Consider the following 71,889-nt stretch of genomic DNA (forward strand, 5'->3'; position numbering starts at 1 on the left):
TTGGAGGGGAGCTTGGAAACTGGGCCCTCACCAAGGGGTCACTTTTTCTGTAGCAAGGGTAACTCATTTTAAGGCCAGCTCTGTAACCCCACAACAGCTTTGGTCATGGTATGTGGGGTTTTTACTTATGGATGAGATGTGCAACCTTCAATGTGAATGAGATTATATCAAAATGAAGATGTCTTACTTTGGCACTACATGTCCCCAGATGGCTCCTGGAATGAGCAATCCAGCTTGAAGGTTCATTTCTACAAGGAAAACAATATTCAGCATTTGTGTGAGAGATGTACCACTTCCATGTTCCCTTAAAGCAGCATAATGTGTGTAGACAAATCCTGTGCCAACAAAGGTTTCATTTTTTAATGTGTTTGGGAAGGGAATGACAGGCAGATGGATTGATTGCTTGATGTTTGCTGTTCAAAGTAGATCTTCACTTTGGACAGGGACAAATGTGACTTTTCTTCTCCCCTATGTCCTCCCTCCCCTATATTTCTTTCTTTTTTTATTTTTCTGCTTCAGATATAGGGGTTTTTTTGAAAACTGAAATACAAACCTGAAACTTTTATTTAAAACACTTTTTAAAAAGCCAATCACCTTTTTCTTTCCCTTTCTATGAACCTTCTTGGAAAACAGAAGAAAAGAAGAAGATTACAATATTTTTTTCACAAAGCCAAGTAGTATTTTTATGAAACACATTTGACTTCTCTCTCCAGATCTCAAGGGACATTTCAGAAACAAAGGCAAGGCAGAGATGAGGGACCTTTGAAATCTTTTCTGATCATTTAGTAAAGGAATAAGCAGGCCCCAGATCACTTCATCTATACATCCTCTCTGTCATCCCTGACCTGAACCTCATCAAACACAGGGACCAGGGGTGGGGAGCACAGACCCTGCCAAAGCTGAGTGGTCTCACTTGAAAATCACTGTATAGCTTAACTCGTGCCTTCTGACCTACCAGAAACATATATATAAGTAAAATAAAATCATTTGCAAGGGAAGGAATAGTCTTATGTCCAAGCAGAATCTTATAGTAAGAAAAATAACAATTCCAGACTGCAAGTCGCCATGCTGAAATCAGGCAAAAAAGAGATGTGCTTAGAGACTGGGAGCAGCCTTTGTGTTCTGGCCTTGGCTCCAGGTTTTGCTGTGGATGGTGTAAAGGCAGTGAAGGCTGTTCCCAGCCCCTGGAAGGCGGCAGGGCACACACTGGGGCAGGGGTGCTCCTGCTGTGGGCAGCCGGCTCCTCCCGGCAGGACAGAGGGGAGCAGGGGTCCCTGCAGGACACAGGGGGCTGCAGGACACGTCTGCATCACCACCCACTCACTGCTACCTTTGTCTGCCTCTGCCGGGGGAAAGCTGCCCTTGGGCACCGTGGGGACCACAACTGCTTTAAAGTCTGGCTAAAGGTAACAGTGTCACCACCTGCTTGATTTCCCCAGGTTGTAAAATGATCCGTAAACAGCGCAGATTATTTCCATCTGCTGGGGCAGGAGGGGGCAGGAGGCCCCTCTTTATGTTCTCTTTACCAGCCTGTGTACTGAGGGGAGCTCAAATGGCTGCAGAAGTTCTCCATGAATGGAGGCACTGCACTGAGTTATAGCTCATTTTCAGACAGCTCCGTGTCCACTCTCACAAAGACTGCTTTTTTGCCTGAGAAGATTTTCTATCAGAAAATGTGGTTTCAAGTGAAAATAATATTTGTGGGGAGGAAAAAGGGACCTGCTCATTGTGACAGATGTTTTTCAATATTCCAGGGAGATGAAATGAAGCAAAAAGAAAACTTGCCTCCACTTGAGCTTTGGACCAAAATAAAGTTATTTTGTTTCAAAACATTCATTTGAGATGGAAAAAGCTGCTCTCATCAGTTTTGTTTTGTTTTTTTTTTTTAAATCGAATGCCTCAAAAATGTTGTTTCCATATCCTTAATTCAATTCTTTCTCTTTAAAATGGTTTAGTAATTTGGCCTGCTGGTTTTGTTCAAACAGGAAGCAAATTGTAAAGCAATTAGGTTTCCTGCAACAGAACTGGCCTTCCCCTTGGTCACTGATAGCAGAAGAACACAGAGGTGGGTGGCCCAGGCCAAGACAGTGGCTTGCAGACCGTCCACCTCAAGCTCTAAGACCTCAGACAGGAAAGCTGAAAAATGCAGCCTGTGTTTCATTTAAGGGGTTCAAGGCAGCCCAGCTCCACAGGTGCTCATGGTGCTGAGCTCTGGCTCCTTTTCATGGTAGGAACCAAACCAAGCTTTAAGCCCAGTTCAGTCCTGAGCTTCGTTTCAGAACCGTTTGGAGTTGAAAGTTTGGTTTAGACCTGAATCTAATCTTTAACTTTGCTACCTTCATCAGAAATGCCTGCACAACCCTGCAGCCCCAAGGCAGTGCACTCCTTGTGCTGCCAGCTAGGAAATCAAACTCAGACCCAGCCCTTGCCAGGGCTTCACAAATGGCCTTGCTATGAGCAAGATGGAAAAGAGATCTGGGAGCATGGCCTCTGACAGGCAGAGGGAAGTAAATGCCTGCAGGATTTAGGAAGAGCCCTCAGTAAAGGAAGACTTCTGTTATCTTCATTCCTGGATTGACAAAGAACAACTATTGGAAAAGGTGCTGGAGAGGGGAGCAGCTGACAGCCATGGTGGGGCAGAGGTGAAACAAACTGCAAGAGAATGGAGACATTGCTGGGCTTCTCTGGAATGGAGCCCAGCCCAGTCCCAGCAGGGCAGGAACTGCCTTGGGTGAGAGAACTGCACTTGTGGGTAAAGGGAGAGATCACCTTGTGAGCCCAGAGGGATTTACCCAGCAGCACAAACTAACTCCCAGCTTTGCTTCTGCTTTTGCAAACATGTAATGAAGTCAGGAAGCTCATTGCCCAGCTTAGCAGTGCAGGACCTTGGTCTTTTGCTGAACACTGTGCAAGGGTGACATTAAAGTCTGGTTACACAGCCAGCTGCAATGCTGATGAGAAGTGCTGCCAGCGACACTGGCCATTCACCAGCCATGCACCAGCCTGGATTGCCTGTGCTCCTTACAGCTAAAAATCCATCTGCTTGGTAACCCCTGCCCCTGGGCTATGCACAGCCCTATGGGAGGCATGACAACACTGTGAGAGGCACTGAGGGAGGGGACAGCAGTCAGACTCCTGGTGCCATCTATCTGCATCTGCATCAGTATCTGCATCTCCATCTGCATCCCCATCTCCATCTGCATCACTTACCTGTCTCAGGGAAGAGTGCAGCCTCCTCTGCCCCTCTAATACAAAGGCTTGGAAAAATGAAGCAAAGGAAAGGAGTAGAAAGTAACCTGGGAAGGACTCATAAATGCTGCTTTGCTGGACTGCTTTCTCTGCCTAGCTGGTTTGAGCAGTTTGGATGTCTGTCCTTTGCTATGGAAAACTCTCTGGTGGCAGATGGAGGATGCAGTGCTCTGAATTTGTGTTTCACACCATTCATCAGAAGGAAGCTGCTCTGGTCCAGATAGGTGTTATTGCTGGGGGTAAAGCCCAGATATCCAGACACTGGATAGCCCAGAAAATCCAAACACTGGATTTTCCAGCTGAGGGGTACCCTTAAATAAGTCTGCAGTCTCTTATATGTTCTTCTCTTACCTGACCCCCTTCCCATTAATGACCAGTTTGAAACCCCATTGCCAGAAGAGGTTTCCAGCATTTTACTTGACTGGTCCTCCAATGAGTATCAGCCAACCACCAGAGCTGGCTGCTAAAGAAATTGGCTTGTTTTCACCTGCTCCTTCCACAACCAGAATAAAATGAGAAAATGATAGCTCTGAAAGAAGCAGGCAGTGAAAACAGATGCACGGCTGAAGTGCTAACTCCTCTGTCAAGTTAATTGTCTGCCTCTTGCAACTCAGTGCAGCTCAGTTTTGAAAGCTCTTATAGAAATCCAATTATGTGCTGGCTGTGGAATTTTTATTGATAAATAACTTACCAGAGCAATGCAAACTGAGGAGAAGGGAAGGTGGTGAAGGGGTGTTATTCCTACAGAAAGAGTGAGGCCATGGGGGAAGCTTAAATTCATGATTGATTTTTAGGCTTTCAAAACTACTCCCATGTGAATTTCCCTAGCAAACCCTGCACTGGCAATAAGCCATCAGGAGTAAAACCAACCCAAGAAAGAGAAAGATATGTGCAGATGCAAGCTTTATGCAGGGCTTACAGAGAGACCCTGCTTCATAGTGCAGTGAGTTATTCACTTAACAGGTCTCTGGACACAGGATTTCTTTATGGAGGGCAGTGCTAGGCAAAGCTATTACAGCCTGGTATCTGCCAGCTGGGAGTACTGTGGCCCAGTCCTCATTTTGTGCACTTTTAAAAGTCAGCCCAGCTTCCAAACAGCAGAGCTGTAATCTGAGCCTCATTTTAATTCTGAATTTTGCAGTTTAGTTCCAGTGAGGATGCTAAAGTCAGTAGGAGTTGTGGATGCTCTGGGAACATATGGCCATCTCTGGGTCAGCAATGGACCTCCCTAAGTGGGGAAGGAAAGAAATTATACTGGGAAGGAAAAGACAAAAATTTCATCGTAGAAAGTACTCAGGTTGCCTAGGAAGGGGGAAAGAAAGAAATCAAATTACATCACCAACTAGAAATGAAAAGTAAGCTTAACCCTGGTGCTTTTATAGCAAATAAAAAGTCACAGAAGATATGGCTTTTTTTCTTTTTTTTAAACAGACATTTTGAAAGTGAAGCCTTTGGCCAAAGTTTGTCACCAGGAACTTTCATGTCTAGAAAAACTGCATTGGAATGTCTTCCCCTTTAATCTTTGCTTTTCAGTATTTCTTCTTTTTGACTTATTTATTTTAGCTTTTGCTACATTTCAGAATAAAGGTTAAATGTGTCTTCTCCCCACCTACCCAACACAAGAACCTGTGGACTGGCTGGAGGCTATGGCTGCTCTGAATTCATTTCAGAGGCAATAAGCTACTTAAAGACCATGTGCACAGGTTCTCTGTGAATATTTATTTCCATTCTCCTTTGTTTCAGCCCTAGGGATAGGGTGTCTTTTTTTGTGATGGAGTAGACCTTGCTGAGACCAATTTGCATGAAAGACCTAGCAGATTGGATGATCACTGGGAATTGACCCAGATTTGAAGACTCAGCAAATGAATGCTGGAAATTTTTCAAATACATCTAGACTTTTTAGCTGTTTTGCCTTCTGATCTAACTGGTGGGAGCTGAAGAATGACCTCCTTTGCAGGATTTCTGCATTTCTTCTTTCATATCTGGCATTCAGACAGAAAATAAGTAGTGCATGAAAATCAAAAGTAAAAAATAACAAGTTCAAGGCCTGGATTTAGTGTGAACCATAACTGGGTCATGCCCTGGGCTATTTGCTCCAAGTTTTAGCCTTGAATTCATTTGGTGCTGGGGCAAAGGTCTGGGCCAGCTCTGAGCACTGCATTTGCATTCAGTCTAATGACATTCTCCTGGCCTCCCTGGCCTCATTAATTCTGAATGTGACATTATGTCACCCATGAGCTGACATAACCCACAGAAACTCCTCAAAGGGCAGCCACAGAAAGGGAGGGCTTGGATTTCATGTGCTGGTGGGAAACCAAGAGTCACTGTACATGAGCCCTTCCCAGTCATTCCTGAGCCCCCTTCCCTTCCCTTCCCTTCCCTTCCCTTCCCTTCCCTTCCCTTCCCTTCCCTTCCCTTCCCTTCCCTTCCCTTCCCTTCCCTTCCCTTCCCTTCCCTTCCCTTCCCTTCCCTTCCCTTCCCTTCCCTTCCCTTCCCTTCCCTTCCCTTCCCTTCCCTTCCCTTCCCTTCCCTTCCCTTCCCTGGTGAGGAGGAGGGAGGGCTCAGGGCAGAGGTGTGCTGGGCTCTGGGGCTCAGGATAGTTGAGAGCTCGTGTTTGGATGCCTGTGCAGCCACCCAGCCAGAGCTGTCCCACCACAGGGCCTGCCAGGGAGCCCCCAGGCCACCAAGTCTGAGGGAGACCATGCAGCCCCCACAGCCCTGGGATCCCTGAGGAGTTCCTGCACTCATCTTCTGATGAAGCACTTTGATGGATGTTTATTTCTTGCTTTTATGGATTTTTGCCCTTCTCCCAAGAAGGTAATTATTTAAATTCTATTAAAAATACTACTTGCTTTGAAAATTCCTTTCCACAATTTCTTCATGCTGAAGTGGACACTGAGGAGTAATCAAGAAGGATTTCCTCTCGCTGCTATTTACATTTTCCAACTGTTTCTTTTTTAAACACAGTTATCGGAAGAAAAAAATTGTTGAGATAGATTTTACCCATCAAAAATTAACAGAAGAACAAAAGTAAAATATTAAGGATTTGTTTTGTGTATTTAAAAGACACACATAATTTTCATGTCTTGTTTAGCTGGGTCTCAACAGAAGTTGCATCTGTTTGAAACACTCTGATACGTTATGATTCTTACATTAAGACATTTATTCTCCTAATACCTTTGTGAGGTGAGGACATGCTGTCATGCATATTTTACCCTGGGGTTAAGGAGAAGGCCTTCAGGAAGCCCTGGGAGGCATCCTGATGGCAGCAGGAGCTGTGGAGTGAGTGTGTGCTGGACAGCAGCTGGCACTGCAGGTGACACCATCACACGTGCCCATAGACTCTCAGCAGAGTGCAGCAGCTGGCAGGGGAGCACGGTCCCCAGCCCACAGGGCCACCCTGCAGAGCAAGATGCCATCCATCAGGCCAGGCCAGGCCAGGAGTTCCTGCTGCAGTGCCCCACTTGCCCCATTCCTCCCTAACAGAGCACTGGTTATACCCATGCTGGAGTGTCCTGGGTTGCACAGGCCAGGGAGTGCCTCACAGCAATGGGAGGCTCAGGGCTTTGGCACCCTCTGAACCCTGGTGCAGATGTGTTTGAGCAATAAGCATCCTCCTTCCAGAGAGGAGTTGTGTTTCTGAGCATCAGGGGAAGCAGAGGGCCTATCACAGCTCGTACATCATCTCTGGGCCTGGAGGCATTCATACGAGGGTATTTGTTCCTCAGGTTGGTAATGAATCCTGACAGCCCAGCAGTGAAAAGCTTTCCAGAGTGGGAGTACAGATGTGGGGTGAGTGGATCTAGTTTCTCACACAGTCTCAGCCGTGTAAATATGTGGATTGAAATACGCAGGGTGATGAAGAGCAGATTACCCAAACACAAGGCCTGCAAGAGGTTTGCCTGTGAGGAAAGCAAGTCTAATAAAAGTGATAGACAGAACAAAGCTGGCTGCACATCAGCCACAGGCAAGGCAAGGCTCACCTCTCCCCCTGTAGAGTATCTTGTGTTCTTTCTGGATGAACCACCCCTTCAGAGGCATGTAAAACACCTCAGACCCACGTGAAGGTATTGGGGCTGTTCCAGGCCACAGCAGCTGGAACTTTGGCCATTATCCTACTCACAAGTGAAAGGACCTCCTGTGAATGGCCTTTCCTGAAGACACACTCTGCCCTAGCCTGATATTCAAATTAGGGCAGGGATACTAAAAACCCTTCAGCCTCAGGAACAACCATTTGAGGAAACTGAGGAGGTTGGGGGTGAAGGACACATAGATCACAGGAGGAGCAAAGTGATCCAGTCTCAATAAACAGTAATGGTGAGAACAGGAAGAGGATATTGACTGAGAGTATGGATGGAAAGTAACTGGAAAGAGACTGAGGCTTTGGCAGATGATTTAGGAAACTTAGAGAAGGGATGAGATAATTGATTTGGACTGAACTGAACTGTAATAGAACAGTAAAAAAAATAATCATCACAGAACCATTTGTTTTTTCTCAAATTATCTTACTGTTTCAATTACCTTTTTCACAAGGCTCCTTTAGAAGGAAAAAAGAAAGTATTTTAGACAAGGCTCCCTTAGAAGGAAAAATGAAAGTATTTTAATTTTAAAATGGCAACTTGAAGTGTTGAAGTACTTTTGAAATCTGCTTTGTTTTTTTTCATCTGAAACTTGGATCCAGCCAAACGTGCAGATAATTTCAATCCCCTGTGCTTTGGTAGTGTTCATTGAAAAAAGGACAACTGACACCCTGCAGCAGTGGGGGACAGATGTGGAGTGGCTGTTGCCAACACATACTTATCCCAGAGGAGAAGAAATTGCAGCCAGTGTCTGGGAGTGACACAGCAGAGCCCTGGCAGTCACACCTCACCCCGCTGGCCCCAGCCCAGCTGGCAGCATCTGCCCAAGAGCAGGTTTGCAAGTGAGTGTCACATGCTGCACCTCTCTCTACAGCTCCTCTCTTCCCTTCTCTGCCTGCCAGTCTACAGTCCAAAATGGAAGGGCAATGCTGGGGACAATAAGGGCCTTTACAGCTGTTTTGTCTAACCTGTAATGGAGGAAGGATAAAGGAATGGTAGAAAAAGCTGAGAAGGATTGATGCTTAGCACATGTGCAGGGCAGAGCAGAACTGGAAATTATTAGAATATAGTCTGAGAACATCTCTTTGGCCTGGCTGTACTAGGTTGTGCCTGAATGCAATTCTTCTGTGTGAACTTCTTGAGGATGATTAGATTAACCTGGGAAACAACAGCTGAGTGCAGCCTAGCCAAAATATTGCAATAACTCAGTAGTTCTCTGCCCACACAGGGCTAGTAGATGGTGCTTGCTCCTTATGCACATGTAAACTACCTTAGAGCATAATTAGTCAATTTGCTAGCAGTTGTGTATATGGGTTTGTGAAATAATGACCTCCTACATCATCTGTTTACTTCTAAGCTAAGTGAGCTTTTAAAAAAATATGTGGATAACATAATTCTTCAAATGCCTTATCAGCTAGAGCCTAACTGAGAAATGCAGTCTCCCTCAGGCAACTCTGGTATTTTCTACAGTTTCATGCATCACTGTGAGGAAAAACAGTGATGGAGAGTGAGAAATCAATTATGAAGCCCTTTTCAGCAATGGGGAGCTGTTTGCTGTTGGCTGACGTGATGCTCTCTGCCTGTTCTGCAGCAAAACCTGGTGGTTTTTTGCAGCTCCCCAGTCCTGCTGTACTGAATCCAGTCCCAGGTAGTCTCCCCATCCCAGTCTGCAGTGCAATTTCTGACCACAGCCTTCATGCCATGTCTCTCAAGAAGGAAAACTATGAGAGACACTGAATGACTGGCATGAGTGAGACACGACTGACAATTCCAAGCAAACCATTTCACTTCACTTTTCCCAAAGGGAAGATGCTGCCAGAATCAATCTGTTTCCTGAAAAGGCTTTGATCTTCACACAGCTTCAATTTTCCAATGAGAAAACCCTTAAATTTCCAGCAGACCTCTAGCATAGCTCTGCCTGGGTGTTTGCAGTGTCCCCTGTGCTCCCACTGGAAGGGCTCATACACTTCTCATGTGTCCCTTACAAGGGCTAAACTATCTCAAATTCTCTGCAGTGTGGTTTCTTGATTAATATTATGGGTAGCACTGGGTTTTACATGCCAAGCTCAATAAAAGATTTGATAAAATTCCCTATGCTTTCTAGCTGGAACACCTGGGGTGTGATTTTATTGGCCTGTTAAGGTTGCTGTCTGGCTTTTACACACATCTTTATACACAGGTAAAATGGATTACATGTCATATATACATCCAAATATACAGATACAAGCACATTTATGTAGGTATCAATGCACCTATGACTTTTATACATACATTTCACTTAGAAAAGTGAAATTATAAATAAAATGAATGAATTATAGTTTCCTGTTTCTTTACAACTGAATGGGCAGAGAGTGTTGAATTGTGCAGCAGCCCTGCTAAAATTAATATATATGTATGCAAATTTCAGAGCAGTAAACTCAGAGTGGCTTCTTTATTTGGTTTGTTTTCTTAATGTTCATTATATTTGGCTGAGTCCAGAGGAAACTGAACTGAAGCTACAGGGTGGCTTGAAAACCAATGTGCCAAATGAAAAATCAGTTCCTGTGCCACTTGCAGCCTGCTCAGCTCTTTGTCCCTGCCCTGTCTCATCATCTCCCACTCGTGGTGCAGCACCTGCTGATTGCTGCCCTGCTCTGCATTTGCCAAGGGCTGCCATGGGCTGTGACTGTGCAGGAGGAGAGACAGAAGGAGAGTTCTGGGTGTCTCTTCACCCCAACTTGGGTGTTTGGAGGGAGATGCTTGTTTCAAGAAACCAAGACACCTGGGTCTGTGCTGAAGTGGGAACAGAGACCTGGGCATGACCAGGGACATCCAGCAGCACCCAGAAGCTGGATGCAAGTCTATTTCTCATATCTACACTGCTGCTCTCCTTGGGCCGCTGTGTCCTTTGCTCTGCAGTGTTAATTCAGGCACCCTGAAGGGACACTTGCACTTGTGAAAACAAAGAGAAGGGCTGGTCTCTATTTTTGTCCCCAGGACCCAATCCTCTGCCTTTCATTTCCCCACTGGTTTGTGTCTGCACCCTTTCTGGCATGGCAGCACTTGCAGGTGACATAGCAAATAAATTTTAGAACAACCAGGCATGCTATTGCAATGTTGTTCTTTTTCTTCTTCTTCTTCTTTGGGGGGGAAAAGAAGCCATAGTAAATATTCCCTGGATTTCAGTGAATAGGAAATGGGCTGTCCCCAGCTGATGGTTTGTGCTGTGTTAGTTCCTGTTTCCTATCATACTTAACAGCCTCTTTATAACATGAGCATTTGGGTAGTTCTTCAAAGGGAAGGACATGTGGTGTTCCAGCCCACTGGAAATACATAAAGGAGATTTTAAGAGCTTAATATTTGTGTGGTGACTCAGCAAAGCAAAGAGTCTGATCAGCTCACCCCTGCCTTCCAACCATCTGAGCTGCCTGCCTCTCCTGCAGCATCCCAGGTTTGCAAGCATCACCTCCCAGTGGCAGGGGAGGTCCAGAAGGAGCTGCTGGGTGAGTCTGCCAATGGAGATGTCACTCAGATGGTGGCTGCAAACTGACCTGTCTGAAGCAGAGTGGTTTGGACTCTACCAAAGGGCCCTTGGGTGATTTATGCCTGCAGAACTGTGAAGAATTGGAAGAAACCTTTGCCAGACAACCCTGGATGCTCCTACCTGCTCTGGAGAGGACATCTCAGAGGGATGCTTCCAGGAGAAGACATCTCTGAGGGAGCACAGGCTTCCACTGCCCTGCAGCACTGTGGAGTACAGCATTTCAATTCTGTAGGAAATTCTGTAGAAGCACTTCATTTCTGTAGGAGTTTTTCTAAATTACTTCCTCAAATAATTCTTTAAAGTGATTTGTTTATGCAAGTTTGGAGAATGTGTTAGAAAAGCAGATCCCATCTTCCCTAGAAACTTGCATGAGCAGAGCACCTAAGGTTCATTAGAAATGATGAAACAATGCAGAGAGACATTTAGGACCTGATCTGACAGCCTGCTAAAGATGCAGCCCCTGAAAGAGGCAGGGTGGGAGCAAACTGTTCTTACACATCCCTGCTGGTTTGTGGCATCCACCTAAGCAAATCCCATCCTCTATGAAGTGAACTCTTCCCTAACTGCAGCCCACCAGCACCTACCTAGAAATGCCTCTGTTTTATAGCACAGCTCTCCCTTATAAATAAATAAAGATCCAAAACAAACAAACAAAACAGCAGAAAAAACAAACACCAAAGCCACACAACCTCCTCCCTCAGAATCATTCATGCTCTGGGATATTTTGCTGCACAATCTGCTGAGAATGATCCAGAGCTGAGCACTGATCTCTGGGCCTGTGGAGAAGGTGATGACACCCATCCACCCTGGAGATCAGGCACAACTCTGGGCTCAGAAACAGCAAACCTTTCATTTGTAATGGTTTGTTTAGTTACTCATCGTGGTGAATTAGTGTGGGCTTTGTCTCATCAGCCTTCCCTGCATTTTACCCTGCAGGTCACAAAGGTTGCTCCTCTGTGGAAGGACATTTGCCAAAGTCTGAACAACTGGGACTGCAGGATGAAAGCTACTAATAATCTAATTTCATTCCTCTGAAGGCAAGTGTTCAAAGAGTTAGGATCCACAAGTCCTAAGTAACAAGTAAAACAAAGTGATGAAAATTCCAGGGGGAGGATACTTGGCAAAGTTCTAGTCTTGGTTATAGAGTATAATCCAAAATAAGTCCACAGGCTTTGTTCTCCATGTCATTAAATCCATATACCTGAAACTATTTAGGAGTTTTTTTAAGCCTTTTTTTCTAGATAGACAAAAAGACTAGCAGGCACTTGGATCTCATTTTGCTTTTACAGAGCCTGGTGTGTAAGATGAGAAAACTCATACAGTTTGCTAGAGATAAACTCTCTGTGTTAGAAAACCCCAAGAATTAGATCCTGTGTAAGATTTCTTATACAGATATAATGCTTTCAAAGCAGTTTCACAGATACATCAAATCCAAGAGACAGGTAAAAATAAAAGAAAAATACTTTTCTCAGTTTGGAATAAAATTGCATTAAAAACTATTAATTCAGCATGCAATGAAATGGGAAAAGCCCCCCATGAGTGACCCACATGCCCATCCTGCACAGAACGTGTCCTGTGCTGTCTGGGTCCTGACTTTACAGACCAGTAAGGACTAGAGGTCATGGATGCACAGTGCACACCTGAACATGGGCTCCTTCCCCACTGGAAATCTGAAGAGGTCTCCGCTATTTTTTGCCTGTAGATATTCTTCCTTATCTCTAAGATGGACAAGATTTGTAATCTTAGGTTTTGCCTTTTTCCTCTGGTTAAATCTCTCCACTCTTTCAGTTCACTCACCACTGAGACCCCAAATATTATGAAGGTAGAAGAACATCTCATCCTTCCCCTATTCTCCTGACTCTCCTACCTTTTTTCTGATGCTGTCAAGGCAGTGCACTGCTGCCAAAATGGTGAGAAAGAGACACACAGAGAGAAAAGAGGGTCTGGAGGGAGGAGGCAAGGGAAACAAAAGGCTGCAGAAGTTTAATACAAAACAGGCATTATGACAAAAAATACCACATTTATGGATTCATAACTTCAGTCTAATTCAAACCCATCACAGAACAGCCCCTGGAGGGGAATGTACATGCAAGCCTCATCCAGGTTGGCTGCTGCACATATTGCTTTCCATGGTTTCCAGGCACTGATGCTGCCAGAGCATCGTTTTGGAGCACTCTCATACCTTCACCTTCTAACCACTAAGGCTCCCTGCTGCTAGGGACAGATTCCAGCAGCACTGCAGGGATCCCTCAGAGCTTTGCTATGGCTGCAGGGAAAAACTGGTCTTCTGTTCCTGGAAAGTTCCTCTCTCCCAAGCCATGGCTGCTAGAAGTGATCAAAAAAAGAAATAATTTTTCCTGAGTACTGCTGATGTTTTGCCATTTGTTTCCATTACTAATTGACTCAGGGGAAGTCAGTCATCATAACTTATTGCAGGAAGACTATTTCCACAAAAAATATTTAATTTGGGAATATATTTAATTTCTAAAAGATAAAAACATCTACTTTTGATGTTGCATTGCTCTGTTATATTATTAGATCATATTTGAAATAGTGAAGTCAAAACAAGAAATTCTACCTCATCAGAACTACAGGTTTCAATATTATGAAAATGAAACAATTGAGAACTATTGAGAGAAAATGAAAAAGTTACCTCAGAGCACTTGGACTTTCCCACTGAAGTTTAACCAACATGGCAATGTTCCCATTGAATGTTTGGATTCCAAGAAAATCAAATTGACAAAAAAAAATTGTGTCCAGATCTGTTTGTGAGACAGCAGGCAAGAGCAATCCTTCCTTTGCTCTCTCTGCTACCTGCCCTCCCATGGGGTGGTGGGATTGCTGCTCAGGGTGAGCCTGTGCAGACCCCCAAAAAAGCCCATGCAGGTGCTGTGGGGCACAGGTAGAGGAGGGGACAGGCCCCAGGAGTGATCTGTTCATGTGTACATGAAAGTTGGGATGCCCTCCAAGGGAAAGAAGGCATTTGAGAGCAGGAGGAAGAAATAATGCTGGCAAGATTTGGCTTTGTTTATCTGCTTATCAATACCAGTGAATGATTCCCCAGCTAAGTGAAATATGCTGAAGAGCACAAACAAAACAATAAGCAGCAGATAATTGATAACTCTTCAGAAAACTTAGAAGCGATTGAGAATTTTCTGCTGGAGCATTCATGAAATTTAAAATAATTTTCATGAAACTGAAGTTTTTCAATGAAAGTTTGCAGAAATTTGTATGCTCTCTGCTGGGCATCAAATCATTATAGAAAGAGATCAGATTAAATTGACCTACTCCCAGACTCTGCTTCATGCTCTCAGTATCTTTTATGAGCTTGGTGCCGTGAAGAAACTATAAACCCCTTGAAACCCCTTTGGCTGACGTTCCAATAAGTCATAGATGGGCCATGAAGAGGTGTAGTAGTGTAGGAGATCTAGGCTAGCCTGGGGAAGCCAGGGTTGGGTGGATTGCTGGAACTTCAACTCCTGTCAGTCACTGTGACATGTAGACAAAGCCAGCTCTCTGTTGATTTGAGCAGAACAAATTACTTTGTCATTTCCTGAGAGAATCCTTTCCAAACTGTCCATTCCACTAGCAAACATGATATTTTGAGTTTTTCTGTCCTGATTTGGAATACTAACAAAAGTGAGAGTGTTGGGAATGTCTCCCTCTTTCTTCTGGATGAAAATCTAGTTTTGAAGCAGCTCTGGGCACTGGGCAGCACATGCCTGTGCACAGCATGGGAGCCACACACTCCCAGGTGCCCTGCTCCATATGCCTCTCTCTGGCATTCATCACCATGGAGGGGTGATCCCTTTGAGGGTTTCAAAGAGAGGTGGAAGTGGAGTGGAAATGTTGTGCCATTTACTTCTGTGCTCTGTGAGGACTTTCTGAGTACACAGGTTGTTCATTGCAGTCACCTCCCCCTTACACATTGACATTAAGGAAAACCAGACATGAGAGATATCCATGTCACGAGCATTGTGTGGCTTTTATGCCTTCTCTGCCAAGCCAGCTAGATTGCTGAAGGCCAGATGGCAATGTGAGATACACTGCTGTAAATCATGAGCCTTTCACCAGTCCCACAGTGCAGAGTGAGCAGAATCAGGCCCTCCCACCCAAGACCCAGTATTGCTGGCCATGTAGCTGGGGACTTCCATTTGTTTGCAATTAGGTGCTGGCACTGGGAAAGCCCTGAAGTCACCATGGTCTCTGGGCAACAGATAAAGCTTTTGTTTTTGCACAGACAAAAGGCAGAGCAGGCCAAACCAACACGGAGTGTGTGAGCGATGGGAAGCCTGATGAAAGGCCATAAAGAATGTCCCAAGTCAGCAACAAATAACATGGCAGCAGGAAAGAGAAATCTTAGAGGAGTTAGAGATGAGGAAGGAGGGAGGGCAAGAAAGGGAGAGGAGGGGAGGAGCCAGGATGGCTGGGTGCCCAAAGCAGCCATAGCCAGGCTGAGCGCTGCTAAGGCACACACGGGAGCAAGGCACGTGGGGGCTCTGTGGAGTGAGCTGCACAGCTCAGACCTCCTCATCTCTGCCTGCAGAGCAAAGGCACGTGGGGACTGTGTGGAGTGAGCTGCACAGCTCAGACCTCCTCATCTCCTGCCTGCAGAGCATCCCTCTCCAGGCTTTATCTCAAGGAACTGAATGACTGGGAAGCTTTGTTTCTCCTTGTCACTTCTCCATTATCTTTTTACAACACTCCACCCCTCCAAGGAACTGAAAAACTTCCTGTTAACCAAATCTTGCATATGTTGACAGAGGGGAATGTGAAATTAGATGATCTGTAGTTCTTTACTTGCTTGACAAGCCATCCCACGTCTGGTGTGATTCTTCTCCAACACCCAAGGAAGAGATAGAGCCTTGCATTTTTTGCAACATATATGCTTGATTAAGAGCCTGGCAGAGCAGATCTTCGACCATGAAATCTATCAGGTAGGGACTGTCTTTATCCTTCTGTGTTTGTGCAACTCCTGCATAATAGGATCTTGTCTGAATTAAAATAATGATGAAAGAAAATGAGACTGGGAGATGACATGCAAGAGTAGGAATTTGCAGGCTTGTACAACACATATATTCTGGAAATGCCCTTGGAATCTCCCTCCCCCATTGTTAGCAAACCAGATGTCTGCTCTGGAGGTCCCAGGGCAATCCCTCAGCAACTGGGTTGTGGTAGACTGCTTAACAGGCAATAATGCCAGTAGGAGAATTGTTGGAACAACCAGGCTGCAGAAAGCACTGAGAGCTACAACAAGGACCTTAATTTTGAATATGGACACTTAGCATAAATGGTAGTCAGCCAGCTGCTTTTGTGGCTGTAGATATGGCACAGACAGTTGGATTTCTATTTGCATTCATAGTATTTCTTTTTTGAAAGAAAGACGTATTTCCTCTCTTTTTTCTCCTTTTCCACATATTTTGTGCAGAACTATTTTGCTAGTGCTCTGCCTTGTGGAAAGGCTTTAATTTAGAAAAGATGCACTAGGCTATGTAATGGGGCTTGGCATTTGCCTCCTTAAGTACTCTACCCTTTGTGTAGGACTAGTACAGTCTGCAGTGTTTTAAGTCTCTCTCTCTGGTGCTCAGAGGCAAAATAGATAGAGTGTGCCAGATATTAAACCTGTACTGGCTGTTTGCGTTGCTGTGGTACCGTGTGGAAGGACCTGGCGATCTGGGTTTTGTTACACACTCTGAACCACATCCAGAAAGTCCTTTCTTCAGATTTGCTGTTTTATAGGCAACGTACAAACATGTTTCACCACAGCCAAAATCTTGCAGGCACGGCAATAAATCACGCAGCACGCTCGGCAGCTGGAATTGATTGCGGATCTTTGGAGTGGAAGAATCACACACATTCTGGAGATTTCAGTGAGCTACAGCAGCATTTTAAAACTCTGTCCTTCTGTTCTTGGGTTGTGCTCTTCCACCTCTCAGCAGACTGGGCTAGACTTCACCTTCTGTTCCAGCCATGGTGGTCTGATTGGGTCTGCTGAAAGCCTGAGACAGCACGTGGGTTCTGCCAGCTCACAAGGCCACTTTGCCCAGGTTTGGCTCTCACTGTGCTGGCAGTGCAGAGGCAGCAGTCACAGGTCATTTTTCCTTGGCAGCAGTCACAGGTCACCATTTTTCTTTGGCAGCTACTGTGAGGAATGGCTGGCTGTGGAAGCAGGACCTGGGAACCATGTGAGCTGAGGACGTGCTGAGGAGCCAAAGGGTGTTGCTGGTGCAGGCAGGGAAGACAGATTGGACTTCACAGCTGGGAACGACCCCAAGAGCATAAAAGACACACAGCTCTGCAACAGCAGTCATGCAGCTCCTCTCCAAAAGGATCCCAGAGGACCCTGGATCCTGCTCTGATACAGTGGCTGCAAAGGACAGAATGGAAATGTCCTTCCTCCTCTTTCAGAGACTAGAAATGGATGGCTGGCCCTAGCCAGGGAGCACATGAGAGATGTGAAATGCAGTGATGAGAAACCAGGAGGAAGGTGCTGAGAATGGCTTTAAATCACCAAGGTTTTTCCCTTCAGCTGGGAAAACTGGGTTTGAGAGAAAAGAGAAGGTCCCCAGAAGAGCCAGAGGAGAGAACAAAGGACAAATAAGGGCAAGAGGCAGAAAGGACAAAGACAGAAACTCAGGGAATTCCTACAAGGAAGATCACCATGTAAGCACTGTGATCCAGAGGGCACCTATGTGAGCAAACCTCTCCTCCCATATCTGGTGGATGCAGGACCCAGGACAGGGCTGCAGACTTTGCTCACTGCCATGCCTCTTCCCCTGCAGCTGGAGGGCAACCTTCATGACCAGAAATAGAAGCCTCTTACCCCAGATCTGTCTCCTGTGTAACAGCTGGAGCCATCCTCAGCCTTGGTCCAAGGAGCTGGGATGGCTGATGATATGCAGGTGTTGTTAATAGCACAGGCTGAGGAATGCTCCCCTGGAACTGGGGTTTTCTGCATACGGATTTCTGAGGCCAGAGGGATCTTCAGCTCCTCCTGTCTGACCCTACTGGTAACAGGGGCAAGAGATCCTCACTCCCTGTCCCCTGAGAGCCCAGCAAGGTATGTATGGCTAACACTACAATGGCCTTCAGCCCTGCTAGGAAGGCATAGGAAGGATCAGGGCTTTCCTTCCCCCTCTCTTGGGGAATGTGTTCCAAAGGCTAATCAATTCCACACTTAAAAATCTGTTTTCAGTTTGAATTTCTCTGGCTTCAGCTTCTAGATCTTGGGGGTCCTGTTTTTGGGGTTTTTTTCATTTTGCCTTTGCTAGTCTCAATGCTACATATTTGTTTTGTCTGAAAGACCCTTGGGACAGCTTGAGAGCAAGTAGCTTTATAAAACAGGGAAATGCTCACTAGAAGCTAGGGGTGACCCTTATCATGTAGCATCCAAGGTAACACCCTCAGTGGTAACATCCTCAGTGGTCCTAGGAAGCAGAAGCATTTACCATGCTGTCCCCTGACCTATAGCATGCCAGGACCTAATCAATCCAGCCCATAATGAGTGTCAGGATGGCTGAGGCCATGAATGCAGCTGATTTCCTTCAGCTTGCTAATATTGGAAAGCTGCCTGTGAAGAGAGCCAGATGTGCTAACAAGGTGGGCTCACCTCCAATTCCTAGGCAGTTCACAGACACATCCCCATTTGCTGAGGGAGCAAGAACCAAAACTTTCACATTTGAGAGAAAAGACCTGATGAAAGGCACAGCAAAGTGCTCCACAGAACACGGGGCCTATGCTTTATATTATTGTGGAATTTTGTAGCTAATTACTCCCAAAGCATTTTGCAGTGGCCTGGGAATCTCTCACTGACCATCTGCACTCACAATTACCTACTAGTTTTTCATAAATATCTTAGTAAATAATTGATGGATTTGCAAGGGGGTCATCAGTCATCTGAGTTTTCTCTTTCCCTTTTTTGCATGCCTTTTGCCTTGCATCAATTTGAACAAGAAATATTTATGAAGCAAGAAGCTTGAAACAGCTCAAGCACTGTTTCACTGTTATACTAAGCTATCCCTGAGCTTTGCTGCAGCCAGAACTGTACACAGTGCTGGGATTCACCTGTGTTGCAGTAGGTGTGAGCAGGGCAGTGTGGAGGGACAGGGTGACCTCAGGAAACAGCTTCCCCTTGCCATGAGAACTTGCAGATGGGGAGATGCACTGAACAAAGACCAGTTTTCAACTCATAGTTTTGAAACCCACAGCACTTTCCCTACAACTTCATCCAAGTTAGGATTGTACCTGCAGGTCCTCAGGTCAGTTCTACAAGCCTCTAATTTTTTTTCCCTCTCCAAACTGAATACTGACCCTGCTGTGCTCTGGGAAAAACAGCCCCAAGGACAGGGTTGTTCACATCTGCTCTTGTCCAATGCATTCCCTGTTACCCCTCATGCTTTTCAGAAAAACTTTCATCCCCCCCTCAGCACAGATGATGATGATGATGGCATCTCTGTTGCTGGAACAAAACCAGCTCACAGCTCTCAGTTCCATTGAAGCTAAACTGCTGCAGGAGACAGGTTTGGGGAAGAAATGAGTAAAAAATTAAAAAAAAAAAAAAGGAAGTTTAGGTTTCTGTTCTGGGAGCAAATGTTTAAGGGTTTCCTTTTGAAGCACATTTCAATCTGCTAAGCTGCTGCTCCCTGCCAGACCCATGGGCCCTTCACCTCAGATTCCCTGCAGAGAGTCTGGGCATTGGGGCTATATGGAGGCATCCTTGAAACTGGACACAAACCACATCTGAATGTTTTTCTGAGTGAAGATTGTAGCTGTTCATTTGTGAGGAGAAAAAAAAATAGAATCAAGCAAAAACTTTGTTCAGACATATATTTTTATTAAGAAAATTTTAAGTGCATACACATTTATGTGAGAAATTACAACAATATAAAAGTGTTTATTTTCAAAATTTTCTATGAAAGGAGTAATTTCAAAAGCATAATATAACTCCTCCATAAAAGCTGCCTTACAGGAACACAAATACAAAACCCTTTTCACATTATTTGGGAAGATACTTCTTTTTACTTAATAAAAATATAAAGTACAGTATTTACCACATTCTGACAACACAGAGTTCTTAAGGAATGAAAGATGGGAGGTTCATGCAGCCCTTTTGTCATGGTACATCTTTTCTTCTCTGTGGCAACCAAAGTTTTGTGTTTTCAGACAGCAATTTTCTTGGTGGGATGTTAAGAAAAAAAAAAATCAAATTTTAGGTGATGAGTTTGCAAAAAACCTTGACTGCTATAAATCACATCACTCAAAACAAGTTGCCAGAGAAAAGGACCTTTTAGAGGCTAATAAAGGGAAATTGGCAACAAAAACTCCTATAGGAACTGCATTTTTGACAAAATGTGTATATTTAACTTTGAAAAAAGCTTTCATTGCAAAATAAACAGTCACCTTTGCTCAAACACCCTAATCAAAAACACATCAAAGTCACCCTTCATTTCATTCTTCCTCAGGCAGAATTCAGATAAGATATACATATATAAAAGCATAAAGCTAGTATAAATAAAAAATTGACACAGCAATAAATACCATCTACTCTTAAAACTGGGATTTGACAGCTGCACATTGAAAATACCCACATGATGATTTCACATTCATGGAAGCTGCTTTTTCAGCATGGTTCAGTGTTACCTCTTGTCCCTCCTTTTCACATGTGGTCCCTACCTCACTCCCATCTCCTCAGGCTTCCTTTCCCTGACCCTGTCTTTGGTCAACAGTTTAAGGCAGGAGGGAACACCAAGTGCTCTCCCCAAGTGAGATGCTGCCAGTGCTGCTCCTCAGCCTGCTCTGGTCGTGGCATGGACAGGACAAACATGTGGTGCACTGGGGCAGCCCTGAGATTGATCCCTCTGGTGCCAAGAGCAAGGCTGCTCTCCTCAGTGCATGATGCAAACAGAATCAGGCTAACAGCAAAGCTTCCCACTCAAGGCTGAATTTGGTCCAAAGCAAGAGAAAGCTTTTAAAAGGTTCTCACTTAAGTCTCTGGCCAGGTCTGTGTTGGCCCTGCATTCGTGCTGTGCTCAACCAGGTGAGGAGGGTCAGCTGCTGGCCCCTGAGAGCAGCCCCGTGCCCTGAGTGGGCTCAGACACAGGAGCAGTGAAGCATCAGCAGCACAGGGGTGTCAGGGCCCAGTCTCTGTGTGTGAGGCTGGGGCAGACAGCCCCAAAGCACCACACAAACACCTGCTGCACAAGGTCCCTTGCCCTCCAGGGAGTGCATTTCCTCCTCATGCCTTTCTGCCAGGAACAAATACCCTTGCTTTAGCAGGGTCTAGCCCTGCAGCCCCTAGAGGAGAAGCTGACAGGAGCCCCCCTTTCCTGCAGTACCTCCACCACCTGGCTATACCATCCAGAGCCTGGGTTTGGCTGGGGTGCTCCAGCACTGCCCATCTCTGCTCCTGTCACAGCAGTAACGTGGGGTTGGCACATTCCCAGGGACCTGTCCCTGCTGGTGCTGACCCCAGATGCACTCCCTGTAATCAGGACTGCAGCAGAGCCCTGGCAAGGCAGTCACATCTGCCTAGCCCACCTTCTCACCCACCTTCTCACCAGAATGTCACAGTTTCCCCTGGAAACAAAATGGTCATAATCCCTATCATAATGAGCAGGGCATGCTGCTGAATCAAAATCAGAGGATTATTTAATTCTCCATTTACTGCAATGGGGATCAATCAGAACTCAGGCTGTCCTTTGACAGGAGTTATGTGTGAAGGATGAACTTTCCTGGGTGACTTTTTCTGCAGTTATTCTTGGCTTGGGCACTCACATGTCCACCTCTAGCAAACCACTGGCAAATGCAGGTGCATGTGTGGGACAGGGAATGGAGCCTAGGATATCAAATACAGTCCAGAGAACATAGAAAAAACCCTGAATAAAATTAATTTCTTTCTTTCTTTCTCTTTCCAGGAGAGGATCTGATCCTACTAATATTAAGTCAAAACTTCAATCTCATCAAGTACAGTGGTACCAGACCTTTCAAAACACAGACACAATATACTTAAAGCACCAGGCTGGTAATGATAACAAAAGGAATGTCAAAATCACAAACACAAATATTTTAGGCACAGCAGTTTGTTTCTGCTTTAAAGCAAATGAGGTGAGGTGTTCCCAGCTGAAGGCCTCTCTGCAATAGCCCTGTTTTGCAGAAAGGAAAAGGCAAGATTTTTACCTGAATCCACATGGAAATAATGGAGTCCCTGGATAGCCAAAGTGCCTCTGTGGCACTAAAGTTGCCTACCACAAAAGGGAGTGTGAAACACTCCTCTCAGTGCTCCTGACACAGGCTGCAGGGATGAGGGAAGATTTCTTTTGAATCAACCAGCTTAAAAAAGACACTCTTACAACATTTTTTGTTGATAATACAAACACAGATACACACAAACACAAGCATTGTGCTGCACAAATGTGCTTCCCCCCAGATCTCAGTGCACAGCATGACATGATTATTTCAGTGCTGCAGATGTCTTTCCATACCATGTAGCAGATATTGTGTATACAGGAAGGAATAAGGAGGAAGAAACTTCTGGCTTAGGGGATCGGAGCAAGGAGTGGTGCCTGTCCCAGGCTGTGCTTTGCAAAGGGAATTCCAGAGGCTATCCTGCTCACCAGCAAACCCCTGATAGATGGTGAACTGGGAGTGCTGGCCTTCGTTTCCACACCTGTGAAACACCTCTCCTTCCACAAACTGCACACACCCCCTCCTGCCCCAGGCATCTCTTCTCCAAGGTGTGGCCAGAAATCCTCTTCTGGGTATATCCAGAGCAATCAGGGATGTGCCTGCCCTCAGGCAGGTACAACTGTTCATGGTTGGTGAAGGGTGAATAAATCTCAGCCTACTTCAGTGCAAAGCCAGACAGGCAAGCTGAAGTCACCTCCTGTGGATGGCTGGGAGATCCCTGGTGCATGGCAGCGTATCTGACTCCTCCAGCAGCTTGCAACATGATCCTGTGGTCAGAGCTTTAATAACCTATTCCTTTTTTTTGCTAAATTTATCATCAAAAACACAGGAACATAGGAAATGCCAGATGACATCAGAACTGTGTTGTGGCTCCTAACACACAGAACTACTACAAACCAAGTATTAGCACCTTGCAATACCAGATGTGCATTGATCCAGCTGCTCACAGCTGTCAGCAAGGGTTCTGATCTTCAGAGAAGGGCTTTAGCCCTGTAGCCGTGAGTTTAATCACTCACCCAAAATATCTGTAAATGCCACTCAGGATAATGTTGTCTATTGTCATCAGTCTGATGCTTTTGAGCCTTCCTATGCTCTTGGCCTCTATGACTTCTGGAGGCAAGGAGTTCCACCACCACTTACACAACATCATTGCACTGTACAGTTCATGTCCTTCTAGGTTTAAAACTCCAGGAGACTTGCATGAACCAAAAGAAAGTTAAATAAAGCAGGACCTCTACACAACAAAGGAAATAAAATATCATATAATAACAGGGTTAGTTTAAATTGGTATCTGCCCCCAGTGCTAGGTAATAAACCAACCTGTATAAATTCATATTTTTCTCAAATAGTTACATCTTACTATATAAAAATAGCACTATGAAAGCAAGCCAATTTGTGCAAGGGGGAAAAAAAAACACCAAACAAAAAAAAAACCCCACCAAAAAGAACCAAGAAAAAAACCTTTGGAAATGCGTGAAGCGTTGCTTTTGTGCTGCATGTTAGCAGTGAAATGTATTCATTCCCTAATACTGGTTATCTGCTCTCTGGGTCCTACAGTAAGAAATCCTGTAGACGGCTTACAATGCTTGCCTCTTACATCTTGAACCTCCTGTTGATGAAGAAGAAAGTGAAACACTATTAAGGTTTATTTCAGTTGCAAAAGCTTTGCTATCAGGCCTAGTCAAACAGCAAATCTGTGTCTGGACTAACCCAAAGGCAGCCCCTCAACCAGTAATTGCTGGACATTTTGGGAGTTCTCCACAAGGAGCTACTGGGACCCAGCAGGGCAAACCCAGCAATGGGTGTTATTTTGGGCAGGTTGTGCTCATCACAGTTAGTAAGGTGTTCAGAACTAATACAGTAGGAAGGCTGGCTAGAAAGCTTATTCTGGACTTGAAAGCCAGAGCAAAGAATTGTTGGTGGACAAAGAAACTCGGCAAAAAATACAGCAGGGAAAGGAGAGATTAATCATTTGTGAGCAGCCCCAGTAGCAGAGCAAGTGGCACTGGGAATGCCTCCTCTATTTGCTCCTATCCCACAACTCTGATGGAGATCATGGACTGCAGCTCCAGAGAGTGCCAGGTCTCCGTGAGGATGGAGGAACGTAGAGGGCAGCCCATGCTCTGCTCTTGTTTGGCTTCCACCGTGGGGTGGCTGGAGAGTAGAGGCAGCCAGTGTTCTGCCAGCCAGGAGCCACCCCTGAGCCTCCCTGCCCTGGGACCTCACCTGGTGTGAGCAGCTGGGGACCACACCAGAGCTTGTGGTGAGCAGCTGCCCAGTGAGGTGAGGTGACAGGCAGGCAGGCACTGCACAGTAAGCCTGTGAGGCCTGGAGGGCTGAGCCTAGGTGGGGTGCAGACAAATGGAGTGTGCCATGCTCAGTGTGAGCATGGTACCCAGGAGAGTGTGGGTTAGGCATCACAGCAAAGTGCAAGTGTCTCGTGTGTGTGGTTCACCCAGAACAAGGAGCCACTTTGTGCTGGTGGCCTCCAGGTTTTGTCTGAAGTGACTCCTATTCCTGCTCCAGGCTGGTAGCCTTTTGCAACCTAGATGAGGTCACTGAGTGACAAGTGTCAGAGGGTAAACACCAGCTATTCAAATACTGATGTCTCAGCTCGTCTTGACAAACACCTCTTGCAATGCCTGCTGGACAGCTAGGGCTCTGTGACCACAGCTAGAGACTGTGACTCCCAGTAAAGGCAGTCTCAGAAAACTCATCTAGGCACAAAGACAATGACTAAACCATGAGGAAAACTTCTCCTCGAGACATATCTTTTCCAACATCCCACAGCAGTAACCCTATATCTCTTGGTGCAGAAATGCAGGACAAACCACCCCTGTGAGGAACAAAAACCTGGGACATCCAGAGCACTGGCATGTATAACACCATTCTCTGGGACTTGCCTAGCATCTCCCATAGGAAGGGCATCAACCAGTGACCCATGCACCACATCATGCTGTCACCACGTGGTGCTGCATTTCTCATTAAAAAACACCAGTGGCAAATTCACAGCTGTTATAGTTTAACTCTGTCAGTTTGATATTGGAACTGAAGTAAATAGGGCTCCCAAACCTTCACCCTGTTTTTGACTTGCTTCAAGTTTATTTTGGTCTCTTTGTGTGTCCATTTTCCCATTTGTAAAATTTTGCAAATTTTATAATTCCCATTTATAAAATGGGAAAATCATCCCACATCTGTTGTAGCTAAGCTTTCCACCTGTTTTGAGAGTTTCATCTCTATAATACTCTTTTGCTGGAAGGGGAGATATGTTATCCTCAACAAATATGGGGGGAAATGGAGGTCTGGATAGGCTAATATATTTGCCCAAGGCCCCATAACATGGTCAGTGGAAGAGCAGGGACTTCAACCTGAGGTGTCCCAGCTCAGAAACTAATGCCTCCTACCATTCTTTCTCCCTGGAGACTTTAGTGGTGTTGCACGGGAAGGGCAGAGTGGGCCCCGTTTCTTCTGTTGCTTTTTTTTATGAGTGCGATGACGTGGTCTAAATTAAAAGAAAAATACAAAAAAAAGACTGCCATAAATTATCCATATACAAAGGCCTCATTCACATTTATCTTATGGTCCCTTCATATCTTGCTGGCAGGGTGCAATGTCAAATCCCCTTTCATATAACCTCTGTCTGAGAGAAACGCTGGACAAGTAGAAGTGTCCTGGTGGAAGAACATTTGCAAACCCTGAGGCCAGAACAACCCCTTTACCCAAAATGCCAAGGCCTCCTCAAATGCCTTCCAGAACTTCTCAGTCAGGAGCCTCACCATCCAAAAAGTTCCCCCTGAGGTACAGAGGAAGCAGAGGGGGAGCTAGATTTCTGGCTTCCCACCCAGTATTCCTGCTGACATCAGCAAGAACCAGTGGCTACTCTGAGGGGGTTTAAGGCACTTGGTGCCTTAAAACAAGGCTGTAAAAATAATCACCCACATTGTCCCCCTTTGTGTGGGGCCTTGACCCAGTACATGTTTGGTGGAATACTGGGAAGTTCTTCTTCTGGCACCTTGTATTTCAACTGTTACTTACAAATTAGGTTAGAAATTAGGAGGAGCTGCCACACCAGGGTTTGGAAGGCAGCAGCAGGGCTTGGCTGCCAACACAGCCAGCCCCTACACATTCAGAGTTTCTTTTCCTTTCTCCCAGCTGGCTTAATGGAAAGATTTTTCCCATGTGACTTTGTTATCTTCTCCAGATCCATCAAATCTCTCCTGCAGTGGCCACTGAGCTTAATGGACTCCGGCATCTTGAAGCAAGGGGAGCTCTGAAGTGGGACTGTATTAACATGACAGTGGATGAATGTTGGATGATGTTGGACACAGCAGCTGCACAATGATTTTTAAAGCCAGTTAAGGAATTTGGATTCCTGACAGCCTGAATGTGTTTGACTGATGTCTCATGTGTATATTACATGGAGATGTGATGAATATAAAGCAATAATAAATGCTAAGCAGAATTAGTGAGCAAAATAATTCCCTAGTAAAAACCATTTCTGGTTTCATATTAAACTGTATTGGACTACTATTTTAAGAATTTTTCCCTGCCCTTAGCTGCAGATTATAACACTGAAGATATTTTCATATTGAAGTACTGGTATAGATTAAGATGTCTTCATGGTTTGGATTCTACTTAAGCAATTACAAGAGCCCTTTCTACAAAACGTATTGATTTTATTCCAGAAAAATAAATTCCCATGTACAATTGGGTTTTCATAACATGAAACAATTAGCCATTTTATTGCTAGTGCATATAGGGTAATGTCACATTTCATACAATTTCGGTACAAGTGAAAAAATATAATATATGGCTGATTGAAACTGATAGCTACATTAACATTTATAGATCTATATAGATTCATTTTACAAGCTGTTAGTAGTTTAGAGGGATATCGGTGTTTTAAACTACCAACATTCATATGGCTCCAATTCAAATATATGAATTGTTTGATGCGCTATAAATATATTCCAAAGTACATTTCATTGAAGAAGTCAAAGCTGTGCACTAAAATATATCAAAAACATGCCTTGTGAAAATGCTACAGACAGAGCCCTGACTGTCTGTGAAGCATGAAAATGCCACTGGTGCTATCATTACTAGTTGGAAAATGAACACAATGCCATGATTACAGGATTAGGTGATGGAGATATATGCTTTCTGTCATCTTATTTCACAAAGCTGGGACCAAATTCTCTCTTGTTGCTCAATGTAAACCAGGATGAATCCACCAAATTGGCAGAATCGCTTCTGTATTAGCATTTGGTAAACAGAACCCAGAATCTGGCTGGAGATCAGGCAGACTCACTGGTTTCAGCAGAGCTGGTCTCAGATCTTCACTAGTGGGAGTGAGAGCAGAACAGGTTCCAGCTGAGCTGCTCCCCTAAGTCAGACAGGCACATAATCATATTTGCCCAACCTTGCTGATTTCTAAAACGCCTCCTAAGTCTCAGGTTGGGGATGATAGCAAACAGAAACTTGAGCAGGTTTTCCCAGTTTGTAAAACCAACTGGCTCAGGTCCCTAGGATATTCAGCATGGGCCACATCCTGCTCTTAGGTTCAGTTGTGCCTAAACCCAAAGCCATTCTGGCAGCATTAACCTGGATTACCACTGCAGAGAATTTGTCCAGAGGACAAAAGGGCTGAGTGCTGGCAGCAAAGAAGGCACTGAGCATCAGATGAGATGGGAGGAGCTGTCAGGGCTGGAATCACATTGACTTAGTTAGCTGGCTTCCTTCCTTCTTCTTCCTCACTCTTGGCCCCAGTGCAGTCCCAAAAAGGGACACATGGAGGAATCTCTCTGCTTCTGGTGGCATTTTCCCCCTTGCTTATTGTAAAAACACAGGGGGACAAATAATTTTTTTCTTTTTTTAACTCTGAAGCTTGTTTGGCAGAGGCATTTACAAAGGAAATAGTGGATTCAGGTACCTGTGCCCCTCATCTGCCCTGGGGTCACACCTTCCCCAATAACACATTGTTTTGGCAAATGATTGGATTCCAGCCCTGCCTTCACCCTAGAGATGCAGGAGGGACAAGGTTCAGCAGGGTTACAGCGCAGTTACGGTGGGGTGGGAATGTGATGGCAAGGATGGCAGGGATACTGAGTGCACAGGTAGGCTAGCTGGCCAAAATGTTGCTGCTGGATCAGCCTCAGCCCAGGGCTCAGGGCAAGCAAGGGAATGCTTTGTACCATCCTTTGGTATGTACCATCTCTCAGTGCTGGAGGGCTGGAGCCCTCCCCTGCAGCTCAGCACAAAAATGTGCTCAGTGCTGCTCTTGTCAACATCACATTGAACAGAGATGGGCTCAGTCCACCTCAAAGTAGGCATGATCAACCATTTTCAAGAGGAATAAAAACAGATTTAAAAAGTCTGAATTTGCCAAGTTTGGCTGGCTTTCCCCTGGTATTGTGGGAAAGACTTATTCATGGTAGCCCATCGTGCCTTGGCCAGCATTAACAGCATTCCATAGTGGGCAGCAGAGAAACAATTTTTAGCACCAAGAATCCCAAGGCCTCAGCTGCCTGTGCAAGCAGACACCCAGTGTAACATGGAGAAGGGGCTCCAAAGACACCGGAATGATATAGATTCTGAAGAAATTGTAGTTTGGCTGGGGAAGAAAGGACATTAAAGGAAGAATTTTCCTTGGGAGAACAGCTTTTTTTTTTCTTTTTTTGAAGAGGATGAGTTTGGGACCCCAGAACATACTCATTAGCACAATTTTTGCCTCAAACCCTGGCAAAATTCATAGTTAAACATCTAAGATATATTAGAAACTGTTGTTTTAATACAAAATATGTCAACTCCAAACCCTTCTTTGAAACAATATCTGATTCCACAAGTACTTTGTCCACATGGTAAAAGCCAGCCCTTAATGTTCTACCCTTTAATAATTCAGGATGTTAGCTGTTAAGTCCATTTGTCTCTTGCCTTACTTGTTTAAAGCTTTCTCCAGATATTCCTGGATCCACTTTAACTTGGGATCAATGCACACTTGCTTGCTGTTGCTCTTGAGCCTTGCACTGCCAAAGGAGAAAAGTCAGAGTGAGTCTGGTGTGCAAATTCCTTAGCCCATACCAACCCCACCACACTGTGCCTTATTTTCCTTGGGTGCCAGTGCTGCTTTTGGTTAACCCATGAAGAGGATGAGTTATTTCTTCCATCCTTGACCTCCCTCACCTATTATAAATATCCCTGGCTTGGAAACCATCTGTCTCCTTTGACAGGCTCTGGTGGTCTCTACTGGGAATCATGTGAGAGCGGAACAGACACAAAATCTGAATCTAAGACTTCCAATTCACACCTGGACTGTGAACGAGAGCTCACTGTCATCAACAGAAAAATTTCATTTGGAAATAATGACATGTAAATTTAGGTAATTTTTGCAAGTAATTGATTAAGAACAGCTTTTAAATTCAACCCAAAACTGAAGTTTCACATCTTTTGAGGACAGACACCTCATGGATATTCTGAAAGAAAGGGTGTGGTCACTTGTTAGCTTTTTGTTTTATTCAAGACTGAATTAACAGGTTGCAGGGAGGAAGACAACTGAAAGTGCCATAGTGCCAGAGGCAAGTTTCTCCTCATGCATTCACTCAGCATTGGAACCCAAGGCAGAAACCTCCTGAGGGGTTTCTCCTGGATGTCCAAGCTGTGCTTCCCACAACAAATTTTTTAGCTAATTTGATTTCTCTGTGCTGTTTGACACTTGGGGTCTCTGAATCTTTCATTCAGAAACAGGTTTCACCCTCCAGGGATCTCAGGACCTCGAAAGAGCTGTTATCTCCCACATTCCCTGCAGCACCCTGTCTCTGCCCCAGCTGCTCCAAAATTTCCCTCTTAACAGCCTGCCTGCCTTGGGAAAGTGCAGAGAACAGCAACTTTATGGAAGTGCCCATATGAATAAGTTCAGTACTTGTTTAAACATTTGCTGGATGGAAGCCATAATGTTCCTCCCTTTATAAAATGAAATCTGCAGAATATAAAATGATGGTGTAAGAAATAAAAGGTCAAAAAGGCTCCTTGGTCTGAAGTTATGCAATGACACAGTTGTAACATAAACACATCAAGGATCAGTCTTGCAAACCCTGCTCCAGCACAGAGATGAATGGGCCTGATTCATATTTCCCTTACAGCAGTGCCAAGCTGGAGCATTTCCAGTTAAGTGATACCAACAGTGTGTAAGAATGGATTTGCTGATGTTAGCAATGCCTGGGAATTCTTATGCTGACCTCACAGGGTACAGAAGCAGAAGCACACGTAACCAGTCTCCAGCCACATTCAACACAATTCCTCTCACCTCATACTGACACACTCATTTCTTCAGACACTCATTTCTGAGCCTGTGAGTCCCTGTTCCATGTGCAAGGAAGAGACACAGGAAATTGTAAGGAGTGTTTAACCTGGACTGGTTTAGGTGTCTACTTGCTAAAAATGCTCATTTCCCTGTACTGAAAAGCAAGGAAATTAGTGTAGCAAGGAAATTTGTAGAAGTAGACATTGGCAGAGGAGTTCACTGGATTTGGAGAGATAATTTCCAATAGAGTGAAAGACAAAAGCCTGATCTTAGGCTTTTTGTTCAAGTACAACTCCCCTTAACCAGAAAGGAAAATATACTTGTGAAAAAACAAACAAACAAGCAAACAAAAACAAAACTAAAAACCTAAACCAAAACAAAAAAATCCCAAACGATAAACCCACAAAATATCTCCTAGCAACTGTATATTTCACTTAGTTCTCTATTCCTGAAAATTGACTTTTAATTTATTTACACCTTTGTTGTTTAGTGCTTTAAATTAATCAAGATGAGAAATTCATGTGTTGGTTTTGACTTATTTCATCTCCTGGTTTGATGAAGGCCTAGTTTAAAGTCATATTTCAAGGGTATTTGGAGGGATGTATCAAGTACCTTACTTGTCAAAGTAACAAAAACAGGGTCAACTATACGTTCATATTTTCTGTGTGTACCCCACACAAACACATTTGGGTCAGGAATAGGCAAGAATGTGAGATGTTTCTGGTTTTGCATTTCATGCTCTTATTTATCTCTAATTACTATAATCCTATGTTAAGAGATAAATATATACTCTATCCTGTCTTAAATGCTGACATTTTCTTGAAACTACTCCAGATAATTCCAAATCATTTAAAAAGCCTTAGCACTGGGATTCTTATGACATCTTATGACAGTCCCAGAGCACAAATCCATGCACTAGTGCATGCTTGCTGCCAAAATTGTTTATAGGTAGAGATCGGAGTTAGTCACAGCTGGTTTTGCCATTTTTCTGAAAGGAAATTATTTCTCAGCTGAGGCTTACATTTTTCTCACTGTCCTCCACCAAATCCTAAGGCAGAAGCACATGATAAAATGTGTGTGATATACACAGAGTGCTTCAAGACAGAAAAAACCCCATACTAATAAAAATTGGTTCATGAATGGATACACGCTCACATACATTCCTGAGCAATCTCATGAAACCACATCAGTTTTCTGAGTGCAAAGGTTTTGAATGACAAAAATTGATTTTTACAACATTTGAGTTACAAGAGAAAGGGATCAACATATGGGTCAAAGACAGAACCAGTAATGGGATTACTGCACAGAAACCAAACCTAGTCCCTGACACCCTTTTATAGAGGGGTTAACAGAAGTTGAGAGTAGTAAGGTTCCCTTGCAATGAAAAGAAGAATGCTGGGTTTTTTTTCCTCAGAAGGTTTTGAATTTTGAGAGGGGGTCACCCATGAAGAAGTGAACAAAAAAGACCTTCCTAAAACATACACACACAAATCTACAAAGATCTACAAACAAAATCCCAATGTTTTCTGAAAATTAGGATTGCTTTTCCAGCAAAAAAAAGAGGCTATTTTCCATTGGGAGCCCATTTTTCTGTTCTGCTGCAATTTACTGAGTCAGTCCCTGCCTGGCAAGCGTCCCTAGATTAAGCCATCACATTTCCAGGGTCTGTACCTCCTGCAGAGGATACATGAAACACAGGAATTCCTTTTGCTTGTTTAGCTCCACTCCATGGAGAAGTGACCCATTAGAAGACTCAGATCACTATGAAGGTTCCACCCAAGGTGTGAAGCTCCACATCCAAGGCAGTGCACAGCCTGTGTGACATTCCTGCTCACATAGTGGGGAACAGCACACGGGTTCACACGGTGATAGGGAGATCACAGAGAACACAGCTGGGAAACAACAGCTGGGCTCCTTTACGTGGGGTAAAGCAGGGTCCAATGTCTCTGACACAGGGTTGAAGAGATGAATTGGGAATCATGGCATGAAGCAGACTGAAATTCAACCACCAGAGCAGGCACCAGCTCTGTGACCCTTCTTTTCGACACCCCAGATTTGCACCCAGCTGAAAAGAGCGAGAGACTTACACAATCTGAAGCGAGCAGTTGGGTGTGGAGAGGATTTTGAGGTGCTTAATATTGGCTCTTGCCACGTTGCTCTCGTAGAATCGACAGGGACATCGGTAAGTCAGGCTGACGGGTTTCTCTGCGGGACAAAGGGAGGGAAAGGACACGTTACCTCTGGCTCCCGGTCAGCAGCACAGATACACGGCTCAGGGCTCACAGAAAGAAACGCCCTCCAAATGTGCAGGTGGGGAAAAAAAGCAGCAGAAAAGCTGTAGCTTTGGGAGAGCATTTGCCCACAGCTCAGAGCACAATCCATTCAGCTCAGCGCCCGGCCTTTCAACAAGGGTGCGTGGGATTTTGGAAGACAAAAGAAGAGGGAGAGAAGATGGAGATAAGTAAAATGGAAGAGATTAGAATAAGGAGCCGCGCCATTGTACAGGGATGCTCCCCGTAATTAGACAAGATAAAGGCCAAAAGAGGGGGCACTTGTCCTCCGTGTTGTTCTACTCAAACGATTTTGACCCGAGGCCAAATTAGAAGGTAGCCAGAAGAAAGAGATGAATTCCAGGGAGTTCAGATCAAACCGGCTTGGCTCAGGTGCAGGCTTTTCACAGGGGACTTAGTGGCTACAGAAAAGCTCTGGTTTTGCAGGCGTTCCCAGGGCCCAGCTGACCTTTCCCCACCGCAGCCAGCCCTGGCTCCCAGCAGAGGTACCCGCACAGGGAGGTGCGGCTCAGAGATGCGAGATCCCAGCGGTTTCACATAAGACACTCGGAGTCTTTTGAATTTCTAGCCTGCGGCTAAGTAGGGCAATCGAGGAGACAGTTATCAGCCAGGGCGTCCTCAATACACTATTCAGGGGCCACCAGGCTGGATGAGAGTTCTGTCACTGGCATCACTAGGGACAGAATTAAGTTTAACCCCTTAGGCTAAAAATCTGCCATGTATATGCATGCAGGACTGAGAAAAGCAGCCTGGCGCCCACCACAGCCTCCGCTGCCCGATTTCTCTATGGGGCAACTTAATTACTGGCAATCAAGTGCACCTAAGGTCTTCACCCGGACTGTAAGTTTGAAAGCTCCATGCACAATAAAATACCAGCACAGAAGCCTTGCCTGGAAGTCTAAGAGATGCCTAAGATTTTAAAGAATTTCCCAGTGGAGCAGTTTTCAGCCTCTGGGAGGAATTAAATTCATACACCTAACCCTTAAAATCTGGCTCATGCTGTAGATGGTCTGATCTAGATCTGGCAGGGCTTGAGATCCCATATGGCAATCTGCCATCCTGTTTGTTTAGCCACACAGGAATACTTGCAGCATCCAAACCCAGTTCCCTTTCAAGGCAAATGGGGAGATAAAGAGCCGGGAAGGGCTTGGAATTCCTAAACAGCTGTCTAGGAAGGTGAGAAAAGAGACAGATTTTCAAGAGCAGCAGATCTACATATATTGCACATTAATCGATGCCTGTCTCTAGCACATATAACCACAGACAACAGGGTGAAATTGGCCCGTCCTGAGGAGGGAAGCCCGTTTTTTCCCGGTGTCTCTACCAAGAGATGAGGCAGAATCAGATCCCACAGGAGAGGAATTAATCAGTGGGAATTGAGCTTCTCCTGAATCACACTAGAATCTGGACTATAAATCGAAAAAATTGAAGGACTTTTCTATCAGTTTTCTGCCACTGCAAACAGTGGTTCCACCTGTGAGTTAATAATCTGCAGCGGGAGGAGGAAGGAGGGCTACAGAGTGAGCCCTGAGAACATGGATTAGACTGCCTAGTGCTGATGTGGAAAGGAGTGAGGAAGGCACTAGGATTTCCCACTGCAAATCTGTGCCTGACAGCTACACATCTGTGGATTTGTATTGGAAAGGGAGGCTGAAACTGAATACAGTCACACAACTCTCAGCACAGCTGCAGTGATAGTGTCTCTGCAAGCTTGTCCCAACCAAGATTAAGCCAGCTTTAATTTAAACAACGTGCAAGAGATGAACTGTTCAGATCCACGATTTGATAATGCAATCCTGTCCTCCCTCAGACTCGAGGTGGGATTTTCAATCCCATACCATAAATAAGGAGCAGAGACAGTTTAACCATGACTAAACATAAGTCCCAAAGTTGTTTCCTGCCCAAGAAAAGGCATCCAGCACAGCAAGGAAGAGGGGAAGCCCCAGTATCAGTGTGCTGTTACCCCAGTGTGCAGTGAAATGGCAAACCCCCTCCCAGCACAAGAATCCCTTTGGTATTTATTTCTGTGTGCCTCTCTTGGTGACCAGGAGCAGGCGCTGAGCACCAGGGAGTGGCACCCACTGGGTCAGCTCTCTGTATCCCCAACAGGGAATCAGCGACTCCTGTCTCACCCTGCCACCAACAAGGCTCAAAACCAGGGGGAACTGGTGCATGTGGCATCTTCCAACACATGAACCCCTATCTTCCAAAAGTAGGAGAGGGAAGGGGCCATTTGGAGGCTGTAATACAGGATGAGAATATTTCTGGTCTTACTCTGAGGCTGATAAACACATTCCTTATCTCTTTTCAAAATTTGAAACATATTGTTGCATGTACATTAGAGCTGATTAAGCTGATTAATTTATCAACCAATTTGTACTGTAAGTTCTCTGACAGCTACCAAACACTGAGTACAAGCTGAAGCCATTCTCTCAGTACAGCAAATTAGTATAATCTGTTAATTGCCTTATTACATGAAAACATGCAACTGATGGCACACAAAACTTTTGAGACTTTTATGTGTCTGGCACATTTGGTTCAAATGGACGAATAGAGTCAAAAGTTACAGAACAGCCAGATGCTAGTTTGACATCTCAGTGTCATTCCTTCAACCTAACAAAGAGAACATCTCTTTTGGCCTCGACTAGAAGTTTGTGTTTTGGAATTTTTTAAAGAATAAACACTTTTATTGTTTTCCAACTCAAGCTGAGTTTTGTTGGCTCTGAACACCTACTTTTGCTGACAGATTCTCTCGAGAGACAAAGCACACACAAAGTGCTCTCACAGAGTGGCCACTTGTCAGAGCTGGACAGTACCTACTTCATCCCACAGGGATCTGCTTCTCCTTACCCACACTGAAACGGGACAGTAAGGGAAGAAGTCAGTTGCCAGTTCTGCTGCAGTTATCAGTAACATGCTGTGTGAGCTAGGAAGCTCTGGATGCTTGAATAGAGAGAGAATCTATATCCAGGAAAGCAGAATGGACATAAACAGACAAAACATTCGAGGAAATAATTTTACTTCTGTTCAGCCTAAGGTGCATTTGTCATTATCAGGAGATGGCTGATAACTTTTTAAGTGTAGAACAGCTCCATTTCCCTGGAAAGTGAGGCTGGGATAGACAAATACACAGCTTTACCAGGTAACTAAGAAGAATTCAGAGCTCAGCTGCTCCCCAGCACAAGGCAGCCCTGCGAGCCCTCATCTGGATCAGGGCTGAGAGCACTTCATGACACGCAAAGTAGGCAAAAACCTCCACTCTAAACACCGCCAGACGGCAGGGTCACTTTGCTTACACTAGTTTCTCTCCAGCCCTTGTGAGCCATTTCCTCCCTCAGGTGGCCAGGTCTCCACACGCTTATCCCGACTTATCCCGACACACACGCGTGTCCCGACACACACGCGTGTCCCGCTGCCAGCGAAGGAGAGCAGCCGCGCTGGGGGCGAGCCGGGCTGCAGCTGGGCAGCTCTGCCGGCCTCCCAGCCCTGAGCAAAGGCTGCCAGCGGCGGTAAGGGGGATGAGAGCCCCTGTCCCGCTCAGGTACCTGCCCGCTCGGCAGCTGGTGACGCTGGCAGCCGGGGGCTGGAGCTGGCACTGCCACCCGTGGTCCCCCGGCCCTGCCTTCGCTCCCTGCCGCTGTCGCTTCCATCCCGCGGCCCCGGGGCGGTGGATGCGGCGAACGCGGCGGGGGCTGGAGCCCACCTGCCCTGGACATTGGGGCCTCTCCAGGGCAGGTGGGCTCCGTGCTCCAGCGGGACGGGGCTGTTGTGCGGAAAGGCACAGGGAAATTTTCGGGGAAAACTAACTCTCTCAAGCTAAACAAGGAGGGCACCGGAGGGCATCCTCCACCTCCCTGGGTGGGGAACACCCAAGTTTCGTTGGCCAGAACAGGAGAACAGAATGGGAGCGGAGGTGTGAAAACCCAGCCAGAGGACATTCGACGAGGGGACAAGAGATGGCAAATCTCTGCCAGCCGCAGGAGAAGCGTCCGGAGGATGCTCAGATGTGGCGGGCAGAGCCCTTGTCCCGCCCGGAGCCCCGGGGCACAGGGCTCCCCGCGACACGAGGGGCAAGGAGTGCGGGTGTCCGCTGTCTCCGGAGGCTCCCACGGAGCTCAGCTGGCAGAGTAAGCCGGGCAGCTGGAGCTGCCACCGGGCTGCGGGCGCGACACGCGGGGACCGGCGTGGGGCGGGCGGGCTGCGACTCGGCGCTGCGGGTCGGATGTGGCTGCGCGCCCCACGCCGCCAGCCCGCGGAACCCCTGTCACGGCAGCTCCCTGCACCCCAAAACATCCCCGTGCGGCAAATTCCTGCCGAGTGACCACTTCGGCTCAGCTCTGCCCTGATTGAGGGAAGATAGACCACGATAGCGGACAGAAGAGGTACCGAACAACCGCCTGTTTCTAATTCCTGGTAACTTTTAGGGTTGGGGTTTTTTTGTTAGAGGGAAAGTCGATATGCATATTTAGCAGCCAAACCACCTCCCTGCAGACGGAGCGCTGTTGAAAGTCTTCCCCCAGACGACTTCAATCTGGGGCGAGTTTGGCAGAGGACCGCTTTGGCCAGCTTTTTGAAAAAAGCCAGGGAGGGATGGAGGAGAGGGAGGAATGGGAGCCCGCCTGCTTCCAGCTTTGCACAGCCATCGCTTTGGCTCACCAGACACATCTGAGCCGCGGCCGGAGCCCGAGCCGGGGGAGCGGTGCAGCTGCGAGGAGAGGGGGAGAGGGGGAAGAGCGGGGGTTTCCGCGGGACCAGCGCTCCCGGCCGGGCTCCCGGCAGGAGCGGCGCGGCCCCGCAGCCCACTTACCCTCCGAGAGGGAGATGACGGCCAGGGCGAAGGCGAGCAGCGCCAGGGCGCGGAGGTCCATGCTGGGGCGGCTGGAGGAGGCGGGCAGGCGCTGCTCTGCTCTGCTCTGCTCGTCCCGGCGGCCGCGGCGCTCTGCTGGCAGCCCCTCCGCCCCTCCCGCTATAGAGGGGCCGGGGGCGGGGGGAGGAGAGCCAGGGGGAGTAGCTAACTGTGATTTATTGCCCGTGGCATGTTATTACATCCTTCCTCTGCTAAAAATGTTTGGAAAGAAACCAAAAGAGCGAGGGCTTCTCGCTTCGCTCCGTTCAGCCTCTCCCCAGGCACAGCCCCTGTCCCCCCAGCTTCGCGCTCCCCGCGGCACCGGCGGCTCGGGGCTGCGGCCGTGACCGCTGTCACCGCCATCCCATCCAGCCCCAGCCCCAGGGGGAAGAAAGTTGTTTCCTCACCAAACTGGGCCACCCCGGCACGGCGGCTCCTGCAGCAGAGCTGCTGGAACCGGGATAGGGGTATGGGACGCATCCCTCAAGTGGTCACACACGCATCCCTCAAGTGGTCACACACGCATCCCTTAAGTGTTCACACACGCACCCCTTAAGCGTTCACACCGGGGAGAGGAGAAAACTTCCCCTTCACTCTCGTGGGAGCGAATTTAGACTGATACTGGCGCCCTGGGCATCGCGTACAGCGCCTGGTATGAAGAATCTTCGCAGAAGTTTATGCGGTCATTGGAAGAGAGAAAAGTCAGAGTGGGAGACAGAGAGGAGAGAGAGGCTTTCATTTTTTGTCTCTTCGAGTTTGGCCCTAAACACCACCTCTACCCTGTATTAAATCAACCCAGTAGTACACTTGCTGCCAACATTCCACTTCCTTTGTATTGCAGATGCCACTGGACTCCCTGGCACCTCTGCCGAAAGCCCTGGTAGCCCTGAAGAGCTCAGAGGCCCAGGGGTGTCACTTGCCCTAAGCTATTACAGAATTGTCAAGTGTAAATGACTTGAGCATGTCCTTGCTGTCTGCAGCCCACACCCACAGGGACCTGTTTGTTGCCATTAAAAACTTAAAATAAACATCGAAGCTTTGACTGAATTTGGACTCCTCTTGTCTGCATTTATTACAGGCATCTTCAGCTGGGCCAGTGCAGGGTCGAGGGGGTACAGCTAATCCTTGTGTGGAGGTGTTCAAAGGACAGGGTCATGATTCCACCAAAAGCACCAGCATGGCTGTTTTGTACCCTGGGTAACTGCTGATTCTCTCAGCCACAGACCACGAGGTTGGACACAGGAGTCCAAATCTCACATCTTGCTACCTGTGGCAGTTTCACTGAGAAAAGATTGTGTTTCAAAAGGGCAGGAGAAATGCTTGCAGTGATGCTTGGTGATGAACAGTATCCCTACCTGACAAAGACACACATCCATTCCCTAAATCTAGTTATTTATATTTCTTAGCGCCTTCTTACCAAAGAGCACTGAATTTGTTTAGCCTCATTTTGCTCCCAGACCCCCTCCTTTCTTTTAGGTGAGGAAGCACAGTAGTGCACAAACTTGATGCACTGAAAGGACCAATAACTGTGACCAGTGCTGTGAGCCTGGCTGCTGCTGCCGTGACAGTTGTGACACTCTGCAGGGATGGGAGAAGCTCATCGTAATTGCAAACACTGCTAGGAGTGCTGCTGTCCCCACAAGTGCTCCCACTGGCACACGAGGACATCCACACCGCACTTAGCAGAGACACTGTTACGTCCACACCACACTGAGAGTCACAATTACTTGGAGTAATAACACTTAAAGCAACAGCGTGTCTTTGCTGTTGCTATTGCCACAGAGAGAAACATCTCAAGGATCTAATCAAAGAGACTGGATTAATGTGGAATGAAATCAGAGCCAAATCTTTGTAGCAGTCTCGCCCTCGGCATCCCGAGACATGCAGGCGTGTTGTAACTGAAGGTGAAAACTTGTTGGGTTCTAGGAAATGCCTGGACAGACCTTCCGTGCTGAGTCGAAGAGTCACAGCACGCAGGTGAAGGGGCTCCCTCTACACCTCGGGATAGCTGAGTGAACCAGCAACAAGGCGGGAGGATGCCTCGGTCCCCCTGCGCCTCGTCTGTCCTCCCCTCCGCCCCAGGCGCTTCTGCATGGGAGATGAAGTCTCCCGAGGAGAGTGGGACAGGAGGACCAGGACACCGCACCCGGCACGATCCCTCCACAGCCTCCCGACTCCCCCAGCCAGCCCGGCAGGGGATCCCGGCGGGGCAGGAAGGGGCTCCGGGTCCTGGGTAAAGTCCCCGGGAGCCTGGCGGAGAGGCCGCCCCGCCGTGTGTCCCGTGTGCCCAGCCCGCTGCGCTCCCCGCCGGCCGGGAGCGGACACCGAGGCGGCTGCGGGGCTGCTTCGGCAGCGCCGTCCCGGAGCAGCACAGGAGCAGCCCGGCGCTGTCCCCGGGCGGAGCGGAGGTGCCGGGTTGAGGCACAGCCCGGCGGTGTCCCCTGACAGAGCGGAGGTGCCGAGATGGGGCGCAGAGCGGAGGTGCCGGGTTGAGGCACAGCCCGGCGGTGTCCCCGAGCAGAGCGGAGGTGCCAGGTTGGGGCGCAGAGCGGAGGTGCTGGATCGGGGCGCAGAGCGGAGCTGCTGGGTCGGGCGCAGCCGAGCCCGCAGAGCGGGACGCGGGGACAGCGAGGGACGGAGCCCGCACCGCCCCAGCCCCGCACCGGCGCTGCCTTCGGGCTTCACGCCGTCACCCCGCTCCTCCTGGGTGACGAAGAGGTCTCTAGGCAACAATCGAGCTCTTCTGAATGAAGTCCGAGCGGTTTTCATGAGCGACGATTTTTGGTTTTTCTCCTCGTCAAGCAGAAAATGCTGCCTACGATACAAGAACTTACGAGCTTAAGGTTTAAACAGCATAAAGTAACAAAACAAAACATCAAAACTCCCTCTCAATGGGGGTCTCGTGGTTCACCCCCGCCCCAAACTAGAACTAGGAACTCAGGGAGATCTGAACGAATTAAACATTTAAAAGGAAAATCAAATGACTTGCCAAGTATTAAATTCCTTGAAAAGTTCGTTTCAACTTAATGTTAACTCCCACAGAATTGACCAGTGTTTATCTGAATGCTCAAAAAATCCAGCGTACACCCCTTGATGATCTGGGTGGCTGAATATCTCCCTCTCCCCCTTCTCCCCCCAAACAGCTGCAGCCAGAACTCCTTAATAGCCAGTAAATTCAATCTTTTATCTGAATGCCAACAAAGAAAGGATGAATTCAGAAACCTTAAATAGACCTACTGTTGACTTCAACACAGCTTGAAACAGCCTTTTTTAATAATAAAATATTCCAAATTTTTAGTGTGTTTGTATCAAATTACATTTCCTCTTAAATGAGGAGATGGCAACATTTCTGTTACTTAGAATTTTAGAATGGCATAACACAGCAATGAAATCATTACTATCTGAAGCTGTTTTAAACTCCCATAGATTATGTCTAGAACAAGCCATTTCTGGCCAGCACAACTAAGAAAATTTTGTGTGAGTCAAGAATTAAATTGAATGTCCTCAGGTTGGAAAACAGTAACCTTGTTTTCACCTTGTTCTCACTAATGCAATTTCACTGAGATCCTCCTTAAAGTTTCCTGGACTTATTATCTGTAACTAAATGCACTGATTTTTTTGGATGGCCATAGGAACTATATTTAAGTGGAATTAAGGTAAACAGTGCACCTCAACAATTTCAAGTAAAATACATTACAATACAATACCTTGGGTTCTAGAGTTAAGGGAAATTACATTTAGAAATCAGTATTTAATTAGGTTGTTGGATTGCACAATAAAGATACAAAATCAACCTTATCTCTTTGTTTGGGCATCCAGTAGCCCACACAATAATGACTACAGCAGTTTAGTATCATCTCTAGATGCAGATTTGGTTTTTTTAAGATTATATTTTTAAAAGCATGCTTATACATCTTATTTCCTTATTGTATGATACTGTGACAGGAAGGAAATGAAAGATGTTAAAATGTTAAAATTTATATTAGCTACTGCATTCTATCTTTAGTGTGCACAGTTAAGAATACTTGGAGACTTTAAGTGCTTCAATATTTTTATGTATCTATACTACTTCATAACTTAACTCTGAAATTCTTTATCATATTAAAAAAAAAATAAAAGAAAAAAACCCAACCCAACCAAACTAAATGCATCCATATAAAATTCTTCCTCTAGTTACTACATGACCTTAACTTACTTCCATCTTACTGTCATTTTTGTTTTGCTTGAGAATTCTTTTTTTTAAATAGCAGTCTTACTCTTGCAGCGTTCCTAGAGAATGTTTTTCCCCCAAGACTATTAATCAGGTGAAAGCTTGAAGACTTTGTCATCTTGCTGCACATTCAAGCAGCAGCTAGAAAAGGACAGCTCTAGTGTGGCTTGAAGATCTTTCTTGACTCCTGTCTTTGACCTTCCCATTTCAAGTGCTACAACTATTTTCCTTTCTTATTACCATGGCAGGATTCCAAAATCATCCTTTACAAAGGTCCTGTGGCAAACAGGACTTATAGCAATTAAGTATTTTCAGCAGACCAGTATAAACCAAGATAAGTCATTTGCTGGATTTGTCTGTAGAAAGAAAAAACAATTTCCCCAAACAACCAGATTTCAGATAGAATTGCAAGAGATCTGTTCTCATAGTAGTAAAATAGCCTCCAACATTCATGTACACAGACATATCCATAATGTATGTTGGCCCTGAAAGATTCCTTGGAGGGCAGAGGGAGAGATCAAATAGAGGTCAAGTGAGTAACTGTTTATAGATGGTTAACTAGAATGACAGAGAACTGTGGTAGCTGCTTTTGTAGCAGTATTTAAAAGTTTAGGCTTGCTTCCCTGGGAGTTTTGCATGTGATTTCAGTGGATATGAAATCAGCCCTTAAGGGCAGACTCCATCTCTTCTTTTATCCCAGCAGAGTGCATCCCAACTTGGTCTAACCTTTCACGAAGAAACTCAAAACGTGATAAATTTTGCTTGGGTTTAAGTTTTGTTATGAACATAGCTCTTGGCCTCGCTGCAAGGAGTTTCCTGAAGCTTGGGGTAAAGCAGAGCCAAGTTTGCCGTGCTCTGCCTCTCCCTCTGAGCACCAAGCTGACACCACGGAGGGGCTTTTATTCCAGGAGTGTTTCAAACTGTGTGGCTTTGCTTGGGTTTCGCTTGGACTGTTCAGGTTCACTGAGCTTGCAGGCCACTGCAAGGAACCTGGACCCCAGCAGTAAAGGCCCTCTATTCCCAGCCAGAGGAGGTACCTGGGAGGTCTGGCCAGGGCCGAGCTCAGCTCTGCCTTTATTCTCTCTCCATGGGAAAGTGATGCACAGACAAGCAGAGCATTGGAAGTGAAACGGTTTAAGAGTCTGCAGGGAAAAGATTTAGCCCAGTGTCCAGGTCAGAATGGTCAGGGGTCCTTACAACACCCATCTCATTTCTTTCAGGCTTTCATTTGACTAATCGAATATGAGTCACATGCCTCTTGGGATTTTTTTTTTCCTTCTGTTATTATTTGCTTTTAATCTAAGATAGGCATGAACAAAACACCATAAACCAAATACCTATAGACTTTGGGGATTTTCAGACTCTGAAACAAACTTCCCAGCTGCATTCTTCCTCAACAAAGACCAGGGTTTTGTCTATATTAACAACTTGTGAGGTGAATATAAGAACAGATCTACAGAGCAAAGCAGTCATTTTATTTCATTTTAAGGGTTTTTTTTAGTCTAGCTGTAGTCTTGCCCTAAGAACTAAATTGCTATTTGGCAAGAGGATTATGTGCCCTTCTGGAGTTAATTTTATGATTTTTTTTTTTTATCCTAAAACAATCTCCTTCACACATTCAGAGACAACTCTGCCATGGAAATCAGACAGAGATAGGGCTTCAGGAAGAAAAGCAGATCCCGGTTAAAGCGCTGCGGAGGCGCGAGCCCCGCCGGGTGCGCAGCCGGGCAGCGCCGCCAGCTCCCGTTGGGTGTCCTGGGGAGCCCTCTAGTGCTGGAGAGCGCTCGGGCCAAGCCTCTCATCCACTGCGGCTCCGCTGCTTTTAAAAGTCTGCTTCTTGTTCCCTTTCTTTTTCTTTTTCTTTATATTTTTATTATTCTTATTTTTCCCCCTTATTTTTCTTTCCAGTCTTCTTTTTTCCCCCTCTTTTCCCCCTTTTTCTTAACGTCTTCCTTTCTGCAAATATTCAGGAAAAATCAGAAAATTGGAATTTTTATACATGCCTTTTTATAACTAAAAAAAAATCCATTATTTTAGTGTTGCTTTGCAAAAGTCCTAGAGGCAATTAAAACTCTGAATATAGTCATCTTGGGAAAGAGGAACCACAGAGTTACATCACATAAAATATAAGAATAACCACAGAGCCACATCACATAAAAGCCCAGAGTAATAGGTAGGATAAAAAATGAGCAAGGAGAAAAGGATGAGTGAGGGAAAGGCTATGTGCTATGTGCCCATAGTGTGCTGTGTGCCCAGAGCCAGGCATTAGGGGCTGGGCAGCATATTCAGGAAATACCTGCCTGCTGATGAGGCAGATAAATCTGGTTTAGAGATTTGTTTCTGGGCTATGGGCAGCTTTATTATTCTCACATTGAATCAAGATCCAGCAAAGGGATTGTTTATGGTGGTGGAAACGTTTCATTGGCTGGAACTGTTCTGACATTCATCGTGCAAAGTTGCCAGATGGCAAAAATGTTTCATTTGCAATAAACAATCATTAACATCACTTAAGATACATGTCACTCTCATGACAAGAACATGTGTCTTACAGGTCCAGGCCTAACTGGGGTGTGGAGATTGGGACACAGCAAATGCAATGATTTGCTCACTTGCTGGAGCGGTGTTTTACTCAGAACTGTCCTGGAACTTACAACCAATAGCTGACTGCATGACTGAGGTTTTCAAAGCCAGCTCCTAAACCTTTGCTCACTTAGAGGGAAATGCTCAGCCAGAGATGAGGCCCTGAAGGACACACCCGTGACCTGCCATGACTCCCCCAGCATGTTAGCAGAAATATCAGCTGCTCATTTCTCCTCCTTTGAGCAGCTCTGGTCTTGTGGCTGTAGCTACTCTTCCTCTTTCTGCTTCAGCATTTTGGGTTTGAATACATGTTTCAGGAGATTATCACCGTTCATACCAAAACACAGAGGGAGTAAGACCAGTTGGTACTCCTAGAGTATCATTCAACATAATGGATCCCAGGCTGCTTATAAAACTTCAACCTTCCTCAAAGAGCATCAGAGCTGTTCAGTTACCAGACATAGAGAAGTACAGTAAAGCCATCTAACCCTCTTTTCTCACAGTGCAGGGTTGTTTCTGATTGAAGATTTATGGCCATTGTGTTCAATTGGTGCTTAAAAGTTTTTAGAGATTCAGCTTCTATTTCTTCCCTCAGGAGGTCTTTCTATAGTCCAATATGACTTTCCATCAGAAGTCTTTCCTTCCTAATGTCTCTACTTTTAAATCCTCCCTTCTGGAGCATAAAAAATCTGTTTATGCTAATTTACTACTTTAGAATATTCCTCTCTGGAGATGGTTTCCATTTCCTCTTTGACCCACACAACAAATTATAAATGTCCCTCTTATTTCATTGTCCTATATCATGAGTCCTAAAAATGTTGCTCTTGTTGTATCTCAGTTCACTGAGATTTATAGTATAAAAAAGGCACTGAGATTTAAAGTATAAAACCACCTAGACACTGCTGCTGTGTAGGTGGTTTTATACTTTTAAGCCTTTGTGGCTTTGTTAGCTCACTAAAGGCAGTTTACATGCCATTTTCAACCTGGCAAAGACCATATAGGTAAGGGATTCATACAGACTGAATTTCATGTCAACAAGTTTAGCCATGATTTTAATTGACCAGACTGAAACACAAATGTGCAAACAGCAAACATTTGAAAAAAGCATCTGTGTAGGGTTTGTAATCTCATTTTTAGGAGTTGCTCAAAATTACCTCAGAAAAATCAGTACATTCATAACTATATGGCTGCAGGAATTGGTTCCTCAGGATTTGCTTCATTCCATAAAAAATACTGAGATCTAAACCAGGCAGTTTAGAAGAAAATTTGTTAGACAGTTTTGCGTTTCTTCTAATCTGCAGTGACTGCTCACATTTTCAGGAAAAAGAACTTCTCAAAATGTGTGTATGTGTATTTAAACTCCTGCACCACCTTCTTGTTTTGTGACATGTCCATTAAGCTAAGCCCTAAGAACATGACATACACATTAAGCTAAGCTCTAAGAAAGTCAGGCTCCCACAAGGGAATAAAGTAGGTGTTTAAACTTGGCATAGTCACCCCCTTCACACATGCATACAATCAATTCCTCAGCACAGTTTACTACAACTTTTTTTGGTGTGTGTTAATTTAGCATGTACACAAAGCTCTGACAGTGTATCCCAGGTGGAGGGACTGATCCTTGGCCCCACTCCCATTTTGTAGAGCAAACACAGCACAGAGGTGTCAACATCTGTTAGAGCTTCACAGCTGGACATTCCCCACATGCAGTCAAGTGCCCAACTCAAATCTGCCTGGTGCTATCACCCTGCCCTGCTGCAGCTCCTTCAGTGGTGTTTGGGGACTGCTGTGGGACCTGAGCTGGGTGGGTAACAGGAGCAGGGAGACCTCACTGGGGCAGGACTGCTGTGGGACCTGAGCCTGGTGAGTTACAGAGCAGGGAGACCTCACTGGGGCCAGCTCTGGTGTGGGACCTGGGCTGGGTGTGTTACAGAGCAGGGAGACCTCACTGACAGAGCACACCCAGCTGCCAGCCCCCAGGCCAGTTGCAGATGCAGAGGAAGATGCATGAGAGCACTACAAAGGCCACATTATTTCAGATCAAAGGTCTGTGTAGCTCAGAATCCTCTCTCCAGCCATGCTCAAGAGCAGATGCTCAGGAGTGGAGGGCAAGCATGGCTGAAGCTCCCTGCAGCAAGCCCTCCCAGCACATGGCCCAGAGCCTGGGCTCAGCTCCAAGGAGGATGTGGAGCTCCTAACATCCCACTGATTTCAGCAGTTTCAAGCAGGTTTCGCATCATTTGATTTTAGCAGGGAATCAGAAACTTCAGTAGAAAGAAAGAGCTGTGGATATTGACTCTGGTTTTTGAAAAATTTTGCACTGTTCTCCCTGAAAAAACAAAATCCAACTTCCTCCCCGACCCTATCCTGATTATAAACAGCTTTTTTAGCTCCTGCAATATCTGAAAAACTGCAGTTGGAATTTATAGAATTATAAATGTCTGCCCTGAAGATAAAGTCAAGAACACCTGGAAACAAGAATAGTACTGTCCTTCCTTGCCCAGCAGGAGCTCATGGCAATATCCCTGTGCAATAAAGTACCTATCAATAACCTCATTGGAAAAGCCCAAATGGTAGAGCTACTAAGGCAGCAGGCACCAGAAAGGGAACTCAGAACAAAGAGAGACTTTAGGCTTGAAAGATCAGTCCTAGAATGCTACATCTGTGAGGTTACAATGGTCTTTCTCCCCATGTCCAGTTAGCAAATTATAGGCAACTAGCTTTTCTTGTGAAAAAGAACAAAATTAATTTGTGCAGTGTGCCCATCTAAGGATATAAATCCTGTTTTTTTGCAATCCCTTTTCCCAGAATAACACCACAGCAAACATCCCCTTCTCTGGTAACTGAGGAAATGAGGAGAAGGAATGTGCCTGGACCAAGCCACTCTGCACAAGAGGCCAGTATCTGATGTGCTGGCTCGTAAGTGACACAAGAAGATTTTCTCTGGATTTACAGCCTCATTGGTTCCGTGGGGGCTGTAGTTTTCCTTTTTACATTTCTTGGAGGTGTTGCATGCACTCTCAAACAGGAGATCTGATGTGGAAACAAAAGCTTTTCAGATCTCCCACAGAACGTGGCTTTTCCCTCCCAAGCAAACACCCTGACCAGGTGGACTGCCTGCAGCTGTGATGCAGGAGCAAGTGTAAGTTGTTTAAAGGTCATAAAAACCCTTGGGCTTAGCTTTTATTTGTGGAAGAAAAACCCAGGTGGCAGATGCTGCTCTGCACTCCTCCCAACACGTGCCAGGAGAGTGAGCCTGCCTGAGAGCTGTCTGTTACACAGGTGAAGGAGAAAGCAGCTGGGTGGCTGTATGAAATACATCTCTGTGTAGACATTGCTGTGCAATGTTCATTGTGGGTCTCTGGGGTCCCTCCTGGCCTCCAGCTGCCATCTCAGAAATACCTGGGTCTCAAGCATCTTATCACCTGACAGGCACACTGCACATGTGAGCTGTTCCAAACAGCATCAGAAGCCTACATCTAGGTATCCAAATCCAACACAGAGGATTCCATCTATAATGGTGTTTTATTCCTATTTTAAGAATGGAAGAACCAAGGCAGAGTGTTATTCTGAATATTGACTGCAAGAGTGTCCTTTCATTCGGGGTGCAGCAGTGTCTGGAAGGCCAAATCTTTCCTGCTGCAGATGAGTGCTGCCAGGTCCTGCTGGCTGGTGTGAATATCCAGCCTTTGGAAAACAGCTGCTCAAGGAACACTATGGCATTAAGAGCTATTTATGGAATTTGGGATTACTCAGAAGACTGTACTAAAGGCAAGGCTAAGCCCAGGCTCTCAAGAGGTGCAGATTACTGCCATAGCTGCAGTGATCCTCAGCTGCAATGGCTCCTTGTGAAAGCTGAGAGATTTTCAGATGTTGCCAGAGATAATTGATCATTTACCTATCCAAGCCATGGAACTGACCCCAAGTCCCTCATGGGACACAAGACAAACATCTACACAGCTCAGCTCTTGCACACTGGAGTGATTTGCCCTGGCAGGCTGGTTCTGCCTGTAACCCCATGAACACACCCCCTGAACATGAGCTCAGGCAGCACCACTTACTGCTCTCAGCACCATTTACTGCTCTGTGCCTTCAGCTCGGCCCAAACCCAGCCTGATCCAGTCCCACACATGGAGAAAGGGGTCAGGGATGCTGCAGTGACCATGCAGCTTACAGCCAAGGGCCCTGGGAGAGATCCTGGTGTATCTGTAGGGAAGCGTGGAGCTCCTGGCACGTCCGTGCAAGGCAGTGGCAGCTGAAGCAAACGTGGCTGAAGCACGTGGCACAGCATTTCTGTCTGACTGACACAGTGACAGCTGCACCACAGCACTGACTGAGAGAATGAGGACTGATGGGGCTGATCTGTACTGCCCCTGCTTTGCCTCCTGGGTCCTTGGGGGAAAGTTGCTGGGAAGAGATCAGCACTAAAAAGCAGCGAGCGCAGTTCCAGGCATGGGGAGCTCAAGGCTATCAGATCCTTGGTGGCCTGGGACTGCTGCTTCTAGAAGGGTCAATACAGAAAGGATTAACTCACTGGCAAAGGGCCCAGGGAGTGTGGGGCTTCCTTCCAAAACCTCCCAGCCTGAAGGGCTTTATTCAGCCCTAACTCCAGATGCTACAAAACAAGAGGAATAGGAATTTCCCAAACATTTACTCTGCTAGAGCCATGAGGCTGGAAGAGAGAGGATCATGCTCACCAGGGACAACAACCCAGAGCACCCAGAACACTGCTGTGAGGCAGAGGCACAGACAGATGAGCAAGAGCTACCTGGTACTTGCACTAGAACCTGAGTCAGAGGAGCCAGCTTCCATAATTTCCACTGTCTGCAAGCCCAGAGGTTGCCTATGGCATGCTCTGCAGCTGGCCCATCTAATCTCCCTATTTTTTAGTTTCTGCCACCCTTTCATCCTTCCCTTTGCTCACCTTACACATTTACTCTTAGTTCATTTCCACATATTTCTAATTTTTTTTCCTCCAGCTCCCTACTTCTCCCTTTCTTTTCCCTCATCATTGTCCTGCTTTGCCTCTGTTTTACCTCTCCTTTTTCTCATCCCTCTCTTCCCATATGCTCCACTTCCCTGGAAGTACCTGGGTCCCACACAGCCCTTAGAGATGTGTAAGCACTAGCAATGTCCTTGGGCATGTGGAACCTGCACCTTTTAAAGATACTGCCAAAGACATCTCATCCTCAGGAAGGAGGGCTTAGAAATATCTGCTGTCTGTGTGCTTTACTCCATGGGATGTATCAGACTGCTCTTCCAGCATTCCTGTGTGGCCAATACTAGGTTCTCTCTCTCACTTTCATAGAAAACATTTAATTTCTAAAAGGTAAAACTGTGTAGGTCAAAAGTACATCAAGGTTTGTGGACTCCAAGGAAAGATCTGGTCTGAGTCCAGATCCCATAATCACACAAATAACCCTCTTATTCCACACTTCTTTAATCTAGTCTGCTGAAATATTCTTTCAAAGCCCATTTCAAATATTGAGGACTTTCTCTTAATTGCAGCCTCAATTTATTCTTCATCCATTTGTCAATAACTTGTTCTTGCATGATACAGTCTATGGCATGATGAATCCCTTCTCCCTCACTTAAACACAAAACTTTTAGCTAGTGTTTTGGGGAGTTTTTCTAGATCTGGTGATGACAAACCTTTGGTGTTTACATGTCCAGTGCAGTTAGCACAGAAGTCACAAGCAGGACTATCAGCTACAGCCCCATCATGCAATCTTCAATGTCATCCTTCATCTATTTCCACTTGAACAGGGTTATCTAGCTGGTGCCATCTAACTCTGGAAGGTTACACTTCATTTAGATGTATTGAGTAAATTCTCAGCTCCACTGGTACTCCATCTTCTAACAGCAGGGGTAAAAGGGCAGACAATTGTTTACACTGGTTTCAGGCTCAGTCATAATGTAGGGTTTTGTCTGAGTGGAAGAGCAGAATTGGAGCAGCTGGCAAAATTCAGGAAAACTATAGGATTCCCTTCAGATCAAAGGCAGTCACTTTCTTCTTTATTCCCACAACTGAACTTAAGGAACTCTCTTGTGCGCTTTAAAAGGAAAAAAAAAAGTCATCATTTCCTCCTTCATCTCTTTTTTCATTGAATCTGATTGAAAATTTCTCATCAAAGCTTTTTCAGTAGATATCTGAGCTCTTGGTGAAGAGAAAAAAGTCTCGGTGTCCTTGGAAACATTCAATTTTTCACTAAATAAACAAACCAAATTCTTTTAGATAAGAAGAGCAGAGTCAGGGGAGAAGAGCAGGAGGATACTGGGTCTCAGTGAAAAGGCAGTATGTTTTGTGTCAAAATGGAATATATTTCAACAAACAGTACAAGCTCACCAAAAGTCCCTTAAATTCAACTTCTGAAAATCTCCAATGTCAAGCCAAAAAATTGTTGAAAAGTAAGTCTGTCTCTGCTTGCCAGTCATGTTGACTCCACTGCTTTGAACCCTAAGACGGGCTTCTGAGTGGACTGGTGTCTGAAGCTGAGATATGTGCTCCTACTTATGTTCCAAAATTAACATTTTGTTTTGAGGAATTTTGAGTTTGACCCCACTTCTTGACATGGTATGGGTTCTGGGAAGCTGTCAGATGGCCATTTGTGCACTATTTCTCAGAGTGGGTTAGGAGAAAGCTCCTTTCTCTTCAAAAATCTCCCAATCTGAGGAGAAACCTTCCTTTTCATGGCATAGCAAACACCAGAATATTGCACTTAATGTGCACAATCTGTGCAGTGCATAAGCTGCTTCTTCAAACACCTGGAAATCACCTGGACCATTTGTTTTCAGGAGTAAGGGGTCTTGAGCCCTCACAGACAGCCACAGAAGTGTCACTGGAGCAGAAGCAAGAGTGACCTGCAGCTGGGCAGACCCAGCAGCAGGGAGGCACCAAGCACACCTCGGCAATGCTGAGCAGGCACTGCTCATGGCTGGGCTCACAGCCCCTGCAGATGTGGATACATCCATGCTGCTGGAGGAGCACAGGAATACCAAAACTTGTGATTTTTTATAAAAGCCACCCAAAGGGTATGAAGGCCACCAAATCCCAGTGACCAGAGTAAGAACTGTAGTTCAGCTTCCCACCCTGGATTCAGCCTGGTACAAGTTTTGAAGAGGGGAATAACCTGGAGAACAAAGCCAGGTGAAGTCTGTATGGAGTCTGTTGCCAGGGCAGAGAGCACTCTTGGAGGAGTTTAATTTTGGTGTCAGGCTGCCCTCCTTTGCAAAAGCCAGTGATGAATTTTGCACCACTGAGTTATGCTGTCCTATGCGACTGTAGCTCTGTTTATTTTGAAAACTTGCTGTGCTGGAGGGAATTTACGAGCCAGCAATATTTCTACTTTATAGCACTTCCTTCATCCACATTCCTTCGTCTGGTCATTTACAGGGGCTGGGCCCACGAGGAGAGGTCAGGGGGGCACTCCAGTGGTATCCAGAGGCTCAGAATGGAAACATGTTTTCTCACGCAAAAATAAATAAGGGAGAAATGTTTCCATTGCAGAAGAGGAGCAAAGGCTGGGATCCCAGCAGAGACCTACCAGGGAACAGCAGGCTGCCCAGCCAAGGCAATTAACAGCATTTAACAAGAGACACACGCTGCACATCACATGTCTGTTCCAGTGACGCCCTCTCTGGCTTTGGCACGCTTCAGTTTGCTTGCTTAAAATATTCAGCAGCCAAAATGCAAAATACAGACGCAGTTGTATCTGAATGAATAACCAAGGAGCTGTCTAAGGAGCAGGCACGTGTCTCCCCTGTGCTGCACCTGAACACAAAGCACCTACTCCCCTTGGATCACAGCTGAGGATTTTACATTTGAAGAGGCAATAGACAAAAAAAAATCCCGGCTGTCCACACTAATCTTCTATACATACATATATACACTCTCACTCTACTGAGAAGTGGTAGATGACCCCTCCCTTGATGGAAACATTCAGGGTCAGGTTGGATAGGATTCTGAGCAACCTGATCTAATTGAAGGTGTCCCTGCTTATTTCAGGGAGTTTGGACTAGGACCTTTAGAGGTCCCTTTCAAACAAAATCATTCTAACATCCCATGATGCTCCATCCCTGCCCTTCTCAGGAGTTGACTGAGATCACAGCTTGGAATAATGTTCATCTAAAGTTGTCTGAAATCTGTATCTCATAAAATTTCTTATCTAAATCTGCAGCAAAATGAAGAAGACATCTGTGAATTTTAAGTATATAATCCCCCAGCCAATCCCACCAAAAGACCAAACAACCACCCAAGCCTGAAGGATCTACAAGATCAGCACAGTCTTACTAAAATACCAGGAGCACCCAAAAGAGCAGTGTGACCATCCCCAGAGCTGAGGTAGCTCTGATTAGGCTCCAGTTTCCAGCTGGGTCAGCAAGGTGCCACACGGTGGTGTAAACCTTTAGGAAGCTCTGTCACCCTCACCCTGCAGAAAGCACTGAGCCCAGCTGATGTGGTCTGGCCGTGTACACCTGCACTGTACATCAGACATTCACACAGAGGGCTTCTCCCCTACATGTGCATGCAGACCATCACCTGCAGTGGAAGGTCTTGGCTACTTTAATACTTTTCACATATTTGTTATGAGTCCTGTTGGTCTCACTCCTGCCTTCCCACCCCAAAGATGTCTGTATTTCTGCTTTAGATTAAACAAGCAATTCCCACACAGGCAGTTTGTTAAATGTCCTTGCAATGACAGACAATACCTTAGAAAGACACAAAGTGCTGATTTATCTGAGGTTACTGGCTACAGCACGTGGTTTAAATCAGATCCTGGCCCATGACAGTGATATAAGGGAGAACTCTACTTAATGGTAGTGAAGGGAGCACATCTCCCTTCCTTAATCACACACAGATTTCCAGTTGGATAGAGGCAGGGCTGCCTATTTGTCCTTCATTACACAAACCATAAACACACACTGGTATACCCAGAGCTTGTCCGCTCTAATCATCTATCAAGAATTCCAGATTCCTCCTGTGCTATCCAAGTATTTTTTTATTATAACATCCTTTCCTAAAAATTTATACAAACCAACTTCTGTTCTCATCCTATTCTCATCTTTTCCCAACTAAACTGAATAGACCAGCTTCCCAAAGAAAGCTGGTTCTCAATGTAGATATTCTTATCTGGGTAAGAATAGAAATGTCACATGCAGAGATTCTAACATTCAGAAGCCTTGATTCTGTGACATTCTCCTTTATTGGAGTCTCAAACAGCTCATGCAATGCTATTCATCAACTCCAGTGCAGCTTATACCCTGCCTGAGCAGCAGCTTGGTGTTGCAGCTCAGTCATGGTAAGTGCTCATCCAGCTCTATTTCACAGCTGGATAATTGTGAGAGAAACTCTCCTCACTGAAAGAGATTCAATGACAAATGCTTGGACAACAGTGTTACCTTAAACTGCCATGGCCCTTTTACAGTTATGTCAAAACCTAAATCAGATAGGACATTTCCAAAGGTACAAAGCAGAATTAAGCGCCTGTTTCTAAGTGGCTCTCATGGCAAGTTGAACACCACATAGATATTTGTGGCTTTGAAGAGAGAACCCAAATACTGGACATTTGGCTCCTGCCTTAAATATCCTTGCAAAGTTTTTTTTGGCAAAGACAATTCTACCAGAAAGGTTTGGGGAAAGCTTTTAAAATTCCATTTGCCATCGGATGTAACTCAGACATGACATTTGTAATGTCATCAGAGCAGAATTGCTGACGTGAACAAGAGTGTTGGCAGGGGCTTCCATGGGACCAGGATTGGGTCCAGTTTTCACATTTTCTAGGCATTTTTTGCTAAATGTTATTTTGTATAAAGAAGCATTTGTTTGGACTCCAGATGTTCAAGTAACCTCCTGTCATATTTTGTCTGCATCTCAGTGCTCCCATCTGTGATCTGAAGTGTTATGAGGTAAAAGTGGAAGGATTTATTTTGATCTCACTTCCATCTGTTTTACACTCCACTGATTCCCTTCTTGATTTGTACCAATATTTGAGAGCAGGGCTAAAGTGCAGTTGGTGCAGTTCTGCACTGCTCTTACCAGTGTAAACCCAGAAAACAGGACATTCACTATGAACTGACCTCTGACAATTATTTGCAGAATTATTTGGGATAAACAGTTGTGATCCAGGAAATCAGCAAAGTCTGTGCAGGCACTTGTTCAGGGAGAACATCTGCTATGAAACACTTCAGTTGTTACCAGTGCTTAACAGATGGGCACTGCTGAGGCTAATGATTGTGAAATATGAACTTTATGATGTTTCTGAGCAACCCACAGCAATGTTACTACAGCATATCCAGTGCTGACATCTCTTTATCTACTCTCAGAGTGCTCTGAAGGCAGCCCTGACTTCAAAGCTCTGGGGCTTATACATCAGTGCCAGCCTTGGTTACAAGAATAGGAAATTTATGAACGCTTCCCTTAATGGCTGTGATTATAATCAAACTGACAACCTGATTTGGGCCAGAATGGTCCATGGTCATGGATGGCAAAAGCTCTCATGAGTGTCAAACAGCTGTGTGTGCTGGGGGTTGGAGATGTTCCCCCTCCAATTCCCAAGACACGTGCTCTGTTCCAGGGCTTGTCTGCACAGCTCTCCATGACTGGTCAGACAGGCAGTGTCTGAGGGCAGAGAACCATTCTCACTACTTTAGAACCAGACAAAATCAGTGTCAGGGAGGTCTGTGTAGGCACTTAAGATCAATTTAGAGTTTGCACCAGCTTCCATAGCTCAGGCATCTGTCTAGTGCTGCTGAGAGGGTGAAGATGCATCTGCAGGCAATTAAAGACTCCTGGTTCCAGTATTTAATTCTGTAAATAGTTTGTGTTGCAGAATCCCAGCTGGAGGCAGCAGGATCACTAGCATAGGAAACAGGGATACTTGAATTCCAAATGGGTAAAAGGTATCCTACAACAATACTGAGAACAGCAAAACAAAACTAAAAAAACACTGTCCAAGAAATTCAGAATGACAAAAACCTTCTGCTTCCATCTTCACTCTGTCTCAGCAGAAACTGGCAACAGATTCCAGGCAGTGGGGGGAGTGATTTTTTTCTCTCTTTATGCTACAAGAAAAAATTCTCAGAGCACTTTGTCGGAAAGAAATCATTAACACAGGAAACATGAATTAACACAGACTGCAATTATCTTTGTTACCAGTGAGATGGACCAGGTTTGCCTCCCAGCTGCATCACTGGAAATCCACCAAGGGAAGCATTTTGGACAAAAAGATTCTCCAGAGCCTGGAGCACAAACTGTGTCACAAAGATTACAGGAAATCTTCTGCAATGTAGTGCTAACAGATTTTACAGGGGACCTGGAAATTTCCATGCCTGCTCCAGAGCAGAATCCCCCGATGCTCAGCTACCCTGTTCCTCCCCAGGCCTGGCTGCTGAACCAATCTTAACACAGCCAGCAGCCCAAGGTGATATCACTTGCTAAGTATGAAGTTTGGGATTGAAATGCCTCGTCCTTTCTCATTTTGCTTGCCAGCACAATCCCTCAGCTCTAGTCAGGGCCTCTTATTTGCCTGAGAACTGAATTTAACCAGAATAGTAATAGTTTGCATGCTTATCTGACACTAAAAGAGAAGAATCAGTGGACAGATTATTGGCATGTGGAATTATCCCTTTTCAGATTTTCTGTAATAGCATGGCTATTAAACCAAAGATCATTAATAATACACCATTTAGCTTGTTTTTGAAGGGTGGAGGAAGGACTGAGAATATATGGATGAAGAGAGTGAGGAGAAGAAGCTGGAACTTCTCCTGGCAGCAGGCAGGGAGACAAACCCCAGCTGTGCTTGTAGCACACTTTGATGTGTCCGTAAGGCGTTGAGATAGCACAGCCATTTCCAAATGCATTCACTCACAGTGGTAGCCCAGCCAGCTGGCCTGTCTGTGCTCCAAGCTGGGAAAGATCCCTGCTCAGCAAAATAACATGATACTGGAACTGGGGCTGTGAAGAAGCCTGGCTGCCTGTCTCTGCCACAGCTAGTGTCTCCTGGTGGAAATGTGAGTGTTCACTTTTAAATTTTGCTTTTATGACAGCAGAACCTGGCATAGGTTTCAGGTATGTAATATTCTGCTGCTTGTTTTTTTTTCCCCTTGCACTAAGAGAGGGGATTATGGAAGCTGAGATGCTTTGGGCTCACTTAAGCAGAAAATGCCAGTCTTCAGATTTTTTTCTTCTCTCTCTTTTGGGCCCTTTTTTGTTATCACACAAAAGATACCCCCTCACCTCTGAACTGAAACTGCATATCAAAGGAAAGAGATGTTTAATAATAGCAAACACAAGATAGAGTTCAATCTTCCTCCCTCCCACTGAGTGAGGAATTAATTCTGGGAAAGCACCTCTCAAACCTTTCCAAACCCCTCCAAGTCTGCAATATTGGACTATAGAAATGCTGAACAAATGAGAGCTGTGCAAAGCCCATTTTCTCCACTCTGTTACTAGATGACAAGCCATTTAATTCACATCATTTCTCTGCTGCCTGACAGTGCACATCAGCTGAAGCAGGACTGGCAGTGACCCCAGCTGACCCTAGGAATGAAGGAGGGATGTTTGTCCAACAGGAGATCCATGAAGGCACCCAAGATGTTGCCATCCCATAAAGGTGCTCATTTCTTTGCATAGCTCTTGATTTCTCTGGCTAATTGCTTGTATTCATTCCCACTCTCATACAATGTGGATGTGCTAAGGCACACAAGGATTTGTAAAATGATTTGACGCTGTTCAGTCTTGAGACAGGTAAAATGGCTGGTTCTCACCTGAGATGCAACAATCTCTACCCCTTTCACAATCTTCACATCTTCCCTCAAGTTCATGTCTCTGATGCAGTTGAAAGGTATGTATGAAACAAGCTGTAACTTTATAACGCTCTATAACAAAATGATCTTTGATTATGATCAAGGTGTATCATCCCCAGAAAGATATGGTTTCCAGTTATGCCAGGGACGTTTGGACTGGATATGAGACAATTTCTTCACCAAAGGGGCTGTAAAGCATTGGAACAGGCTGTCCAGGGAAGAAGTGGCTATACATCTTTGGAGCATTGGGAACTCTGTACTTGGTAAGGATCAGCCCAGTCACACTGGCCTGGTGCTCAGCTCCAGCTTTGCTCATCATGCCCATTACACAGTGGCCACTCCAAATTCAGCCAGTAATCTCATACCCAGCTAGAAGAGAGCACCAGGGAGATTTGGTAATTATCTGCTAAAGCCTGAAGCTCCCAACAGGTCCCATCTGCTCTGCAAGCCTTGCCATGTACAAAAAAGGCCACTTTGCTCCCCCTCACCTTTGATGCACTTCCTATAATCCAGTGCTCTTCTCAGGTGCTGCAGCTGATGTCACTGCAGGTTATAGGGGGAAAGCCTTGCAGTGGGAATGGATACTGCTTTTTAAAAAAATCTGTTCCATGAAAGATTCCCCCGGACAGGAAATTTTGCCTTTGGCTCAAGATCGCCTGTGCCTGGACAAGTCATCTCAGCAGACAGAATGTGCCCTGAAATAGAAATAATGGAAAAAGTGACAGGGCCTTCATCTAGCAGGCAGGACTGCTGGTGCCAGAGTGGCAGGCAGGACTGCTGGTGCCTGAGGGCAGGCTGTTCCCCTGCAGCCTGAGAGCAGGGCACATCCCACGGGAAACTGCAGCCCTGTAACCCCGATGTGCGAGTGCCCAGCCTGCGGACGGGCTGGGATGGGCTGACACAGCTTCTCTCCTGACTGCTGCCCTTTCATACCTCATTAGTCATATTTATTCTGAGGTATATGTTTGGGCTGGCTGGGAGAACATGGCCTTTTTATTTACTTTTTTTTTTTTTTTTTAGCAATCAGTAATTAGAGTTCCTATGCCTCCTGTAGGACAAATTCAAAGACTGATGTACAAACTAGTATAAGACTGACTCCTTATGATTTTCTTATCACCGATCTACAGCCCTAGGCACATATGGAAACCACTCATTATATATCTAGAGCAAAGCAAAGCATTATTTCAGATAGAAAACTTGTCTCTGACAGGTATCTTTTGCATGCTTCACTTGTTTTTTAGTTTTACTCCCTACTTCTCTCACACTCAGGTGATGAATTACACTGAGCCATGAATGATACCACTCTTACCCTTAACTTCACAGATAATTCAGATTAAATTCAGAGGTAATACAAAGGAATCAAAGTGGAAGTAATGATGGAAGAGTGCAGAGGAACCCTCTCCCATGTCATACACAATCAGGTACCAGAAGGAAGGTGTGACACACACAAATCTGAGCTCCCTCTGGGACCTTCCTTTACCATTGCAAATCTTCTCAATAAACAAAGTGTGACAATGCTTTTTCATGCAAAGGCTTTGAGATAGTGATAGTGCTGCCATAAACTATTGATGAAATTGTTCAGAATGGAACAATCATTTGGTTTGCTGCCTTCAGTCACATAAAGATAAAAAACCCTGACAATTATGCAACAACATACAGGAAAAAAGTAGTAAGACAGCCCTCTCCTCATGACAAAGAGCATGGCTGGAGCATTGCAGATTCTGCACTGGTTGCATTGTATTCACCCCAAATACTTCCAAAATGGTCCTGCTAAGTCCTGTACCCACAAACAGAGTAAGCACTTTCTAACTTTACAGTACAGCCAAGATAAGGTCAATTTTAATTTCTGCAGCTCTTTCTCATGCCACCCAGAAGAGTCCCTGCTGCTTAAGGTCAGTCAAATGCTGCCCTTTTTGGGGGGAGTGGGTCTGCATAGATTTGTGAGCAGTAATACTGTTTATAGCTCTGCAGGTAAGAGAGGGTTAAACAAGTTTTATGTTCAGAGCACCTAAAAGGGTCAAGGGGTCATTTCCTTCATGTGTAACCATTTGACCAGGTGCAACTGTGGAATTTTCCCTTCCTCAAAAGCCTCAAGGTATAGATTACTTCCCAGAGGTGTGTAATTAATTTAATTGCCCAATCCTCTTTGGATATGGCAAAACTTAAAAATATTGAGCCCACAGTGGCTGGAGAGACTGCAGAGATATGTTTGACAAATACCACCATCAGCTCTAGCCTCACTTTTACATGAATCATCATTTAGGATTAGGGAGGAAACGGAAATGGAAATGGAAATGTCTGAATCCCAGTGAAGTGAGTTCAGCACTTATTTCCATGAGTTATTTCTGCATTACCCTTTAAAATCACTGCTCTTTCCCTTGGCACTTCAATGAACCAATGACCCAGAGTATATGACAAAAGTGCCCCAGCTTTCAGAGTTCTGAATCTTTTCTTCAGACTCTTATCAGAAGCAGCTAATGTTTTATAGCATGCTAATGAAGCCTGTTGCTTACAAATTACTGAGGAAAAACAAACAAACAAATTAACTATATAATAACTATTTTTTCCCTGTTCCTTATTATGGATACAATAGACCTGAAATATTTTTTGACTTAGAGTTATTTCTCCACTTTGTTTCTGTGTAAGGAATGTCATATACACTTCACTGGAGCCAAAGGGAAAATACCTCTTTTCTACAAAATTACTGGGATGGTACACCAGAAATATGAATTTTGGACAAGAATTTCGAGATCAGGCAAGCAGAGCACACCAGCCCAGAGGTTTAAAGTCTCCACTAGACCCTGTAAGGCCTAACACACACTTTGGTAAATGCTACAGTCCTAGGCCCTCAGTGGTACTGAGGTATTGTGGACAGCCAACACTTCCTAAACTCCACTGAAAATAAATAGACTCAAAGTCACTTGACTTAGATTGTCTCTTGGCCCTGTCAGTCTCTCTCTGAAATTAGGGTGGACTTAGGTTTTGGCACGCAGTTTTACTTTGTGTTTGGTTTTGTTTGCTTTTTATTAGTAGAGGTTTAACTCAACACCTGAGAAACCCTGCATGAAACAAAGGTCTTCATTAAAATTTTAACACTCTTGCTGCCTCAGTTTAGAGTCAGGAGAGCTCCCACTATGCATGTAATTGTTTTTCCACAGTAAAATGCTCTTTGCTGAAGGATAATTGATATGAGGCTTAAAATTCTATCACCAAAATACCCCCAAAAAGTTAATAACTTCTCGAAGTATATGTATGGGCCCCTGATTCCGTCCTCTGGAGTCCCATCATGTTCTTCAGGGGTGGGCTAGTAAATTGTCTTCTTGGCTGCCTCACTGGCCAAGTTCACCCACACACATCTCATATTCCAAGGAGCCTGATCCCACAGGTCCATGTAATGTAGCCAGTTTCTTTCCTGCAAATGTGCAGTGAGAATGTGATACCATTTTATTTCTGATGTTAGATCACAGGCACAGGCAGTTTACTGGCTTCTGAACTGATGGGGAAGAGCCACCAGGCACTCAGTCCATAGGCAGAGAACATTAATCAATATGTAAATGTGTGGCTGTCTCAGTCAAAAGCTGAAAAACATGCCAAGACATAAAATTACTGTTTACCAGTTCCACTGGCTGAAACTGCCCATACATGCAGGATTTTGTTTGTTAATTAGGAATTTCTTTCCTGATTAGTCCATTCCTCAAACCTACCAAAAATATGAGGGTGCTTTTACCTATCAATTTACCAACAAATGTCTTCATTCTGTTCACAAATTAACAGCTGAGGAAACTCCTCATCCTTCATCCTACTGATCCCTGCCTTTGCTTGCTGAGGGAAAAGCAAGCATAAAACATGCTCAAATTCTTACAGCTTCCCACATCCTCTGCTTTATGGGCTGCATTACTGTCCCCTCAGCTGGTCCCAAGAAAACATCCTCATTCTAACCCAGAAAGTCCAAACAGACACACATTTCTACTGTGTTCTTGCTTATACAATCAGGCTAAGCCCCAAAACTCCTTGCTCCTGCAACAGACTTCTCAGATGAGTTTGGTGATATTAGAAATGCATGCTGGGCAGAAATATCTCCTTAAATGTCCTTGGCCAGCCATGGCTTTACAATGTTTGTAGCCTTTTGTCCTAATCAAAAGGTCTAAGGGGAGTTCAGTGGAATAAAGCAGCAAGCCTGCTATTGGGGGAGAGGGAATATCAGGGAAGATCATATTAATTAATACCAGTTTAGCCAGGTTACAGTATGGTGAGTTTTACACTGATATTTTAGAGTATCTACCCAAAGCAGGAATAACTCTGAGATCTTTCTTCCTGTGCTGACCTCCACACCCTACAGAGGATCCCAGCAGTATGACTGGGCCAATAACCATCCCAGTGGGGGAGTCCTGTGGTCCCAGGGCACCTGCTGCCCCCAGGATCTGCCACAGAGGGTTTCAGGCTGGGGATGACAGATAAATTCTGGCGTGCAACTTCTGTGTACAATGCCGAGATGATTCTGAGCTACATGCAAGTCTGGAAGATGTGTTCAGCCTTTGGCCTGGGCTGTAGCACAGTTTTCTCCAGCTCCTGGAACAGTCTGAGGCTGGGAAGGCACAAATGTGGTTTAAAGTCACTGTCTTGCACTCTTGCCAAGGATGGGAGACGTGGGCTGTATCATCTGGAGACGCAGCACACACCCTCACCCTGCCAGCCCAGAGCTGAGCACAGCTCCCTAAAGCCTCTGTGTGTGCAGGCTGTCCACAGCTGTGGAGCAGGGACACTGCATGGCCACACACAGCTCAGCACACTTGACCAATGCTTTCCTCTCAAGGATGGACCCAAACTTCATTAAAAGCAATTCAGAACTGTAGGAAGTAAAAGATGTTAACTAGTAAAGCCACTCATCTTGTAATCCTTCAGGGGTGGTTGTGGTGGAGCTGCAAGATTGATTGAGGCTGCAGCTGCTTAGCTTGACAAAGTGATCTCAGGAAGGTGTGGAGCCATTTGCAGATATTGAATGCCCTTGTGCAAGTACCATGGAGGACAGGCAAATTCACTGAGGTGCCAGAAAAATGAATAAGAAAGGATAAAGAAAGGAAATTAATAAGACATCATGGCTGTCAGAAGGAATTTGCTGATATTACTCAGAGGAATAATCTCCCTGCTTCAAACACATAAAACTAAACCAGATAAAATCCTAAAAAAACAAAAAAAGGAAAGAAATATACAGTAGAAAAAGCAATAAGAGCATTCTGGACTCAGCTTCCAAGGGTGGAAAGACAAAGATCTCAGGAAGACTTTGCTGTCCATCATCTCCACGTTTCTCTGAAATTTCAGGCTCTCTTGGGAGTGCTCATTCAAATTTATGCAAAGTTGAATTAAATAACATTTGAGCTACTACTGTGTATTCCACCATAAATTTCATTCAGAATAAAATGAAAAGATATTTCTGGAGACCTGTAAGATCTTGTTAAATGAACCAAACCAAGTGGGACTTCCTGCCTAGATATCTTTTTCTTGAGATTATCCAAAGGCTCCTTCTTGACAGAGATTCCCCAGATTATTATCATTGTTGTTTCCTGTAATAAAAAAAAATTCCTTAAAAGTTCGTTTGAATGAATGCTGAATCTGTGCTTCTCCAGCCAAGGAGCCCTTCCCCAAAACCACTGGAGGCTGTTTGCCACTGTTTTATGTTAGTCTGTCACTGATAGATTGACTGAGTGCCCAACCAGTGTCTGCCTGCCAAAGATCAATGGCTTCCTCCAGAAAGAAGTAGCCCGGGGGAAGAGGAATGCCTGGACCAAACAGCTTCCTGGTCTCCCATGCAGTTTATGGGCCTGATAATCTTCTTGCTTATCTCAGGGCAACACCAGGGTTCATCCCCTTCCATAGGGAGGAGAGATATGCAAGATAGTGACACTATCAGTGCAGAGGGCAGTGGTAGCTTGAAAAAATCACATAGATCTATCTTTTTTAGGTTTCCTCAACATTTTACTATCAGGAGAACATAAGGTAAAATAAGACAAGGAAGACAATAGTGTTGCAGACTTCCTCATGCAGCACGTGATGAGCAAACTTTGCAAAATTCAGACGTCATTTGGTCTGAATCAGTAGCTGAAATATGTTGGAGTTCACTTGTGTGCCACCCTGTATGAGAGATACTGACAACTGTAGGGAGTCCCAAGGAAAGCTGATAAGACAGCTGGGAGTCTAGAGCATGTGAAATATGAGATGCTGAAGGAACAGGGTTTTTCTAACATGGGGAAGAGAAGGCTGGACAGGGAAGGAACCAATTGCATCTCCTCCTTCCTGAAGGAATTCGTAGTCAAGGCAGCTCTAAATAGAAGAAAAGGCTTGGTTTGCATTCTAGAAATTGAGGAGCTTAAGATATACATTGATTTGCCAGTATCTGTGTCCAACACATAATACAAGATCCAGTAGATTTATTGTAACATTTTATTCTTCACTGAGTTCAGAACAGCTGAAGCAGCAGCAAATTGTGATCTAAACTCCAAAAAAACCCCACAACTGTAGGACCTCATAAAACATGATCAGACTGGATCTTGTTTCTTGTTGGGAATCAATATAGAACTGCAGTAGTGGTCTTTTGTTTGGCCTTTCCTCCCAGACTGGCTTTAACTCAGTGCTCTACCATTGAATCCAGTGGGTTTGCTACCAGTAAAGCTGAGGATAAATAAGAGATAAATGTCTCTCTCATACCTCTTCCACAACAACATGAAGAGTTCTGGCTGCTTCTTTGTGCTGCTCCATCCTCCTACCTTATCCCACTGTGGGCAGCTGTACTGCTTTCTTCTTCCTCCATAAGGAGAGGCAGAAGATGCAAAGAAACAGTGGGAGAGTGCTTCACTTACATTGGGACCCAGTCCTGCCTCAAAGACTGTCCTATATATCCATCTGTGGTTAACTATGAAGTCAAACATTTCTTACTTTTTTTTTTGTCTTCCATGACAATGGGGCAGATTGTTCCTATCATTCATTTCTTGCCTTCCCCCAACCCCTTCTCTTATGTCCACCAATTTCTTCACTCTTTTATTCAGGCTAATCCTTTATATTCTCATTGGTGACCCTAATATGCGCTGCAGGAAGGGAAATTAAACCAGATACAAGAACAGAAACACTCCAGGACAGAGAGGAGAAGCAGTTGCTGGTAACTAAAATGGAATCTCTAATCATATTTCTGTAGATAAAGGGCCAGTCCCAATCTCTTAGATATACCAGTGTGGAAAATGGCACTTTTATGTTTCTCCCTCCATGAACTGCCCTGTTTTAGCTGGAGCTATGATTTTCCTCTTCTCAATTGTGCCACAAACTAGAAAATGGTTCGAGTGGCCAGCCTGGGGACAACTGCCCCTTCCTATCACCCAAATTATTCCTAGGCTGAACACAGCACTGCTCTTCTGCTGCTGGAGCCTTCAAGGTTAAGAAGAGCACCAAAAGGCAGGAGGTCATATAACTTGCTGAGTAAAGCTGCTGGAATGAATTTGGGCCATTATCTCTAAATACTGTGTTTGCACATGACCTCTGCAGAGCTGCACATTTGAATGGCACTGCCAGAAAAGCAGCCAGGCATCAAGGCAGCACAACTCAGACTGACTGACTTCAACTGAGTGATGCTGCATGACACCAGAGGAGGATGCAGTGGCCTCACAATATTTGACATCTGCCCCTCTATAAAGGAAAAGGATTTCTTGGCAGATATCCTACCCCCAATATTTAAAATCTGAAGAGAGTTTTTATTGCTTTTTAATTGGGATGAAGGCAGGAGTATGTTTTCTTTGGATCTTACTTCAAAGCAAATGATCAGTGTTGCTGAAAATAAAGAGCCTTGTTTAGGCCTCTTCTGATCTTACCTGCTAAGCAAAATAAACTCACATGGGAGCATCCCCCTCCATTCACACTCTCAGTGCATGTCACTTCCCTTGTAGGTTTATTTGAAAAATAAGAAATGCTAGGCTTCAGTCTGCAGAGAGCAATTGCCCATTCTAGGAGATTCAGGTACCAGCACCCCTCTCCAAACAGTCCTTTTGGCCCCACACAGCCAGAACAGAAAGACAATAGTCAAGAGTTCTTGTCTTTGAGCTGTTTCTTTCTACACCTTCATGCTTACAAGAAGCCACCTTGGGAGGTCACTAGTTAAATATAGGACATAACAAACACAAGCTCTCATAGAATCCTTCCCATATTTCAACCCAATGTTTCTCCTGTCTGTGGCAGAAAATAAATTAATTGATGGGAAGCTAAAATGTTTACCTTTTCCTGGCCTGCATATCTGCATCAACTTCCTCTAATGCAAGTACACTGAAAATGGGAATAGTATTGTGTTATAACACTGATAGGGAGCTTTCAAATTCATTGTTTCTCAGCTGTTGTCTGTGATTAGAAATACAGCAATTAAGCTGATAGGGCATGAAGTAGTCTTTTTTCCTTCCCCTGAATGTAAAAACTGAATCTTCCAGGGCATGTTGTGTTTCCTCCAAGTTAAAACTCAGCATCAAGTGACTGACAGTGTCCCAGAGGCACTGCACATCTAGATACTGAATAAGAATAACAGGAGCACATCTGATGACCAGAATGCATGGTGTACTTCTGAAGACCCCTCTAACTGCTTGCTCAGCAGAACTGGTTCCCTACAGCATAGGATTTCTTTTTCAAGGACAGGGCACCTTGCTTCAAGAATCTCCTGGATTCATCAAGTGAAGATGTGCAGGACTTCAGGATAATTCCAAGCTGATAGTTTACCACAGGACTGCAATCACTGGGCCCCAGATACAGCCAGAAATGGTCAGAAAGTGTATGCACATCAGCAGTTTCATGGCAAGGAAAATGTTGGACACAGCTCTGTTTCCTCCTGTTGCAGTGCAGCTGAGTCTCAGTGAAGGCTTCTGTGTGTGCTTCATTTCATCAGACACCAAGCACCCAGTGCATCACAGTGCTAATCAGCTTCTCAGCACAGTATGGGGCATCTTGGTAAATTACAACATAGGGCCTAGGAATGCACTATAGCCATTTAGAAAAAATGGTACTGATGCACTTTTTTAAATGCTAAAATTTCAAAACCTGAAAGTATTTGGCTGGAAACCAGAATAGCTCTGTCACGGAGGCCCTGCATGACCTTCTGAGAGCTGTATTTCATGTATTTCACACTTCTGTTTTCCCCTGGGCATGAGCCTAGGTTGGGCTAGATCTGCTGTGATGCATGATCTTCTCTCCTCTTGCTCTCGTCTCAGGCCTTGAGGCTGACACAAGAAGAGATGGATGACATATCTTGAGTTAAGCAAGGCTTATGGCATTTTCAGAATGAGTGAGGAAAACACAGTCTAAATGAAGCTTCTCAAGACTTGATGCCAAAATGATAAAAAAAAAAATAATAAAATTAGAGATCAGTTTTAAATAGCTGAGACTCACCCTAGAAAGATATATGGAACTGGATTATTCAAGGGTCTGTTCTGGCTCTGGCACTACTCTTTGTTTCTGTTAATGGTTTTGGCAATGGAATAGGGATTACCTTTTAAAGCCTAAGTACGATACCAAAGCAGTGAGATGGAACAGAGGGAATAAAGGTTGGATGTTGTAATGAAGTTAAAAAACCCCAAACCACCAAATGCTAAAACTCAACCAGTTTAAATGATTATTAGAAAGAAAATTTGTGGCTTGCCTGGTTGCAAGTCTGTATTGACAAAGGTCAAATACTATAATTAGGCAGAAATAACCAACTGAACAAAAAAATCAAGAGATGGTGAATGACCAAGAACACAAAAGGTCTGTAGCAAATGTTCTGGGGAATGCACTGGATAAAACACTGAAAGCCAGCCAGCACTCCCACCCTGCTGTGAGAAAAGCCAACTTGAAAAAAAAAGAAGTGCCCATGACAGGCTTTGAAAGAAAGTCCTCCAGTCTGTTTAGTAGTGGCAAGGTCTTAACTGGAGTAGGGGCTGCAGTTTCAGGCGCTGAACTAAGGATAGAGACGATTTTGGGAGATTTCTCCAAAAGCAGTGGTAATAATCAGAAGACTAAAAAGCAAACAAACCAAGAAACAACTCAAAAACTCTCACTCCTTACATGAGGAAAAGGATTTTAAAACTAGTATTTAATATTTGGAAGAAAAGCCTGAAGGCCACAAGTCTTCAAAATAATATGAGGAAAAAAATCTTCAATAGCCATAATTAAACAAATACTGGCATATATAGCCTAAGAATGTTTGAAGCTCTCATTGCTGCAGATTCTTAGAAACAGGTTGATAAATACATGTGAGGAAGAGGAAGGTTGCAATTAATCTTGCTTTAGGGCAGTGGGATTGGCTAAGTGACCCATTAGATGGAAATTTCTTCTCCTGTTATTTCTACAAACAGACTCCATGTGTGGTGAGCACAGCACCCACACAGAGCTGCAAAGGGCACATGAGCCAGCAGCTCCCACAGGACACTAGGGAGCATTGCAAAATGGAATACTGTCTTGAAACAAGGATGTTATGGCTAAGATACCTCAGTCTTCAAGCACCCTAGATTTTCATAAAAACAGTTGGAAATTTCTAAAGGAAGCAGACCATTTTTCTCCAGCTGCAAACTTTCTTTCTGTTTAAGTCACAAATTTAACACAGAAAATTATATTTGAGGCCAACTTTCAACCACGTCTTTGTATTGGGTAAGCATACTGAAATGTGGATTGTAACTCTATAGTCTTCACAGTTTAGATAGAAAGTAGAGGAAGGCAAAAATGTTACCTTTCACATGGGAGAGGGTACCTACTGGTGAAAAGTCATTAGTTGTTTAACATTTCTACCAGAGCTTGAGAACAGCCCAGGAAGGACGTGGGTAACACAGCAGAGAGAAACAGGATGCAGGGTTTTCACTTCAGCATCCTCTTTCCTCTCCTGAGCACCAGGCTGGGAGCAGGGCTCAGCCGCAAGAATTCCCTGAGAGTCAGGGCAGTTAAATGCAAAGCTGCTTTAGGCCTCTTAAATAGAAACACTGATGTAGCAAATAAAATCCCACCTCCTGTGATTTCTGGCACCTGTGTGATCCTTCACTCCTGCACTGCTGCTCTCCTGTCAAACAGGCCCAGCTCAGTGGCTCGGTTGGCACTTGGCAGTGAATTATCACAAAACTTTGCTGGTTTAGCTTCCTTTTCATCTACTCCAACCCACAAAGAGCCTCAGCCTTTGGAGTCTGATATTCAAATGGCAGGGTTGTACTCCCCTCTCCATCTCAGTGTTAGTGGTGACCACACCTCTCTCTGCCCCTTGGAGTCTGCTGCTTGCACTGCAGTCTGCCCCGACAGCTCATGTCACCCTTCCCAGGTGGCACTCAGCACTGGCTGCAGTGCAAGCACCTCTGTGGTCCCCAGGAAAATTTCCAAATGGTCTTATTTTTAATTTTGGGGGGGTGGAGGGGGAAATAACCAATCCAACAACAAAAAAACAAGCAAGGAGCTTTGGTCTCATTCTGCTCTTCTTGCCCTCCCCTTCTGTGCACTGGCACTCCAAATTCCACTTTCTCCATGGTCAGGGATGACAGCTAACAGCAGCCCTGTCCAACAGGTCAGGGACATGGCAGAGGTACTACAGCACAGAGGCACATACAGCAGCTCCCCAACCCAAAAGAGAAAGGTGGCAACCATGAAAACTCCCCAGACCCTGGAGGCTTAGTGATGCAGCAGCTTTCCTACAAAACCAACTCCTGCAGGCAGTGTTGTAGTGAAAACTCAAAAGATAAAGGAAGAAAACCTCAGAGGTATTTATTTCTGTAAGATGTGCCAATTTTGATAGGCAGCAAGTACTCAACAGCCAAATCAGTGATTCTATTCAAGGTGTCTAACTCAGTGAAGCTCCTTGTGATGCAGGAATAGAGGGGATCCAAGTGTGGCTGAAGAGTTAAGCCTGAGGTCTTCTGTGCACAGGAAAGAGACAGCTAAGGTACCTGCACAGTTGCTTTCACCCAGCCTCTCAAGGAGGAAATAAACCAAAACCTTTATATTTGACTTTTTGTAAAGCCTATTTCTTTCTGCACCATCTTCTCAAGACACACATATAGACTCTGCAGAAGAGTAACTCCCTTTTGCAACAAGAGTGACCCCACCACGCTGCTTGGCAGAGCTCTGAGGTGACAGTGAACCTGGCTGACAGCTGGAGTGGGTGAAGCAACAGGCATTTGTTGCTTAAACATCACACAAGGTGTTACTCTAATTATTGGTGGAGCCCACAGGGGGGTGAACAGCAGCTCCCAGCCTAGTGCAAAATGGCAGCTCCTTGATTTGGAGATGAAATTAGTGATTGGGTGTAGAGCAGAAGGGAAATGGGCTGGTGGGGGAGGGAGGACAGCATGCTGGTGGGAAAGGAGCCCTTGCTTTTCCTGTCTGAACCTAGCACCTTGGCCTTGGCTCTGCAGCCCTGCCAGCCCCAGAAAATTTCACTTTATCCCCTCCAGGCTAGAAAAGGCTTTTAGTTGCATGTGGCAGTGTTTTTTTCTAAAAATGTCTCAAGGAAAGGCAAAAACAAACAAACAAAACAACCCCTAAAAAATCTAAAACACCACAACCTCAGACAAACTTATGAGCTTTATAAGCAGTTCAAATCCTGGGTTATTCCTTCACTAATGGGGTTTGTCTGGAGTTACTGAGATCAGAGCCTGGCCACTGGTTACAGAGAACACAATGGAATTTGAAGCCTAATTAACAAAAGAAATGCCTCCACCTGTCTTTAACCAGCCCACATGTTTCCAATTGGGCTTACAGCCACAAATGGATAAAATTGTGCTAAGCAACTCTGAGCACATGACAGAAAAATAGCCTCCTGAGTTATGAGCCAAATCCAGATGCTCAGGGGACCACAGGAATCAAAACAAGACCATGTTCAGGGATGTAGATGAGGGGGAAAGGGAAGGATAACTTGCTGAGAGAAAACCCTAATTCTCAGCAGCCTGGTTAGGTGTAAATGGCCGTGGTTACGAGGCTGTGGTGAGGTATTGGTGACTACCTCAGCATGAAGGGATCAGGGGAACAGGCTTTTCCACAACCCCTTATCTCTAATATCTGCAATTAGGACTCATACAACTTCTTATGTGAAACCTGTGCACTCCAAGCAGAGTGTCCTGTCCCTGCACACAGCAAGGCAACTCAAAGGAAAACATCCAGGAAATGTAAGTAGCAACAGAGCCAAGTCAGGAACGTTTTGCTCCTCAAAAGAAAAAGCTGCCTCTCACTTTGGAGAAAGAGAAAAATCCACCAGCCATCTGCTTTTATCCAAGGGCTGTGGTGTGCACAATATCCCTGTATATTGACTGCCCAAGCAGAGCCCTGGTGACAGATTGTAATAGGCCTGCTGATACCTCCTGTGACCCTGAATCAAAGGGTTCACAGGCATCACTGCTGGGCTGGAGTTACTCCACTTCTGTAGTTGAAATGTAAATGTAAGTAGCTAATTACAATCTCTTTTCATCCTCAAACAAAACCTTTTACACTTTGTCTGATAGCTGCTGGCAAGCTGCTGCTGCTAATTATTCAGCAATGGTAGTAGCATCCTCCCAAACTCATAAAAATGCAGGGAGAATTCAGATGAAATTTTGGGTCCCTGTTGTGTAAAAAGTGCTATCCAGATGGATTATTTGCACCCAGCCCCCAGGTGCCCCCAGGGACCTGCAGTGTCCTGGAGACAGGAGAATCAGCAATGCTCAAGAGAAATAGTGATGCCTAGTGACACTCCTCAGCTCAGGGCACACAGACCATGTCAGGCTTGCTTTCAATGAAATGCCCTGGGTTGAGGCTTCTGGAGTTTTCTAAGTCACTGATGAACCAGAAATTTATCAGCTAGCCCTGGCTCTCTGCTTTCCCCCAGTAACACTGGGGACTGCCAGCCACAGCCTTAGCCCCAGTGTTTGGGGGCTCCCCAAATGCTTGAACAGCCACTTCCATTTCGGACAGGGCCAGTTCTGGAGCTCACTCATGGCCTGCACAGACAAGGAAGATGGTGCTGCTGCACACTGAGGGTGCAGAGGACAGGTTTAAAACTCATGTACAGAATGTGTTCAGTTCCAGAAGAGTCTTGATAGCTTGGTATGAGAGAGAACCTTCCTTTCTCAACAGCACAGTCTGGGAGGGCAATTGATACTAGCCAATCCTGTACTGAAGTGTCATATTAGAGAGGAGAAAAGTGCCCTGTAGCAACAGGGCAACAGCCCTGGCCTAAGCATTCCATGATCACCTCAATTATCACTGGGACTTTTCTAGCTCTAATTTAGATTAAAAAAAAAAAAAAAAATATATATATATATATATTGCTAGCTTTAAGATTGTTGTAAGTCTACTGGATTTAAATCTTGTGATAGGTATTTCCTATAAAAACTATGGCCAAAAATCAACTCAAAAAGATGCAGCTTCTGATACCAAGTCACATGTCTCTGGAAAGATGGAATTAGATTACTGTGCAGATACACACTCCACCCTGCATCAAACCCTGTGAATGCACAGGTCAGGAGGCAGCCAAGCCACTGAACAAATACAGCCCAAAGCAGAGCACAGGGTGGGTTATGCCTGGCCAAGTCCTGGACAGGAACACAAGCTGCAGCATCTGCCAGTTCTGCCAGGGGCAAGTTTGGGATGCAGCCAAGCTCCTCAATAACCTCAGCTCACTGTGCCATGGAATCTGAAGCATGCTGTGCTGGTAATCAAGGGTCATGGGCACTGCCACCTGCTCAGGTCCTGCCCTCACCTCAAGCTGGTGACAGGAATGCCAAGACCACACTGACCAAGCCTACTTCTAGAAGGGATTATCAGCTGCAGCCTTCTCCCCACAAAGGCCCTGTGTGCCAGCAGCAGGCAGCCCAAGGAGAGAGGG

General features: G+C 45.2%; 1 protein-coding gene across 1 annotated transcript; it reads right to left on the reverse strand.

The window, feature by feature from the left end:
* Positions 1-19,663: 19,663 nt before the first annotated feature.
* Positions 19,664-37,670, reverse strand: CXCL12 (C-X-C motif chemokine ligand 12). The gene is made up of 5 exons (XM_071439074.1): positions 37,430-37,670; positions 32,419-32,536; positions 28,971-29,057; positions 25,440-25,537; positions 19,664-23,644 (listed from the first exon to the last, which is right to left on the reverse strand). The coding sequence occupies exons 1-5, from the start codon at positions 37,488-37,490 to the stop codon at positions 23,613-23,615; spliced, it is 396 nt and encodes a 131-aa protein (XP_071295175.1). The 5' UTR covers positions 37,491-37,670; the 3' UTR covers positions 19,664-23,612.
* Positions 37,671-71,889: the final 34,219 nt, after the last annotated feature.

Source organism: Agelaius tricolor, unplaced genomic scaffold (genome assembly GCF_023055355.1).
Source record: "Agelaius tricolor isolate 1412-34295 unplaced genomic scaffold, bAgeTri1.0.p SCAF_13, whole genome shotgun sequence".
NCBI lineage: Eukaryota > Metazoa > Chordata > Aves > Passeriformes > Icteridae > Agelaius > Agelaius tricolor.

What these genes read in the sequence shown, in the direction of transcription:
- CXCL12 (XM_071439074.1), bottom strand. Translation starts at nt 37,490, where the DNA reads ATGGACCTCCGCGCCCTGGCGCTGCTCGCCTTCGCCCTGGCCGTCATC. An exon ending in CGTCATCTCCCTCTCGGAGG is followed by an intron (nt 32,537 to 37,429) that starts GTAAGTGGGCTG and finishes TTTGTCCCGCAG; the next exon opens with AGAAACCCGTCAGCCTGACT. An exon ending in GTCTCCAGGGAGAAAGAATG is followed by an intron (nt 23,645 to 25,439) that starts GTAGGAGGCATT and finishes CTTCATCAACAG; the next exon opens with GAGGTTCAAGATGTAAGAGG.